This window comes from Geotrypetes seraphini, chromosome 1 (genome assembly GCF_902459505.1).
Source record: "Geotrypetes seraphini chromosome 1, aGeoSer1.1, whole genome shotgun sequence".
Lineage (NCBI taxonomy): Eukaryota > Metazoa > Chordata > Amphibia > Gymnophiona > Dermophiidae > Geotrypetes > Geotrypetes seraphini.
The window spans coordinates 205,901,738-205,973,826 of NC_047084.1; positions in this window are offsets into that span (position 1 = coordinate 205,901,738).

Consider the following 72,089-nt stretch of genomic DNA (forward strand, 5'->3'; position numbering starts at 1 on the left):
GTACTGAAGCAGAAAGCCTGGGAATGGAAAGGAAGTCTTCTCAGTGTCCTTGGAAAGCCGGGCCACATGAGGCTGCCCCCAGAGCTTCAAGGCAGTTTCAAGTTTCACCCAGGAGTGAACTGGAGGGCTGGCTGAGAAGGCTTTCCGAGGAGACTAGGACAATTAACTGGGAGTCCTCAACAGTGCCTGAGAAGGTGAAAGTTACCAATTTCCCTGAGGAGAGGCAACTTCCCATAGTAGACAGTAAGGAAATTGAAGTTGCTGAATGTATGCCTTTTAGAAAGGGGAACACTCTAAGCACATACAAATATTTTGTTTTGTTTTCTTTTGATAAGACTCTGTTTTGTGATCTGCACCCTAAGTGGGGGTGAATCCCTGTGTTGTTTGAAAGAGTAAAGATAGAGGGATTCTATGGGTGGAAGGGACCTTGGGGGTATAGAATTAGCAGACACATGGAGAAGCTGGAGTGAATCTCTATACAGCCAATAGGCTAGGTTTGTTTATTCAATTCAACCATGAGTTTTGTTGGAAGAACCTATGCTTTACCTGGGCCAGCCAGGAACAGAATTGTGCTGAGGACTCGGTGCAGACCTGAAAAAAAAAAGACCCTGATAGGATTAGGGCTGGGGTTTTGGATGGCCCTGAATAAATTTGGAGGACAGTGTTTTGCCCCTAGTGTTTTGGCTACATAGGAGTAGAACCCACTTAGAGCTAGGTGAACCCCGAGGCCTATCATAAGCCTAAGCCTACCTTAGACTTTCCCACTGGGAATAAAATCACCTTTGGGATGAAAGTTCGAGTGATTATTGACTTAGCCCAGGATCCGCTGCTAGAATCACCTCCTAGAATTCTCTGAAGTGGCGACACCTGCCCAGTGGTGCCCTAGGTGGCCATCTGGGCATGACACATGATTGTGTGGTACTCAGAAGAGCCATTTTGTGAGCCAGCCACCAGGGCAGAAATGCAGTACACCATGAGCTACTATGAGAGGTTACAGCAGCCATTTTGTGAGGCTAGCCACTAGTGTCAGAAGCAAGGGCATTGCTCTTCTACCCCCCCCCCCCTCCCAAATCCTCTGGAAACCAGTGACTAGAAAGTAAGTCCAAAGGGGCCTACCTAGAGTATTGGGACTAGGTTTGAGAAGATAACATTGCAGGGGGGTTTAAACTTGGTGTAGGTTTGGGAGAGGGTGAAAAAGAAGGAGGAGGGGGAGCATGATACTTTACTGTTCAATAATTTTTATTGATATTTAAAGAAAAGTCATACATATATAATCACAATACAATACAATTCAACATAGGTCATGTATGAAAAAAAATCAACCCCCCAAACCCCCCCCAAAAAAAATCCCCACTAAACAAACAAACATTAAGATCAAATTAGCAATTAAAATGGTTAATGATGACTGATACTTTCATAAATACATCAGAAAGGACAGTATGGATGTACACCTTTATGAGACAAATCATTATGGTTTAACAGGCACGTGGCTATAAAATTCCAATGGCTCCCATATTTTAGTAGGGTTCCATAGCTCAGTTGATCCTGGCAGGGGGAATCCCCATCAGCTGAGCAGCCAGGAATCCCTGAAACTAGCTCAGCTCTGCCATGATCAGCTGATGGGAAGCCTATGAGTTTTTGGGTTTTTTGCTCTTTGGGTGGTGGGAGTGGGTTGTGACCACTGGGGGAGTAAGGGGGGTTTATGCCTTAAATCCAGTGGTCAGTTTGGGCACCTTTGTGGAACTTAGATACAACTCAAACAGGTCTAACTGCCGGCGTCTAAGTTCACTCTAGGAAAACTTTGATTATGGCTATGGTACGTCCAGGTTGAAGCCCTGATTGTTGACGCTGTGCAGAGGCTGCCTGAAGATTTAAATGTACAGCATCGAGAGGAGGTGGATGGGGGAGTAAGGAGCTGGTGAGAGGTCATGCTACAGGACTCCGCTGGGGCCCCAAAACAAAACAGGACTCCGCTGTGGCCTAGGGTGGAGCCCCTAGACCCCCCCCCCCAAGAACAAAACAGCATTCCTCTACCTATGATGCAAATGATATGCTAATGTGTCATACACCACTCTATGCCTTCTCCAAATGAAACAAACTATGTCCATGAAATTAAGAGGCATGAATGCTGTAGGGGGTGGGAAACAGGAGGCATGGATGTTGCTGTGACAGGGGTGGCTGAATGATGAGCCCTTACATACTGCCCCTCGGCCCTGTGAACATCAGGCCTGGAAAAGAAATAACTTGATGTATTCCCCCTTAAATTGTATTTGTACTATTGGAAGTGTAATGCATGTTAACATGTATGAACTGCTTATAATAGAGTTTAACAGTGTTAGCATATGTTAATGCTTGTAACAGTGCTGAACTTGTATAAACTAGCTTGCAACAACAGTGTGAACTCTGTGCTGAGATGATGAGATGCAAATGAGTTCATACCTATTAGGATGGAGATAATGTGCATACATTAAAATATGCAGAATATGAGAGAAACATATTAAAGCAAAAAGCCTAATTATGCCTTGAGGAAATGTATTTAAGTTTTTGTGTTACCATGTTCCTCTTGTTTCAAAGTACTTTTGCATCTACTTCATCTTTCATGTTCTGCCTGAGAAAATATAAAGGGGTGCTGAAAAGTTCTCAGCCCAACAAAGAAGAGAATGAGATGGATATGGTCGATAAATGTCAGGCAAGATGAGCATGTGCCTGATGGTCTTAAGTTAGCAGCTGTGAAGCCCTTCCTTAAGAAGTCCTCTTCTGATCTCAACTTAGTTGATAATTATAGACCTATGTCCTCTCTTCCTTTTCTAGCTAAAGTTCATGAAAAGGTAGTCTTTGACCAACTAACTGAATTTTTGCACACTAATTCCACCCTTGACTCCTTTCAGTTTGGTTTCCACTATTATCATGACACCGAGACTCTTCCTCTGTCATCTTTGGACTATATCGGTCTAGGATTTTGTCAAGGTGACCATTTTCTCTTAATTTGCCTGGACATCTTGGCCATCTTTGATACTATCCATAATCAAATGCTACTTAAAAGACTGTTTTCCATTGGTTTATTGGGCACTGTATGGAAGTGGTTTCAGTCCTTTCTTTCTAATAGATCCTATTCTGTATTTATTTTCCATTCTATTCAATATTTTTTACTGCCTCTTTGTAAACTGCCGACCCACCTGTCCGGCAGGCAGCCAACGAAGGAATGAGGCCGGATTGGCCCATCCGTCCTAAAGCTCCGCCTACTGGTGGGGCCTAAGGCGCGTGGGCCAATCAGAATAGGCCCTGGAGCCTTAGGTCCCACCTGGGGGCGCGGCCTGAGACACATGGTCGGGTTTGGCCTCATTCCTTCGTTGGCTGCCTGCCGGACAGGCGGGTTTGGCTCCCGTCTGTCCGGCCAACTTCCAAAGGTACGGGGAAGGGGGGTGGGGGGGTCGTGGGGGTCGGCCAGGGGGGTCGCGGGTCGGCTGGGGGGGAGGGGGGTTTGCGTCGAGGGCAGGAGGGCCGGGGACCCCTCCTGCCCGTAATGTAGTGCGGGGTGGGGTTAGGGGGTCGCCGTGGCCAGGAGGGTTTGGGCTCCCTTCTGGCCCAACTACACAAAGGTACGGGGAAGGCGGGGTGGGGGTGTCGTGGGGGTCGGCCAGGGGGGGTCGCGGGTCGGCTGGGGGACGGGCGGAGGTTCTTGGGGGGGGGCGGTCGTTGGGGGGGGGGGGTTTGCGTCGAGGGCAGGAGGGCCTGGGATCCCTCCTGCCCGTAATGTAGGGCGGGGTGGGGTTAGGGGGGTCGCCGTGGCCAGGAGGGTTTGGGCTCCCTCCTGGCCCGATATTGTTGGGGAGTCGGCGGTCCTTCGGGGTGAGGGTGCGAGTGGTCCTGCCGGGGGGGGGATGTATCGGACATCGGGGGGGGCATCAGGCTTTCAGGATGGGGACAGACCTTCAAGGGGGGACAGGACCTCAAGGGAGGACAGTGCACGGAAGTCAGGGGGGGTGAACGGAGAGTCGGGACAGCGCACGGAAAGTCAGGGCGGGCGAAAGGAGAGTCGGGCAGCATGCGCGTTATATGCCTGAGCGTGGTATAGAAAAGTTTTTGTACATATCATCGTGATTTCTGCGCGCTATACCCCTGTGCGCGTTTTACAATGGTGCGCGTTATATCCGCGAAAATACGGTATACCTGTTTTGACTTGGTCTAAGTCAAAACGTATAAGGGATGACTAGGCAGCCTTTCAAAAGGTTTGGTTATACCTGCTGTACGCCTAGGTGTAGATCAGCCCACCTCCCACCCTTTCCCTTTCTCTAAAAACGCCTCTTTTCGCTCTATGCGTTTAGAGGCAGGGGAAAGGCCTAAGATGGTTTTAGATACGTCTAAAACCAGCTTTGGTTATGGGTACTTGGACGATCAGGCTTTTTGATCGTCCAAGTATCCATTTAGGCCATTTTTTTTATGCTTAAATCTTTTATTGATTTTTCAATTTAAATTTCAAGTATTACACTTGTACAGAAAGCAATAACAGAATAGATATCAATTACACAGTAAATATAACTCATAAATTAACAAATTTTACTATTTATGCTCAAGTCCTCAACTTAAGATCCTAGAGTCAAAGAAAATTGGCGAAAAATGGAAGAAATTAATAATAATACATAAGAAACTGAAAGCTATAGCACTGAAATGAGGTCATCAATAATCAAATTATAGGGCTCAAAGGTTGTTTGCATTCAGACGAGACATTACCACAAAGTTTGTCAATTGGGATTGTTCAAAAAACACATATTTGAGAGTACGGTAATACACAATACATTTACACGGATGTCTCAAATAAAAAGTCGCCCCCCAAACATAAAACCCCAGGTTTCAGAAGAAGAAATTCACAGTGGCGCCTTTGCGTCTCCCGTGCCAAGTCTAGAAACATTTGTATTTTGTGACCAAGGAAACTTTTCTGTCTATTTCTAAAGTAAAGTTTTAACAACCATATTTTATCAATTGGCAAAGCTAAGGTAATAATCATAGTGGCTGATGATGTTAAGTCCTTCTCAGATGTCTCTAAGATTTGTGAGATATTTAAGGGTTCTCGGTCTGAAGATTTTACTTTTTTTTGTTGATTTTGTTCTTTGTCAGGCAAATAATAAACCCGTGAAAATGGTGGTAATAATTCTTCAGGTATCTCCAAAGTTTCCACTAGATATCTCTTAAGCATATCTCTGGGTGTTACCAAATCAAGTCTTGGAAAATTAATTACCATATTTTCACGCATATAACGCGCGCGTTATACATGTTTTTACAAACCATGCATAACCTTGCGCGGTATACGCGTGAGCGCGTTGTACAAAATTTTTTTTACATAGTTCCCCCCGACGTTCGATTCACCCCCCACCCCTGCCGCAGTTCCGCTCGCACCTCCACCCCGAAGGCCCGCTCGCACGCACCCGCACCCCCACCCCGAAGGACCGCTCGCACGTACTCCCACCCGCACCCCCACCCTGAAGGATTGCTCGCACGCACTCCCGTCTTCTTGCCCCAGCCAACCGCGGCACCCCCGACACGATTGGGGCAAGAGGGAGCTCAAGTCCTCTTGCCCCAGCCAACCGCGGCACCCCCGACACGATCGGGGCAAGAGGGAGCTCAAGCCCTCTTGCCCCCCCCCGACACGATCGTGGCAAAAGGGAGCCCAAGCCCTCTTGCCCCGCCGACTCCCCAACTCCCCGACAATATCGGGCCAGGAGGGAGCCCAAACCCTCCTGGCCACGGCGACCCCCCTACCCCCACCCCGCACTACATTACGGGCAGGAGGGATCCCAGGCCCTCCTGCCCTCGACGCAAACCCCCTCCCCCCAACGACCGCCCCCCCAAGAACCTCCGACCGCCCCCCCAGCCGACCCGCGACACCCCCACCCCCCTTCCCCGTACCTTTGTGTAGTTGGCCAGACAGACTGGAGCCAAACCCGCCTGTCCGGCAGGCAGCCGACGGAATGAGGCCGGATTGGCCCATCCGTCCCAAAGCTCCGCCTACTGGTGGGGCCTAAGGCGCCTGGGCCAATCAGAATAGGCCCGGGAGCCTTAGGTCCCTCCTGTGGGTGGGGCCTTGGGCACATGGTCGGGTTTATGTACATAAATTTGTGTTTTCCGCGCGCTATACCAGTGTGCGCGTGTTACACGGGTGCGCGTTATCTACGTGAAAATACGGTAACCTTAAATTGTTACTATGTGAATTGTTCTCAAGCATTTCAATCTTCTTCCTTAGGTTAATATTATCTTTAACTAGAGTCTCTTGCAATTGTTTCGATGTTAGAGGTGTTCATTTCTTTTCTTAAGTCCTTCAATTCTTTATTATGTTCCTTAATTTTCCCTTCGATTTGTTGAAAAGTAGGAGTTATATTTTTAACAAAACCAGCCATTAAGTCCCAAATGGAATTTAGGCCACTTTTTAGACTTTTTCTTTTTTTTTATTATGAGCCCCAAAGAGTTTAATTTCTGAAAATTGGTACATAATGAAATAAGATAACACTCTTTTAGCTACACTCTTTTCAGCACCATCCTATTGTCTCATGTAAGTAAAATTATGTCATTAATAGTTTAACTGGACCCCTTTTTAAATTTTTACTGTAAAACGCTTAAAATTTATGATTAGCGTTTAATCAAATTTTTAATAAACTTGAAACTTGAAACACTAAAAATGTAGGAAGTCGGTTGGTTGGGCTGAGAACTTTTCATCACCCCCTTGCAGTTCTTTTGAATATCCATCTTATCTTTTATTAACCAAATTTTCTCCATTTCCTGTCTAGCCTCTCTGTAGCAAATATAGCTGTGCAAGTTTATAAACCACTTACCCCCTTTTTTACAAAGTTGCATGGCAAAAGCCCCGAAGTCTTCAGCTTCAGGGCAGTTACCACAGTGGCAGCCACTAGTGTGGTTTTCTAAAATGGGAGGGGGGGTTAGATAATTATTGATTTGTGATTGAACCTTGAAACCTAATGTCTTCATGTAACACTGATAACTTAATCTACTTAATATATACAGTATAGTGCTCAAAATTGTGTGTGGAAATTTGGGCATGCGGCCAATTTCTGTACACAATTTAGTTGAATAACAAACCAATGAGGGATGATAATTGAGGACTAAAAATCAAGTATCAGTGTTAAACAGTATTAGTAAAAATTTATGTGCACATGTTTAGGTGGCGGGATCCACACATAGGGCTCCTTTTACTAAGATGTGCTAGCGTTTTTAGCGCATGCACTTAATTAGCGCGCTCTGAAAAAATACTGCCTGCTTAAAAGGAGGCAGTAGCGGCTAGCGCGTGCGTTATTCCGCGTGTTAAGGCCCCAACGCACCTATGTAAAAGGAGCCCATAATTTTATATGTGGAGCTGAAAAGAGGGCACAGCTATGGGAGAGGCCTGGGTGTGTCAAGGGCATTCCTGGAATTTACATTCAGTTTTATAGAATAAGAGAGATCCACAAGTCATTTAGGCACATGGATTTTTACACCAGGTTTTACTTGGTGTAAATGCCTCCACCTAAAATTGGGCACAGGTCCCAGGCCAAATACTATTCTATATTTAGTGCCTAACTCTTTGTGCCATTTATAGACTAGCACTTAGTATGAAATTTTATTAGCATTGATTTTTCAGTGCCGTATATAGAATTTTGGCCTTAATTCTTGGTGGCGGTCAATCTTTTTATTAGCTTTTATGAAGTACTTCCATGCTCATGTTTACTCTATCTGATTTTAACTGAAACATGCAGCAATAAATTTTAAATGTTTTTATTTCAGAATACAAGTTTGCTTATAATGGGCTGCTGATGTTCCTCAGTCCTGATCTGAAGGCTCTGCATCTAAGGTGAGAGAATAATTTATCTCCTTGAATGTGTAATATTTGGCATTTTTATAGAAAAATGACAATTCTAGCCAAATTGTAGACATGATATTCATCTGTTCACTAAGAACTGTTTGAGACAACCCTTTATGGGGTCCTTTTACTAAGGCACGCTAGCTGTTTTAATGCTCGCTAAATATTAGCGCATGCTAAATGCTAACGCGTCCATAAACTATGTAGGTAGATTTATGGGTATAACAAATAGTGCTACATAAAAAAGTCACATGCATAACTAGTTTCTAGGGCAACCCATAAATACCTCATCCACGGATTCAGATTTTTGCCTGCTTATACGAATACAGAGTCCAGAGCTATATGAAAGATTTTTATTATAGATATAAAAATATAAATAAAAATATCACAAGCCAGCAGTAAATAATAACTAATTATTGTTCACAAAATATCTGAATACATATATAACTCAGTACATAATTATCACAGTGTAGTTACTAAGTAAATGAGTAAATACAACTAATTCTTACACACTAGGTAATTCCTTATAATAATAATTCCTGATTATAGCAGCAATCTAAATAGCTTATTACCGAGAGTACTTAACATCTTATCTCCCAAAACCAATAGACCTTCTATCTAGCTCAACTGAAAGAAAATATAATTCCTTTCTCACCATCAGATCAGGCCTTGGCAGATCAAGGAGATGGAATCCGTCCGTTTTCCTCAGTGTAGCAAGTTGTAGAAGTTCTTCCGGTCAGCAAGAGTCTGTTAGTCACTGGAGCAAGCTGTAAAGTCTGTCAGCCACAGTTCCTTATGTGATATATAAACCAGATCTGTTTCAAAAGCAGTTCTTTGTTTTCACTCTCATCCGAGAGCTAAGTCACAAGAGATACCTATCAGTCCTTAATTATTATTGAAGGTCTGTGAAGAGAAACCTATGCTAAGATCCAAGCTCCCTTACATCCCAGCATAGACTAATAATTAATAGACACCTTTCTCCTTAGCTTTTGTCAGATGACCCCACTATGACCAATCCAGAAATAGAACCTGAATCAATAGCCTTTCTGTGTATAGTCTTGTACATGCCTTGAGAGAGAGGCGCCTTCATAGATAAGAGCAGTATAGAAGCTCAAGCCTCCTCCAATTCATACGGGCTGAGCATGTATCACTAGGAGATGTCCTTGGCTAGAAACACATAGTCTTGTTCTTGAAAACATACCCAAAATGCATCAGGCAGGCAGCAAAGATGATTTTTTTTCTCTTCTTACAGACAGTGATTCATGCTTCTTGACATCAGAGAGGCCTAACCTTAGGTGTGAGGAAGGAATCACCCCTACAACTATAATAGGCACGTTAGCGTTTAGCGCGCTCTAATATTTAGCGCATGGTAAAACGGCTAGCGCGCCTTAGTAAAAGGACCCCTAAATGTTGTATTCACCTGTAACATAATATAATATAGGAACCAAACAAGGGAAACAAAACCACAAATACAGATATGCAAAAGATAGAATGGAATTGCCCAAACCAGAATGATGTGCACTAATAAAAGTGTTTGTCAACTCATCTGATAGTGTAAAAACATTTATTCATTCAATAGCACAAAAGTTCATCCAACGACATCATGACTCATGACTTAATGATTCGACATGCACATGTTTCAGCCAACTGGCCTACCTCAGGAGTTTATAAGTGCATGTACAAACATATGACAAAAACTGAAAATATCATATTATATATTTGATCAATAGAATACATAAACTAATTATACTAAATAAACATATGCAAAACACACTCCCAACACATCCCCTTGAGATTTAGACGCCCTGTGGACAAAACTCCTTAGAAAAATGTGATTTGGACGTTTGGTCAAAAAATGGTCTGACGCTCCATGCCACTTTGTAGACATTTTTCTGTTTTGAAAATGAGCCCCTAACACATATCATTGTATTATGCAATCCACTTGGGCACAAGATTTTCTTTTCTGTTTTTAAAATTAATTGCCTGTGGTTCAGTAAATAAATAAATAGAACTTACAGGCATTAGATTTTAAGAATGAAAGTTTTAATCATGGTGTATTATTTAATTATGTATTTAATCCTTTACTGTCCCCTAATGTAATCAACAGTAGTAGATCAAATTCAAAGGCAGTCCCTGGGTGCTATGTAAAACAACCATTGAGGGTGAGATCAAATAAACTTGAAAGAAATTGTGCAAAGAACTGTAAATTAAGGGATCTTTTTGAATTACAGTTATGGTCACATCATTTGACCTTATTCATTAGTGTTCTACGTTTGTGCCTTTTAAATAACCGTACCAGTAGTTTCCCAACATTGTTTGATGTGATTCCAGAAGTCTTTGATTGCTATAATTGTCCAGGGTAGAAAAAAATTATTGGAAATGCGAACTGAGCTACTAGTTCTTTGGATATTTGTTCTTCAGCTTTGATTAGAGTTTTAAAGAAAGATCTAGTCATCATTTAGCAGTATTGATTAATAAACCATTGGGAGAGGGGAATTATCCTGACATGTTTTAAAAAGAACTTTAGTAAAACCTCTTTCAAAAAATGAATATTTGAGTAAATTGTAGATAGGGAATTATCACTCCATTTATGAATAAGCTAACCAGTTAGCATGCATAAATGTTGAAATACTTATTAAATAGCACATCCATACCCATTCCTTACCCCTGACATGCCTGTTCCAAAAAATAAATATAAAAATATAGATAATGCACATTTAGCACATGCAAAAAAGTTACTTATTGCAAAATGCTTTAGGCATATGGTAAGCATTTTCACACATGCTAAACATTCATTACAACTTAACACATTATAACCACTGCCCATGGGGTGAGTGACCATGAAGACTTCTGTTTGCCTGCAGTCATCTGTCCTGGACCGGTGTGTGATTGGACATTAAGGGAAAAAAAATTTCTCCTGAGCTACAGTTGTGGTAACTGTAATATATTGTTAATTTTAAATGCATATTAAATTTATTTTATTTGAAATATTAGAGTGAAATAAATTTTTTTATGCAGCTTTGGCTATTTCCTGAGTATCTGGAGATTGCTTGGGTTACACGTCGTCAGCAAATAAGGTTACCTTACCTTGAAGCCCCTGAGTTAGGTCACCTATGAATATGTTGAAAAGGAGCGGGCCCAAGACTGAGCTCTGCGGTACTCCACTGGTCACCTCCGATGTTTTAGAGAGGGTACCATTAACTACCACCCTCTGAAGTCTGCCACTTAGCCAGTCATTGACCCATGTAGTTAGTGTTGCTCCCAGCCCCATTGATTTCATCTTGCTCAACAGCCTGCGATGCGGGACACTATCGAAAGCTTTGCTGAAGTCTAGGTATACGACGTCCACGGATTCTCCCAAGTCTAACTGTTTTGTTACCCAGTCAAAGAAGCTGATGAGATTAGATTGGCAGGACCTACCCTTGGTGAATCTGTGTTGACTAGGATCCCGTAGATTCTCCTCATCCAAGATTGCGTCTAATTTACGTTTGATTAGTGTTTCCATGAGTTTGCATACTATTGATGTGAGACTCACTGGTCTGTAGTGTGCAGCATCTGCCCTGCAACCCTTTTTGTGCAGTGGAACGACGTTAGCTGTTTTCCAGTCTATGGGGACTCTCCCCGAACTTAGGGAGAGATTGAAGAGTCCTGATAGCGGTTCTGCCAGGACATCACGCAGCTCACTGAGCAACCTGGGGTGTAGATTGTCCGGTCCCATGGCTTTGTTCACCTTGAGTCTTGCCAATTCGTAGTAGACGTCGCCAGTGTGAACTCGAAATTCTGAAACGGGTCTTCCACGCTGGGCCTTGCCTGCAACTGCGGACCGTGCCCCGGTGCCTTGCAGGTGAAGACCGAGCAGAAGTATTCATTCAGTAGTTCTGCTTTATCGGAATCTGATAATGCGCAGTTCCCATCTGGTTTTCTAAGGCGTACTATCCCGTCTGTGTTCTTTTTCCTATCACTAATATACCTGAAGAAGGATTTGTCCCCTTTTTCATGTTCTTTGCCAGAGTCTCTTCCACTCGAAGTTTGGCCTCCCTGACTGCCGTTTTGACCGCTGCAGACCTCGCCCTATGTTCTAGTTTAGCTTCCCTAGTCTCCGTTCGTTTGTAGGAAATAAATGCTTTTTTCTTCTCCTTGACAAGGTGCGAGATTTCTGCGGAGTACCATTGGGGTTTGTTGTTTCTCCGCCGTTTGTGTACTGATTTAATGTAGAGGCTTGTCACTTCATGTATGGTAGATTTCAGGGATGACCACATAGCTTCCACATCATCGGTCGTAGCTTGGTTCTGCAGTGTCCGGTGGACGAAATCTCCCATGCGTTCGAAGTCAGTGCCTCGGAAGTTGAGTACTTTTGTTTTCGTGTTTGATCTAGGGAAACCTTTCCTGAGGTAGAACCACACCATGTTGTGGTCGCTGAAGGTTAGCATATCTCCTACCGAGACCTTCGAGACGCTATCCCCGTTGATGAGTACCAGGTCCAGGATCGTTTGGGCCCTAGTGGGTTCCAATATCATTTGTTTGAGTCGTGCTCTCTTTATGGATGTTAACAGTCTCCTGCTGCCGCTGGTTGTTGCTGAGTATGAGTTCCAATCTGCGTCAGGCATCTTGAAGTCCCCTAGCAGAACAGCGTCTCCCCGTAGAGTGATATTCTCTATGTCTTCAATTAATTCGGAGTCTTTGTCTTCCAGTTGTCTTGGAGGTCTTAATACTACACCAAGATACAGGCATTTTTCCCTGCCTCTGGCCAGGTTCACCCAGAGGGATTCCCCGGTGTACTTGACATCTGTGATTCTGGTAGTTTTGATGTCTTCTTTAATGTATAGTGCCACCCCTCCCCCTGACTTTCCCTCTCTGTCCTGACGAAATGAGTTGTATCCCAGTATAGCCATATCCCCACCCATGAGAGTCTGTGAACCAAGTTTCGGATATTGCCACCACGTCAAGGTCGGCATTCATTATTTTGGTCTCTAATTCTAGAATCTTATTGCCTAAACTGTGTGCATTAACATACATAGCCCTCCATACCCCGTGATTGCTAAGTCCCTGTGAGGAGTTTCCCACCTGGGGTAGTGTGACTCCTAGAGCACAGTTCTTCAACCGCCGGTCCGCGGACCGGTGCCGGTCCGCAAACAAAATCTTGCCGGTCCGCGAAGGATTCAGTCCCCGCCGCAACGAAAGGCCGGCGTCAGCTGACTTGCAACTTCCTGTTGCAGTCGCTGTGCCGGGACTCCTGCCTTCCACTGCGTTTGCCTCCTGCCTTGTCTCCGCACCTCCAGACCAGCAGCAGCAGCTCTGTATGCTTTTAACTTCGGCACAGAGCTGCCCCTAATCAATAGTTTAGCGCGGTTTCATAAGGCAGCCTCGGGGCCTTTGCTAGGCCGGCCCACATCGCATCATCGAAGCGGGCCGGCTATCAAAGGCCCCGAAGCTGCCTCATGAAACCGCGCTAAACTATTGATTAGGGGCAGCTCTGTGCCGAAGTTAGAAGTACACACTGCTGCCGCTGTTGGTCCGGACTCTTGGGCCTTGGGCCGCTGAAGGAGGGCAAAGAGCAGCTGTCCTGGAGGTTTCCCTTCCTCTCGCCTTTGCAGGTCCCTTTTTTCCACCTTTTTTTTTTTTCCTTCAAACGGCAACGGGCCCCAGCATCGACATCAATCAAGTAAGTTCCACTGTTCCTTGCAAGCGGTTCTGCTCGGCCAAAGCTTCCCCTCTGACATGAGCCACCCTCAGGGGAAAGAAAGTGACCCACAAAGGTGAGGGGAAGGGGGGCAGATGATGGAAGTGAGAAGAAGGGAGAGAGAGCAGTCAGTTGAGAGGGGAGAGCAGATGCTGAATGGAAGTGGGGAAAGAACACATACTGGATGGAAGGAGGAGATAAATAAAGGGGGAAGAAAATAGTAAGATAATGGAGGGGTGAGGGAAAGGGGTGACAAGCTGTGCGTAGACACAGTGAAAAGAGGGAAACGGGACTAAATAGTAAGAAAGAATTTAATTTAGATGGAGGCAGAAAATAGAGAAGGAAGACCAGAGAAGAAAAGGGAAGAGAGAGCAGAGAATGATAACAGATCTGAGTGGAGGAAATGAGAAGAGAGATATGCTAAAAACCACAGGGGGGAGGGAAGGATAGAGATGCCAGACCATGAGGGGAACAGAAGGAAGATGATGGATGCCAGACCAAATTGGGGGGGGGGGGCAGGAGGAGAGATGGCAGGGAAAGACAGACAGTGAATGGAAGGGGCAGATGCTGGACTGAAGAGACAGAGAAGGTTATCATGCTGCTGTACCGGGCCATGGTACGCCCTCACCTGGAGTACTGCGTCCAGCACTGGTCACCGTACATGAAGAAGGACACGGTACTACTCAAAAGGATCCAGAGAAGAGTGACTAAAATGGTTAAGGGGCTGGAGGAGTTGCTGTACAGCGAAAGATTAGAGAAACTGGGCCTCTTCTCTCTCAAACAGAGGAGATTGAGAGGGGACATGATCAAAACATTCAAGGTACTGAAGGGGATAGACTTAGTAGATAAGGACAGGTTGTTCACCCCTCTCCAAGATAGGGAGAACGAGAGGGCACTCTCTAAAGTTGAAAGGGGATAGATTCCGTACAAACATAAGGAAGTTCTGTGGTAGAAAGCTGGAACGCTCTTCCAGAGGCTGTTATAGGGGAAAACACCCTCCAAGGATTCAAGACAAAGTTAGACAAGTTCCTGCTGAACAAGAACATGCGCTGGTAGGGCTAGTCTCTGTTAGGGTGCTGGTCTTAGACCAGAGGGCTGCTGCGTGAGCGGACTGCTGGTCATGATGGACCTCTGGTCTGACCCAGCAGTGGCAATTCTTATGTTCTTAGGGCAGACACTGGCTGGAAGAGAGTGAAAAGGCAATGAAAGCAGAAACCAGAGACTACAAAAGGTAGAAAAAAATAATTTTATTTCTATCTTGTGATTCAAATATATCAGATTTGAAATATATATCTTGCTAGACATAATTGGGGAGTGCAAAGCCCAGGCAGTACTTCTTTAGCTTCCAGCTGGCTTAGTTCTCTCTCTGACCAGGGGGCAGTTGCCCTAGTTCCACTCCCCTAACACCATTCCTGTCATGTGTGACTGTGGTATTCTGTTACTAGTTATTTGTGTAGCATTCTGTAATAATTTGGCTTATTCAGTTTTCTTGATAGTAGAGGGGATATATGTGAAGGGGAGGGGAGACAGGGGTTTTGTTGATCTTTGCCCTGTATTATTTGTATTTATAAAATGACAATTGTATAGAATATTGTTTCTTTTTATACTTTAATAAAATATGTTCAATATAAAATTATAACTATTTGAGGCTTGTGCGGATGGGATCAGATGGTTTGTGGGACCGAGCTCGCGGGACGGGGCGGCAATGTTTTTTTTTTTTTAATTTCAGTCTTAGTAGTTTGCCGGTCCACGAAATAATTATTTTATTTCCGCCGGTCCATAGGTGTAAAAAGGTTGAAGAACACTGTCCTAGAGTATTGTTTGCAATGGGGGCACTTGCTTTGGACTTAGAATCGGAGTTTCAACTCACCTCGTCAGGATCGTTCCTTACTGCACTTGTATCTGAGTGGGTACCCTCCCCCGACTTATCTAGTTTAAAGCCCTACGAAGCAGGCGGGCTAGTCGGTGTCCAAAGACGTACTTACCCCTGCTGGTCAGATGGAGTCCGTCTGGTCCCTGAAGTCCTTGCAACGCCTCTCCATGGTTCACACTCTCCCCTCCTTCCCTTGTCAGGCCCTGCACCCAGCCCCCTGTCAGGATCTTCACTCAGCCCCCTTCCTTCCTTACCTCCCAACCCCTGTCAAACTCTGCACCCAGACCCCCTCCTTCCCAGGCTCTGCAATGCACCCTGCCCCATCCTCCTACCTCTTCCCGGTCGGTGGCAGCTGATTTCTTCTGCCGCTGAGCTGCAACCAGCAGGTGTGCGCTTTGTCGCTGCCTGCTCGATGCTCAGCGACTTCTTTGATTGGCTCCCGCTGAGCGACAGAAGAAATCAGCTACCACCGACCAGGAAGATGTAGGAGGATGGGGCAGGGTGCATTGCAGAGCCTGGGAAGGAGGGGGTCTGGGTGCAGAGTTTGACAGGGGTTGGGAGGTAAGGAAGGAAGGGGGCTGAGTGAAGATCCTGACAGGGGACTGGGTGCAGGGAAAGCTCGCTCCTGCCCACTGCTCCCCGGACCACCAGGGATCAAATTTATGGGTAGGCCACAGCCCCTGTTGCCCCCCCCCCCCCCCCATTCCGGTGCTATGTTCCCGACAGTATGGTCATCTACATCATATATGCATTTTAGACAAAATTTGAAAACATCTATATTGTAAGTTTATGTAAGAGTAGTGATTATTGTATGTTTCTTTTTCCTTTTGTATTTGTACTGAAATATGTTCATTATACCAGAATTGTTATTCATATCGAACTATGTAGTATATTGTGGTATATAAATAAAATTTTATGTAATGTTATGTTAAAATATACTTGAATTCTTCTACCCAAAAAGAATCAAATCCAGATAATCACTTTACTTATATATTAAACTTTTCCTGTTGTCAAAATTTGAGAAGAATGTTCAACTATTTTAAATATGTTTCTTGATTATACAGTAATAAGCTGTTGAATCCTATTCAGCCCCTTTTACTTATTGAAAAAAGCCAAACTCTATTTCATGTTGATTTGATATTGTAATGGAAACTGGAAGCTAATCATAACTTTGCAGTGCTCGTATAACATGTCTAAGGATCTAACTCAATCACTGGTCATAAAAAAATTCCTTATTTTGCAGTCAGTCTTCACTGTGGCTACAAAATTTATTGCACATGCTATATTCAATTCATCAAATAGCCAAAAATGGCACAGTAATAAAATGCTTAACTGTTGTGCTGCCCAATAGAAAATGTCAGCCCAACGGAGGCCTTTGTTTCACAATCAATATTATTGTCTCAGAGGCATTCACATATCAAATGTATTTTCCTCTGGCATTCCCAGCTTCAAGGTAATGACATCTTTTCAACTGCAGGAACAAGAGAGCAACCAATCAGTACAGTGTAGAATGAACCAATCAAATTACAGATAAACAATTCAATCAATCACTACATTTAAACTATGAGGGTCCTTTGTGCAGAATTTAAAAATCCACTTTTGTTCCAATCATAATAAGGCTCTTTCTCTGTCTCCTCCACAATTCTACTCTGGCACCTCATCCATTATCATGCACAGCAAAGAAAAAAACTTAAGACCATTCTAAATTCAGTATGGAACCAGTGAACCTTTCATTTTCAGTTTGCTTAAACAATAAGTATGATTCAATAAATGGATTCACAATTGCCTCATTGTCTTGCTCATGTAGACCTTATCAAAGGGCTAATGGCATAAGTGACAAAAGATGACACACATGAAGTGAAATACTTAAAAAAAATAGACTTTCTAAGGATACAGATTAGAAAATGTGTTGACCTTTAGCATCATATCACAAAAAAGCAGCAACGCTTCCTATGGCTAGGAACCCCATCATTTGTACCATCCATTGTAAAAAAAATAATATATGATGATTTCAAGTAAAAACATCAGAACAATACAATGCAAAATTTATAAAAAAAACATAAACTCATGAAAACAATCATACTGTATATTCAAGCTCTTACTGGCTCATATTCAGACCATGGGAGTTCATCACCTGATCTGGCCCTCAATGAAAGCCAGCTATCTTGTGGGCATTCTAGTGGCAGAGTCAGCACCATTCATAGCCAGTTCTATTAAACAATCTATTAGCACCTTATGGTGAACAGTATCAAAGGTTGCTGTGGTCTAAAGTTATCAAAATGTCAGTTCCTCTATCAGATCCTACTCTGGTTACCCATCAAAACTAGTATAATCTTCAAAGTATCATGTACAATGTTTCAAATTCTATATTTTAAAACAGCAGAGATACTCATAAACTTATTTGTCAATTCCTGGCCAACATCTAAAAGAAAACTGAAATTGTTTCAACTACTCATCCCATCTCCCAAAGGAGTTAAATAGAAATGCATATTTGACTTGCTTTTCACTTATCTTGCCACCAAGACCTGGAACAACCTCTCAACTGACATTAGGATGGAAACATTTTATATCAGATTAAAAAAAAAACAACAAAAACCTATTTTCTTTGAGAGCATACACACTATAGACAATTAACTCAATATACCTAGTATAACTAAATCCCATACTTCACTCAAGTGTTATACCAGTACAGTCATGATACATCAATTCTCCTTTCCCCATTACTCAATTCATAACTCGGTTCTCTTTGAACTGCTATAATATAATGTAGTTTATACATTCTATAATTCCTTATATTGTAAGTTACATTTAACCTAATTAGGCATAGTGTGACTCAAAAATACTGGATTAGATTAGATTAGTTATTGGTGCTAATTGGCTTGTTATTCATTAAATTGGCACACAAATTGGGTGCATGCCCAAATTAACATGCACAGTTTTTAGTGCTTTATATAGAATTTGGGGGCTGGTGATTTTTATCTTCATTTGATTTGACAGTACGATTTTTATTACTGTCATGACTTTTATATTTGGTTTCCAGTTTTTTGTACGTTTTATATTTTGTTTTGGCTTGAATTTACAGCAAGAAAGCTAAGGGGAAGGGCAAGGGATTGGGACTTGTATACTGTCTTTTTGTAGTTTTACAACCACACTCAAAGCGGTTTACATACGGGTACTTCAAGCGTTATCCCTGTCTGTCCCAATGGGCTCACAATCTATCTAATGTACCTGGGGCAGTGGAGGATTACGTGATTTGCCCAGGATCACAAGGATTAGTGCAGGGTTTGAACCCACAATTTCATAGTGTTGAGGCTGTAGCTCTAACCACTGCACCACACTCTCCTCCTAAGGCAAACAATACTCCCTGCTAGGACATATAGGGGCTCGTTTTCAAATCACTTAGACACAGAAAGTACCATAGACTTCTATGGGCTTGAGGATTCAAATAAAGGCTCTGCACCCAGTCTTTAAAGCCCACCTCTATACCAAACTGCCCTAAAACCCCAAATAGCTATTGCCAGGAAATGCTATCAAAGGCTTTTTTTTTTTTTTTTCCATATCCAAACTTATGATAGTCGATGTTCAACCCTGGCGATATGAGCCTTCCTGAACTGGACCTTTCCTGGGTTTAGGCAGAAAGTAATATATGTGCCAAATTATATATCTCCAAACCCTTACCTGCACACATTTCATTATAACCTTCGCGGAGTGAAGCTGACATTAAGGCCAGGGTTCACTAACCTGCCCGATCGGGCCCGATCCGGGCAGGTCTGACAAATTCATCAAACTCCAACATGCAGATGAGGGTGAGCGGAGGAACGCCCCCATCTGCAGGCATGGATTGCGCTATAGCAATCCCCGTGCAGGCGCAGACCATATGTAGATGGTCTGAGCATGCGCGGGACCTCCAGGCTGTCGGAGTTGTTGGTTTTTTTTTTCTTCTATTTGAGCACAGCCAGGGAACCTGAAAAGTGCTAGACCTCAAGGCTGGCATAGATTTTTTTAAAATAGACGATCAAGGAACTTTTGGGAGCCCATGGTTTTAATCTGCTTAAGCCTGTGGGTTAAAACCACGGGCTTGCAGTGCGGGGAAGGGTGGGAGAGTTGGGGCAGGCAGGCAGGGTGTTTGGGTTTGAGGCTGGAAGGCAGGCATGTTCGGGGAAGGCAGGCAGGCACCTTTGGGGCTGCAGGAGGCATTCGGGGCAGTAGGAGATCGAGGCTGACAGGGCAGAGAGCAGGGCTGCAGAAGGCAGGGCAGTCGCAAAGGGCTTCAGCGACTGGTCCTCAGAAGTCACTTTTTTTTGATCGGCCAGCCCAGTCGGTGTTGCAGGGTTTTGTTTAGTGAATTGCGTCCCTGCCTACTTTGCATGTCGTTGCCCTCATTTGCATGCACGGATTGGAGGATAGTCGGAAGACAGGTAAGTGAATCGGGCCTGGGTCACTAAGGGGTCGCAAACGTATCAGTACACGATCGGGTTGCTTTGTGAATTTAGTCCTAAGTCTGTCAAGATCTTATAATATTCAGAGCCATACTCATCTGGACCACATGTTTTGGTTAATTGTAAACTTTGAATACCCTTGTGTTTGTTGTGATAACAGTAGTCCAACCATTGTTCTCTCAAATACTTGTGAAAAACCAAGTGATCATGCAGATAGTATGGGAAGCACCAAATACTATCTACAAAGAAAGAACACTTGGGAGTGGTCTGAGAGTGTGGCCTCTAAAATTTACACATCATCAACAAGGGAGAAAAGAGACGTGGCAGGTAGGATATAATCCAACCATACATAAACCCCATTTGAATTATAAAAAAGTATACTCCCTATTTGAAGTATGAAATATCTGCCATATACTGTATAGTATCTAGCAGATCTAGCTGGAGAGTGAGGACATTTACCACCCCAACTCCCAAGAATTAAGGTTACCATATTTGCTAAGTCAAAAAAGAGGACATCTGACCATACCCTAGCCCCACCCCATTCTACCCACAGTGTCCTGTCCAACTCCACCCCTGCCTCCCTCTAGTCTTGCCCCTAAACCACTCCACACATCCCCCACGCCCCCCCCCATCACATCCTCTCTCCTGCCCTCTACCCGGGCCACCCTGGACAATACCAGACTTTACATTGGAACCTAGTATACCAGACTTTACAGTCTACAGCCCAGAAATATCAAAGAAGAGACAAGTTAATCTAATCATGTATTTTTTTAAAATGAGTATCGCTTATGGACAGATTGGATGGACTGTTCAGGTCTTTATCTGCCATCATTTACTATGTTGCTATATGGCCTTTGTGAGTCTCCCCATCTCCAATACCTTCTCTGGCACCGGAATTTAAAAACTTCAGGCATCTGGCAGCATTAGTGATATGATCTTTCTGCCCCGGTCTGCCCCGGTAGCCTTCACTCTGCAGCATTTCATGTTCCCACGTAGGCAGGACACTGTAGAGTGAAGGCTTATTTCTAATAAAACCCTGGAAACTAAGAAAATGAGTATGGATTATGAAAACAGTATATTCGGTCTTAAGAATCATAACAACTTCTTCAGAAACCCAAGGGAACAGTACAGTTTAGGGGGGTAAAGAAATTTTGTGCACAAAAGAGGAACAGGATTTGGGTGTGATATGGGACAATCTTAAAGTAGACAAACAGGTTGAAAAGGCAATAGCGAAAGTTAGAAGTGTGATTGGGTACATAGGGAGAGAAATGGCCAGTAGGAAAAAGAAGGTATTGATGCCCCCATATAAGACTCTGGTGAGACCTCATTTAGAATATTGTGTATAATTCTGGAGGCCACACTTTCAAAAAAATATAAACAGGATGGAGTCAGTTCAAAGGGAGGGAACTAAAATGGTTGATGGTAATTCAGTGGTCTCAAACTCAAACCCTTTGCAGGGCCACATTTTGGATTTGTAGGTACTTGGAGGGCCGCAGAAAAAAAATAGTTAATGTTTTATTTTAAAAAATGACAATTTTGCATGAGGTAAAACTCTTTATAGTTTATAAATCTTTCCTTTTGGATAAGTCTTAATAATAATATTGTAATTTATAGCTAAAGAGACATATGATCAAGAAACTGTTTTATTTTACTTTTGTGATTATGATAAACATACCAAGGGCCTCAAAATAGTACCTGGCGGGCCACATGTGGCCCCCGGGCCGCAAGTTTGAGACCACTGGTCTAATTCATAAGACATACAGAGACAGACTTAAAGATCTCAATATGTATACTTTGAGGGAAATGCAGGAAAGGAGAGATATGATACGCTTAAATATCTATGTGGCATAAATATACAAGGTGAGTCTCTTTCAATTGAAAGGAAGCTCCAGAGTGAGAGAGCATACTGTAGAATAAGGTTAAGAGGTGATAGGCTTTTTGTACCCTCCTAGGCTGTTTGTATTTTTACTCTCACTGCTTATGTATGGTCTTTAGATAGTTTTTGTTAACCACACTGAACTTCAAAGTGTATTGTGGTATACAAATAAAATGTTATGTTATAGGACAAGGAGTAATCTAAGGAAATACTTTTTTTTTTTATCAGAAGAGTGTATGTACATAAACACACACAGCCTGCAACAAGACCTTAATAATAAAAGACCTCATAATAAATAACCAATCAAGAATAATACATATAGTGGAGACATGGATACAAGTTGAAGATTCCCCAGTACTATCTGATCTATGCCCACCCAGATACAAAATAATTCATTCTCCCAGGAAAAACAGAAGAGGTGGGGGGGGGGCCTCCTCCTAACGTACAAATCGTTTCTCACTCTGCAAAAGCAAGAGAGCTGCAATGAACAAGGATTGGAATATATGGTCTGCAACCTGAAAAACTAAGAAGGCGGAAAAGATATAAAACTACTATTAATATATAGACCACCTGGAAACTGGAATGCGGTAGAAGATAAAATCACTAACCTAATCTCTCACTTTGCCACTAACAACCCCAATCTGGTAGTCATAGGAGATTTAAATCTTCACCTAGAAGTAAAGGATGACCCTAAAGTACGAAACGTCCAAAACTTAATAGAACAACTGGAACTCACCATTTCCCTACTCACAAAGATGGACACTGTCTAGATTTCATTTCACACTCAGCAAACAGACCAAACCACAAGCTGATAAAGCACATACTGTGGGAGTCAGTTACCTGAACTTCTTCCTAAAAATACCCAAAACAACAATACAAAATCAAAAGAAATTGTGGTAAAATATCAGTAGATGAATTCTGGATGAAAGTTACTGAAAAACAAGAGCTGATAATGAAGACATAGAAGTCATTACAACCTGGCAAAACCTGGCTAACTATGTTCTAGCTAAGATTGAACCAATAAAAACAAGAAAACTGAAAAGGCAACATAACCCATGGTTCACAGAACAACTAAAGGCCAAGAGGGAAGAAGTAAGAGTAGCAGAAAGGACATGGCAAAAAGAACAAAGACTAGAACAAATAAAGCAATACCAATTAGCAGTAACCGAAGTAAAAAAGTAATACTACAATAAGCTGATTAGTAAATCTAAAAAATTATTCCAAATGTCTCTTCAGAATCTACAACTCATTAATCTCCTTAAAAGATATAATGGAAAATCTAGCATCACTGCAACCAGACACAGACAATCTAGCACATTACTTTCATGAAAAAAAATCAGAATTATGAGGACAACATTCACACAAGAACCAGCAGAAAACATAGATCATTACCCATCCACAAACAATGAGGATGGGGAAATCCCAGCTGACAGATGCTGGTCAAAATTCACTGTACTTATTTATTTTTATTTACCCCCTTTCTTTACAAAGCCATGCTAGCGTTTTTAGTGCCAGCTGTGGTGGTAACAGCTCGGACCCTCATAGGAATTCTATGAGTGTCAGAGCTGTTACTGCAGTGGGGGTTATTTTAAAAATGTATATACCGCCTAAAATCTAGGCACACAAGAAATCTCAAACGGGCTGAAGAGAATACCCAGAAATCATGCTACTTGGATATATGTCCAGTTGGCCTACTAACTCATCCCCCATCCCCACCCCAGCTTTCTGCTATGGCTGACAGACCTAATAAACAGATGCTTAGGAAATGGGCACTATCCTAAAACTATATCAACCATAGCACTGACACCCATACCCACCCTGACCAAAGTAGAAAACTTCAGACTATAGCAAAATTACTAGAATTTTGTGTAAGCACTCAAGAAGCTAACTTCATAGACCAAATACAGTGATTCCACAAATCACAACATGGATTCAGACCAAGGCACAACACTGAATCCATGTTATTCGAGCTAATGCCCAAAATAAGAAATCAACTCAGCAGAAGCAAACAATCTATACCAGGGGTGCCCACACTTTTTGGGCTTGAGAGCTACTTTTAAAATGACCAAGTCAAAATGATCTACCAACAAAAAAAATGCTAAACATATATATATATATATATATATATATATATATATATATATATATATATATATATATACACACCGAGTGTACTTTGTATTTATGTTCAAATATTTTTTTATTATACAGCCCCCCTCCCCTGAAGGCCTGACCCCCCCCTGAAGGTCTGCACATTCCCCCTCAAAGGTTGACTCCCCCCTGAAGGCCTGCACTACCCCTTGAAGGACTGCACCCCCCCCCCCCCCGAAGGCCTACCCTCCCCACATCCATTTACCTAATTCCAGCAGAGAGCAGTCTGCAGAGAGGATCGCTGGTACTTTAGCGATCCTTGCAGGTTGCCATAGGCCTCAGGAGCTGTCTTCCCTCTGCCCCAAGCCTGTCTCTGACTTAGAGGAGGGGCAGGACCACGGCAGAGGGAAGACAGCTCCTGAGGCCTATGGCAACCTGTAAGAATTGCTAAAGTACCACCTGCCACCGGCCGTCTCCCATTCGTCCCCTTTGGAGATCCCCACAGGAATAAGGAAGTTAAATTAATAGAATACTTAGGCACAGAAAAACAAAGAAATACCTCCAACAACTGCCCCATAAGAACTGCCTGTCACAATGCTCATTAGTTGAACTGAATAAAAGACAAGTGGATTTAGAAGGGGGACGCCCGGGTGCACGGCTTGGAGGGGTGCACAGCCGGCCAGGTCCGGGTCATCCTGCCTTTCTTTTCCCCCGGTCCGCGCTCGGGACTTGCACCTGCCTGGTCCCGCGCCGACACTCGAATGGTGCCGTCAACTCCCGCGAGTCTCGCGATAACCAACAGCACCATTTGGGCGGCGGGTGCGAGCCCCGTGCGCAGACCGGTGGAAAGGAAGGGCAGGAGGACCCGGACGGCTGTGCATCCCTCCAAGCCGTGCACTCGGGGCGGGGGCGGACCGCCCCACCTCGGTACGCCACTGATTGGGAGGCCGATTTTGGGGGTTTTTAAATTGTATATCGGGCAGCATTAGGCCTCGCTCTTACCTTCATTACAGGCGCTTCTATTTCTTGTGATGCGCTGAGCTCCTTCCCCCACCGACCTTCACCCCACCCTTCCAGCACTCTGATTGGCCAGCGTTCTTTAAGAGGCGGGCCAGTCAGGAGGGGAAAAAAAGAGAAGGGAAGAAGGGAACCTGCTGTGCGATCGACTGGGGTCGCCTGAGCGAACGACCTGTCGATCGCGATCGACGCGTTGGGCACCCTTGATCTATACTATTACAATTTGATATCTCTGAAGCATTTGTTGCAGTAGACCACTCTTTCTTACTCATCAAATTAAACTAACTAGGAGTATAAGGCGTGGTGCTACAATGGTTTTCACAGCTCTTTAGAAATAGAAAATATGAAGTTTGGAAGGAAGACGAGATCCCAGCCATAGAAGGCCAATTGTGGTGTTCCTCAAGGCTCATCAATATCACCTGTGCTATTTAACATTTACCTAAGAAACAAGAAAACTGAAAAGGCAAAATAAACCATGGTTCACAGAACAACTAAAGGCCAAGATGAAAGAAATAAGAGGAACAGAAAGAACATGGCGAAACATTGAATGGAAGAAAATAATAAAGCAGTACCATTTTGCAGTAACTGAAGCAAAAAAGGTGGGAAATAACCTACTCTTATTCTCTGTACTGTATAGCCATAGAGTCCTTCCCAAGCACCTTAAATTACCTGAAAATCACTATCTATGGCCTAAGTACATGTACAATGAAAAACTTATTGGATTCAGCAGTAAATATGGAACATTTGTGTGTGATTGATTTTAATGTGCCCCTTTCACTGGAAGAGATAAAAGCTGAGAAGGTGAATAAGGAGTTTTTTTGCATTATGGAGGGCTTATATCATAAAGCGGGGAATGTTTTAGAACTCTTGTTTTTGTCCTGTATTATGGCTGAAAAGTTGGAAGGATCAGTGAAGGTTATGGAAGTGATTTGGTCGGATCATTATTTACTTACTTTTTGTTTCTTCTCTGCTCCTCAAATGAGTAATGAGGAGAAAGAAGGTGGTAAGGCCAAGGTTTGAGGTGAATGATTTATCAGTGATTTTGAAACAGAATTTGGTAGTGGATGATAAGTGATCTGTGAATGAGGGTGTTGAACTGTGGTATTTGTCTCTCTCAATTGCTCTTGATGTTGTGGCACCAGAAGAATTGATTACTGATTATAAAATTTCTGTACCTTGTCCTTGGAAATCGGATGCTGTTATTAATGTGAGAAGGGAAGTTCGGAGAGGAGGAGGAGTGTGTGGTGCAGTGGTTGAAGCTACAGCCTCAGCACCCTGGGGTTGTGGGTTCAAACCCCACGCTGCTCCTTGTGACCCTGGGCAAGTCACTTAATCCTCCATAGCCCCAGGTACGTTAGATAGATTGTGAGCCCACCAGGACAGATAGAGAAAATGCTTGAGTACCTGATTGTAAAACTGCTTAGATAATCTTGATAGTCGGTATATAAAATCCTAATAAAACTTGAAAGAAAATGGAGAAAATCTAGAGATCCAGATGATAAAGAAGGATTTAGTATCAGATTGTTGGAATATAGGGTTTTATGTGATAATGAGCGGAGTAGATATTTTCAGGAAAGGATTAATAATGCCCACAGTAAGCCTTGGGAACTCTTTAGGATGGTTAAATATCTTTTACATGGAAAGAGTGATGATAGGCCTATCTCTGTTGTTCCTTTTTTGGGAAAGGTGATTTAGAAAGTAGTATTAAAGCAACCCCCTGAATGATTTCATTACACAAAATAATTGCCTTGACTCATTTCAATTTGGATTTCATCATGCGTTTAGCGTAGAATTGTTATTGTTCTCAGTGATGGAGGTTTTAAGGGAAGGGATTGATAAACGGAAGAAATATCTTATGGTATCGCTTGACATAGGTGCATTTGACATAATAAATTTGGATACTTTGTTGTTAAAACTGAAACAGCTAGGATTAGCGGAGGGTTTTTTGCATTGGTTCTCATCTAATTTAAAAGACAGATCACTGCGATTTAGGAGTGGGCAAAATGTTTCTCGGATTGTTGAAGTTAAAAGGGGAGAGTACCTTAGGGCTCAGCTCTTTTTGCTATTCTTTTCAACATTTATATGTCAACTTTGGGAGTGATGTTCCAGGAGATGGGAGTGCAATATCAACTATATGCCAATTATATTTTGTTTTGTTTTTCCAGGTATGTGACACCCAAAGTGCTGAGCTACAAGGATAAATGGATAGGACTGTGAGGTGGATGGATGAACATGATCTGAAATTAAGGGCTCCTTTTACAAAGCCGCACTAGGACCTTAACGCGCAGAATAGCGCACACTATATTGTCGCACGCGCTAGCCGCTACCGCCTCCTTTTGAGCAGGCAATAGAGTTCCGGCTAGCGCATGCTATAGTGTGCGCTAATCCGTTGCGTGCGATAAAACCGCTAGCGCGGCTTTGTAAAAGGACCCCTAAATGTTAATAAAACTGTGGTGATGGTGGTGAAAAGTCAAAGGGATAATTTTGAGATAGAAAGTGTTGTGATGGGGGACCGATTGGTAATAAAAAAAAAAAAGGAGATGATTGTATTAGGAGTATGTTTGGATAGTTGTTTAACTATGGAAAAACAAATATTGAAAACAATTTGGGCAGGATATATGCAATTGCAACTGTTAAACAGATTAAAACCTATGTTACCAGCATTCGATTTCCATAGTATAGTGCAAGCACTGATCCTGAGCAAGGCGGATTATTGTGATGCACTATACTTGGGAGTTGATAAAGTGAAAATGAGGGCACTGCAGATGTTGATTAACTCTGCGACAAGATTGATTACTGGTATCCTAAGAATGACTCACATAACCCCAGTTCAGACGCAGCTGCATTGGTTTAAGATTCTGTCAGCTATACATCAGATTTTGTATCATGTCTCCCTGGCTGTTTTACAAGGATTTTTTTTAATTTATCAGCCAAGAAAGTGTCTTAGATCTGAAAATTGTATGAAACTGAGCTTAGAGGATATGATGTCAATCTCTCATGTTAGGATTGGTGCAGCGATGCTGTCTGTGGCAGGTATTAAACTTTGGGTTGTGTTACCTAGAATTTTGCAATACTGTGCTGTGAGGATGAATTTTCAGAAAATGCTGAAAACTCAATTGTTTGTTAGTGCTTTCCTGTGTTAGGTTTTTCTTTTTTCAAGTGTTGTTCTGCAATTGTGTTCATATGTGGTGCTTAACTTGTTATGATTGTAATCTTTGTAAACCGTATAGTTAAGATACAGTATATACATTTTTAAATAAATAAATCTAAAACAAAAATATGATTCGTAGATTATAATTCTCTACCAAACACAGAACTGGAACTATCTACAGGTGAGAGGCTAAAGATAGAAAATTCCTCCAAAGTACTGGGAGTTAGACTTGATTCAAACCTAACCTACAACATACATATCACCTCACTAGAGAAAAAAAAAATCTTCTATAAGATGAGACAATTGGGGCAATTAGGCCAGTATCACAATCTGTCCTAATAATCCTCCTGGACTACTGCAATTCACAATATGGTGGCATTACAGAAAAAAAATGCAAGAGATTACAACTACTACAAAACACGACCACAAGACCAATGCTCAAAAAGAACAACTGCATTGGCTACTAGTTACATTACATTACATTAGTGACTTCTATTCTGCCTGTACCTTGCAGTTCTAAGCGAATTACAGTGTAAGATAGTTGGACATTTCCAGGAAGTTACAAACAACAGTATAAGGTAGCTGGACATTTCCAAGAAGTTACAATTTACAGTATAAGATTGCTGGACATTTCCAGGAAGTTACTATTTACAGTATTAGATAGCTGAACATTGCCAGGAAGTTGCCATTTAGGGGATGATTACACAGTAGATGCAGGGGATGCTTATATAGTGGATGCAAGGGAATTACAGATTAGGGGCGTTGAATAGTAAGGTAAGGGGGAGAGTTTAGGATCACTAGAAAGGAAGAAGAGGTTTAGGGTTGGTTTCTTGAAAGGGTCAAGGGGGATAAAAGTAGAAGGGAGGAGGTTAGCTGGTAGTTTGCGTGGAGGGTGGAGGAAGCGAGGGGGGGGATAAGAAGGTTGTATAATTTTTTTGAAAAGCAGAGTTTTGATTTCTTTTCAGAATGATTTAAAGTCACTTGTAGTTGTCAGCAGGTTGAGGATGGAGGGGTCCAGCTTCTCTGCCTGCGTCGCTAGGAGGCTGTCGTACATTTTTTGCGCTGAGTTCCCTTAAGTGGTGGGTAGGAGAATAGGGTCTGGGTTCTTCTTGGTCTGGATATGCTGTTATGATTTAGCCGGTTGTTGAGATAGGTGGGTGCAGTTCTGTTTGTTGCTTTGAATAAGAGACAGTAGAATTTGAATTGGATTCGAGCTTGTATCGGTAGCCAGTGTGAATCTAGGTAGGCATTGGTGATATGGTCAAATTTTCCAAGTGAATAGATCAGCCTGAGGGCTGCGCTTTGAATGGTCTGTAGTTGGTTTATCAAGATTGTGGGGCAAGAAAGGTAGAGGATATTGCAATAGTCCACTAGTCCTAGGACAAGAGATTGGACTATGATCCTGTAGTGATCTTTTTCAAAGAATTTTCTTATTTTTCGTAAGTTGCGCATGGTGAAAAATGTTTTTTGATGGTTTTGTTGATTTGGATCTGCATTGTGCAGCATCTATCTATCGAGACTCCAAGGATTTTGAGAGAGGGCTGTATGGGGTATTTGGTGACGTTTATTTTTAGTTCTGTTATGGATGGGGTTTTGTCCTTTTTAAGTAGTAGGAATTTTGTTTTCTCCGAGTTTAATTTCAGTTTGTGGTCTAACATCCATTCTTCCACTGCTTCCAGTGTTGTTTTTAGGTTGCCTAACGAGGTGGGGTCTTGGATGTCGAAGGGGAGTAATATGGTTATATCATCCGCTTAGCTGAAACATGTTACATTTAAGGTGTCTAGGGTGATGCCAAGGGATGATAAGAAGAGGTTGAAAAGCATAGGCGACAACGGTGATCCTTGTGGGACTCCACAGGGGTTAGACCAGGGGTCCGATTTGTGGTCGTTTGACTTGACTCTGTAGGTTCTTGTTTTTAGGAATTCTTGGAACCAGTTGTATACTACTCCTGAGATCCCTATGGCGTCAAGTATCTGAAGTAGTATGGTGTGGTTAACTAGGTCGAATGCCGCTGAGAGATCGAGTTGAATTATCAACATTCTTCTTCTTTACTAAGGTGCTGTCCAGCTGTATCTAGTAGCGTTGCTAATAATGTCTATGTGCTATAATTGGATCTGAATCCTGATTGAGAGGGGTGAAGTATGTTGTAGTCTTCTAGGTAGTTGGTGAGGTATTGTGCTACTAGTCCTTCTATTATTTTAATGTATAGTGGGATTGAGGCGATGGGTCTGTAGTTAGAGGGGGTGTCTATTGGGCCTTTGAGATCTTTCAATAGAGGGGTGATTATAATTTCACCTAGTTCAGGTGGGAATTGACCTTCCGTGAGTGTGGTTTGAATCCATTGCATGAGGTTGGCTCTGAATTTAGGAGTGGCATTTGTTAGGAGATATGAGGGACAGTTATTCAAGTCACATGATGCTTTGCTATATTTTTTGTACAGATGGTCCATGTCAGACCATTGAACTAATGGGAAGGTAGTCCAGGTCCTGTCTGCTGCTATGGGTTCTTCTGTTGTAGGTTTTGTTATGATCTCGTCGAGGTATGTTGAGTTGTTGAAGGTGGATCTGATTGTGGTGATCTTGCTTTTGTAGTGGTCAGCTAGTTGGGAGGCTGTTGGTGGGTGGTTTCTTTGGGTGGCTAAGAGAGGTTTGGTATCAGTGAGGTTCTTTACCAGTTTGAAAAGCATTTTAGTGTCTGAGGTTGCTGTGCCAACTAGTTTGGAGTGGTAGGCTTTCCGTTTTTCATTAAGTTTGATCTTGTATTGTTTGAATAGGTTTCTCCATTCGACTTTGGTTTGATCCTGGTTCTGTTTTTTCTAAGCTCTTTCGAGTTGTCTACAGCACCTTTTTAATTGTAGTAATTCGGTGTCGAACCATTTGTCGGAAGGCCTGCAAATTCTGTTTTTAGGTTTTAATGGGGCTAGTTCATTCAGTGTTGTTTCGCTTAAGGTTCGCCAGAGGTGTATAAATTCTATCGGATCTGTTGAGACTATAGTGTCTATAGCGGGGTCTATTTTGTCCCAGAATGTGGTTGGTTCGATTTTTTTGACGGGTTTTGTAGGAGGTTTTGTGAGGTTCAGGTTTATTGTTGCTTTGTGCCCAGTTGATATTGAAGGTATATTTGTGGTGGTCTGACCAGAGGGAGGGGTGCCAGGTACCGTTGGAGATGTGGATGTCTGGTGTATTGGAGTTTTGAGCTGTGTATGATGCAATATCAAGTTGGTGGCCTTTTTCATGTGTGGGTTGGGGATTAAGGATTTGGTAGGAAAGTGCATTGAGGTATGAGAGTAGATCTTCGACTTGTTTTGAGGTGTGGTCTTCTAGGTGTAGATTAAAGTCTCTGAGGAGCAGGTTATGTGTTGAGTTAAGAGAGTTCTGGAATATGAAGTCTTCGAGTTCGTGTTTGGAGGTATTCCATTTGCCTGGTGTAATATAGCAAAGAAGGCAAGTTAAGGTACCTGTGAGTGTGTGGTCGGATAGTTGGCATGCTAGAAGGTCCAGGTACTGGGAGGAGCATTTATCCAGGACTTTTAGGTTAAGGTTGTTTTTTTATTAGTATGGCCAGTCCTCCCCCTCGCTTGTTTTGTCGACAGACTAGTTCTAATTTGTATCCTCTTGGGCAGAATTCGGTTATGCGTGGGTCTGAGTCGGAGGTTAGCTAGCTTAGCTAAGAAGAGACAACCTAGATGTTCTTTAGTTATCCAGTCTTTGATTAGGTCTGCCTTTGGGCTAATTGATCTTATGTTCATGTATGCACAGGTTGAAGAGATGAATTTTTTGAGAAGAGTGGAGGTGATCTTTGGCTGGAGTAGTTGTCTAGGAAGTGTCCAAGGTTTTTGAACTGTTGTTTTGGGTTTTGGAGGTGGCCTTTTTCCCCAGATGGGGGGGGGATGCTTTCGAGGGTTGATAATGGCCAGTGTATAGGATTTCTGAGGGAGAAAGGTTTCCTGGATGGTTGGAATTGTCTGTATGCTGCTGTCACTAGTTGTCAAGAGAATCCAATTCAAGATAGCCTAGATGGTCCACAAAGCGATCTATAGAGAAAACTTGGAGGGACTTACATCTGATATCAAAGTCCCACATTCCTTCTTCAATTCTCTTGCATCACAACGCTTCAAACTACCTCTCCCATCACCTCAAAAAATATGGCTTAAAAAGATGTTTGAGGCCACCTTTGAATACCAAGTTCCCCACATTTGGAACAAATTGCCAATACAACTAAGACAATCTACCACATATCTTGACTTCAGGAAGAAACTAAAGACATACATCTTCTCCCTATAGCTACTCTCTCACCCCTTCTTCCCAACAATCATCACCCTCTCTAAAAATGTAATTTCAAAACTTGATCTAACTCTTATTGTAAACCACATAGATTCCTTGCAGAGAATTCCGGTATATAAGACACTGTATTGTATTGTAGATGCATGGAATAGTCCCTCTGTAGAGGTGGTGAAGTCAAAGACTGTGCGTGAATTCAAGAAAACATAGGACAGGCACATGGAATCTCTAAGGGAAAGGAGGGGCAGACTGGATGGGTCATTTGGTGTTTATCTACTGTCATGTTTCTGTTTCTCTGTTTTTAGAAGCTGACTTACTAATATTTTATAGAAACAGGGGAATTAGTCCGAAATAGTTGGCATGCACTATTTATCTAGAGCCCAGACAAATAAATTGTAGTCTGTTCTAAGCTTTCCGACTTCATGTCTATTTCTTGAGTTAGCATAGCTGCATAACATCACAATGCCATCCATGATAGCAATTTTCCTACCAATTTTAAAGCACTGTAATTTTCCAAAACAATTTAGATAGAGCTGTACACATTAACTACGTAAAGAGGAACTGACTTTTTTTTTCTGACAGGTCACACTGCACTAACCATTTTAAAATTCAAAAACTTCTGAAACCTTTCTTGAATCATTTCTCACAATGAAAAGGGACTTTTAAACTTTTCATCTTCTCTTGTTTTTTTTTTTTGTTTGTTTTTTTTTAATCAGCTTGATAGAATGGCATGACAATTGGAGAGAAATGAGCAATGAAGCTATCCCTCTGTTCTGCTAATCTAAGGCATTTTCTATCAAAATGCGCTAGCAGTTTGTAGTGCGGTGAGCCACACTGAATGGCCCGCGCTGCTCCCGATACTCAAAGGAACTCTATGAGCATCTGGGCTGCGCGGGCCATTCAGTGCAGCTCACCGCGCTACAAACTGCTAGTGCAGTTTGATAGAAGAGGCCCCTAATGTTGGATCCATCTCCTGCTCACTGATAGTTGTTATGAGCTGTGAATTATTAATAAAGGGGTCCTATCACTAAGGCGCACTAACCGATTTAGAGCGCGCCAACTGATTTAGCGTGCACTAATCTTTAGTGTGCTCTAAATTGATTAGTGTGCACTAATTGCTAAGGCACCCATGGAATATAATGGGTGCCTTAGCATTTAGCACACGCTAAATTGGTTAGCGTGCCTTAGTAAAAGGACCCCAAAGAGATTTAAACATGCATTTGGATTTAGTTATTCATCTTTTCTAAACCTGAGGTTAAACGTAACATAACATAAAAGTTTATTTCTATACTGTAATAACATTAAGTTCTATGCGGTTTGCAAAATAGATTAAATTTAAAAAAAAACCTGAACATATACATTTGAATACAGTACATTAATTTCCTAAAAATCTTGTAAATTGATACATTTTCAAGGTCACTATTAAAGAATTCAGATCTTTATTACATTACATTACATTGGTGTCTTCTATCCCGCCAATACCTTTCAGTTCTATGTGATTTACAACAAGAAATTAACCTGGGCATTCCCAGGGAGATTACAAGGTTGATAGCTATAGTATGCATCAAGATGTGGGAAGGGTTGATACAGTTTGGTTAGATCATTTGACAAATTTCTTGAATAATATGGCTTTCAGTTCTTTCCTAAATGTTTTGTAGTTGGGCAGCTTAAAATGACAAAAGATGTTGATGTTATTTTTTAGACGCAAGATACAGAGTGGAAATGTCCTATAATGATCGATTAGTTCAATTTGTTCTTAAAATTCCTTTATTCATTTATAACTCAATGACTCGACATGTACATGTTTGGGCCGAATGCCCTGCTTCAGGAGTTGTGTATAGGAGGAATCCACACTGAAATCTTCTGCAAACAACCTGGGTTTCAAGTTGTGCCTTACATCTCCTGGCTCTAGGTCACAGGTGTCAAAGTCGGTCCTCGAGGGCCAGAATCCAGTCGGGTTTTCAGGATTTCCCCAATGAATCTGCATGAGATCTATTTGCATGCACTGCTTTCAATGCATATTCATTGGGGAAATCCAGAAAACCCGACTGGATTCCGGCCCTCGAGGAGGGACTTTGACACCCCTGCTCTAGGTATTGGTCTCTCCTCACAGGTCCATCCTTCTCTCAGGTTGTACTGGTTCTGTGGCTGTGGCTCACAAGCAGCTGCAGTGAAAATTGTATGGCTGCTACTATTTAGGGAAAATAAAGAAGTGGAATGAGTATGCAATGAAGACGGGCCATGAAATTATCTGGGTAGCAGCAATATTAACTTTGACATTCACACTCACAATCTCATTTATAACAATATACACTCAATAAACAATTTCCAGAAAATTTGGCATGTGGCAAAAATCTGTCGACCACAGCTTTATTGTAAGCAATCCATACATCTTAAATTAACTATTCCTTTCAATTTTCAACTATTAATTTCTCCATTCAAAACTAAGGCCCTCTTTTACTAAGGTGTGTTAACCAATTAGTACGCGCTAATCGCTAAAGCGTGCATGTTAATCTATGGACGCGTTAGCGTTTAGCATGCGCTAATTCGATTGGGATGGCATAAAATTCTTTAGCCAATCAGAGCCTGTTCTACTGCCTCTGTTTGTCACATCACTAACCATACCTCACCTCTTTTCCCACCCTTCATTATTTTATTAATGCTTCTTTGCTCGGCTCAGCCAAGTTATGACACAGTATTCTAAAACACTGTGCCTCAGTAGTCATAAAATATGCAATTCTTTAGCACATAACTGCAAAATGGGCTTACATGTGGGCAGAGTATAGCCAGGACTCCCAGTTACACATATAACTTATAGACATACATTCTAGCTGCATTTTGGTGCCCACATTTATGCCATCTCTACGGCTGATATAACTGTAGGGGCCTAAATGTTTGGCATACTGATGCCTGGTTACACTAGTACTCTGTAATGGTATCTGGCTCTCATTTCCCATGCTCTGCTCACATGGATACTCACTCACCCACCTTACCTTTATGTGGTATAGGACCTATGTATGCCTTTATAGTATAGTTCTTATGGTACATACACTGAAAATGTCCAGATAGGCCTGGATTCTGTATTCTGCACTGATATCAGCAGCTGCCTAAAAAGCGACCGCCAATCACATGTAAATCACGCAATAGCGCCTTATAGAGAATCATGCCTCTGGGAACGATGGGCACTGGAAATGTAGGTCAGGGTTTTCCAGGCCTACATTTCTGGTGCCTATATTTGGCATGAATCGTGCATACGTAGACACTTTATAGCACCTGACGCTTCTAGCGTTAGACATGCCCATAGTGGCATTAATCGACATTAAGCACCAATGTAGCTGTGATCCTGGTGCCATTTATTTAGGCCAAACTAAAAGTAGGAGTTGTGAGGAAAAAGATGTCAATCACTCAGCAGTGGATAATCCAAAAGATGCTTTATTGATAGCACAATGTAAATGGTTGACTCAAATTGTTGTCTTTGTGTCGAGGCCTATTCGGGCTATTTTCTCCAGTGCCTTTTATTTATGCACCAGTAGGCACTTTAACTTTTTGCCATTTTGGATGGTGTTTCTCAACTTAGGCGCTGGTAGGACACCTACCAGCGCCTAAGTTTACGTGCCGTTTATAGAATTTCCTTTCAGTGCAAATCTTCTGAAAGCAATCTCTCCCATCTCAATCTCTCCCATAACAACTAATCCCTTAAACTGTTAGCCACTAATCTTCAACTATGTAAGTTCCACTCAATTTGTAGCATTTTTCTAATCATTGTAAACCGCATAGAACTTCATGGTCCTGCGGTATATAAACTGTTGTTATTATTATTATTATTAAAGCATGGTCAACATCACAAAACTATGTGGTGGCCAAAGCTGGCCATGGTCTGAATCCCACTTTAAACTGGCTATGCTTTAGCTGCCTCCATAACCCTGGAGATTCAATGCCAAAGCCCAGCTATGGCCTGACATTGAATTTCCAGGCATATCACTGGCAGTGCCCAGCAAAGTGCAGAGTGCCACCGGCTGAATATCAAACCCCTCAATTATTATTAGCTGATTCCCACCAAATATTTTGCCTGAGTTGCTGTGGATCCAAGTTACTCGCTTGAGATGACAGAAAATGATTAGAAAATCTATATTATTAGAGCTCAGGAAACATTGTTTACTGTAGTCCTACGTGAAAGTAATCACTTCTGGCTGGTGTTTTACTACCTTTATTTAGATTCATCAGCAGGCACTGCTTTTTTTGGTTCTGCAGTGTGTGATTCTTTCCTGCTCAGTAGGAGGTATCCAGCATTGTAGCAAATGCTTATTATAATTACTCTGCTTTGTCTCTGAAGTCTTCCTGTATCATGAAAGTGTTTTTAAAGGTAAAAGAGATGATTAAAGTAGCATTTATTGTCAGAAATCTAAAGAGCTAAGAAGCCATAGCCTTTTCGCCTTGAGTGGTTGTTAAAAATTCTGCTTCATCTCAGTAGATGAGATTTACCCCCTCTTTTACTAAGGTGCACTATGCTTTGTAGCATGCGATAAATATTAGCGTGCACTAATCACGTGCTAAATGCTAATGCATGGACGCATTAGCGGTTAGCACACGCGTTGATTTCAGAACGAGAAGTATGTGACAGAAATCTATTCTGTTATCCAGGAATTCAAAAATAGATTCTGTGACTTCCCAAAAATTGGAACAGTTATGGAGTACTTGTCATACCCATTCAAAGTAGATGTGGACATTAAAGAAACTGCAGCTGCTATCAGTAAAAACTACTCATTGAACAAGCCATCTTTTCAAAATGAAATATTAACCCTTAAAAATGACATTTTTCTCAAGACCCGTGCTGAGCAAGAATCATTTTGGAAGCTAGTGCCTAGAGACAAATTTCCCAACTTGAGAAGATGCAGTGAAGATGTACACTCCTGTTTTGGTTCAACTTATTTGTGTGAATCTGCATTTTCCTATCTGAAAATGACAAAGAGTACACAACTTTCCAACATGACAGATGAACATCTCCAGGATTCCCTGAGACTGGCCCTCACGCAATATTCACCCAACTTCAAAAAGCTGGTGGATGAAATGCAGGCTCAGACGCCTCACTAATGAGCAAGAGCAAAATTTCAAAGATTGTACAAGATCAGCCTGGATGAATACTCAATCTAAATTTAACACAAATTGCTCAATAAAAGTTAAAGAAAGTTATTAAGACAGTTAAAGAAAGTTATTACTCAATAAAACTCAAAGAAAAAATGTACTTTCCAGTTCCCCTCACAGTTCTTACTGGATCTTCATCTCTCTGTTTTGTTTTTGCTTAATTTGCTTAACAGCTGATCACATCCAAGTAAATGACAGCAGGTTAATTAAAAAAGGGGGGGGGGAGAGGGAAATCCTCCAACTTTATTGAGTTAAAATTTAATTGAAACTTAATTTTCATGGTGGTAGATCACCGGCACTTTTGGCCAGAAAAAGTAGATCACGACCTGTTTGAAGATAGACTGCTATGGTGCTCAGAGTTGAATGCTGTTTACACTGTGAACCCCCAAAAAACCCCCACCAAAATATTTTTTTGTCCTATCTTCCACAGAACTCAGCTGATTCTTATGAAATTTAGGCCCTCTTTTACTAAGGTGCGGTAACCGATTTGCGCACGCTAAACACATGCATGTTAAGTCTATGGATGCGTTAGCGTTTAGCGCATGCTAATTCGATTAGTGTGCGCTAATCAGTTAGCGCACCTTAGTAAAAGAGGGGGTTAGTGTGTGTCCTGAATGAAGTTGATGTAAAATGTTGTAAATATTTCCCACCACACCACAACAGTACCTTGTGAAAATGAATTGTTGTTATGGGATATGTTCAGAAGCAGAAAATAGTTTGTAAATAGTCTCTTTGTCAAAATAGTTTTCACTTCAGAAGGCCAAATTCTGATTTAAAAACTTGGTACTGCTAAAAGATTAAAGCAGTTGATGATTGTTGAAAGAGTTCCCATAGAGTGGTTGGGACAAAATCCACCTTGATGTGCTGCTAGTGCTACGCAAGATCCGAGCAATGGGCATTGTGGATCATAAGCCAGGCAGTGGACGACAAGAGCACATTGACATTGTACGCAAATTTGTACTGAGCCAGGAGGATGCGCCACAAACACACTGAGCAACTCGCCAAATAGAAAGAGAAGCAGGAAAGAACAAGTGCCGGCAAATCGGCTGAGGCTGTTACTCTGGGCAGCAGAGGGGGAGAGGGTGAGAGAAGGTAAGGTAGGATAAAAGGTTAGAGGAAAGGGGAAGGGCAGCAGGGGGGCAGAGCAGAAAGAGGGGGGCGGGGTTTCAGATGGGCAGGGTGGTCCAATCAATAGAGGGGCAGGAAAGGAGGCAGGGTGGTAGAAGGGTGATAGCGGGGAAACACCATCTGTTGTGGCAAAGGAAGTCAGTCCTTGGCTCTGGCGCTCACGGGTCAATAGCGAGTTTCTCTCCTAGAACGGCTAGTAAAGCGGGGTTAGCGGTGGCCGACAGCTACTTGAGCATTGAGTTCCAGCCCTTATCACCGCTGGCTTGGGAATGACAATTTAAGGCGGAACACGAGGGCTTAACAAAACCTCCGGCACTTGAACCAGCGACATGCTAGCCAGGGTAAGCAGGGCACAAAATGTCGGATCCAGCACTTACCTGTGGGCTGAGAATGTTCGCTGCGGGGGTTGCGCATGTGTGCAAGGGGCAGCAGGGCTCAGGGTCAAGCAATACCCCAAAGCAGCTGGGAGGAGGGACCGTGATGGCTGGCACTGGAGCTACAAGTGCCATGATGGACCACAATGGGGCGTTGGCTAGGCACGCGGCATGGTGACTGCGTGCGGGCGCCAAGTGCTGTGATGGTCCGCAATAAGAGTGGCGACTGGGTGCGTGCTATAGCGCTACTTTGGCGATGGTGCTCTGGGCCATGATAGCAGTGGCGTGTGGTGCCGCTGATATGTGCCAGCAGCGACGGGTTCACGCTGGTAGCAGTGGCGCATGGCGAAGCAGCTACGTGCAGGTATCAAGAGCCGCAATGGCCCACAATAGGGGCATGGACTCAGCGCACATCTTACCGGCTGCGGAGAGCCCCGAGCTGGACGGTGCACGATGTTAGCGCTGGCTGGGCGGCGCGTGGTGTGGATGCAGGGCCAACATATTGTAAGATAGCGCTGGCTGGGCGGTATGCATGGTGTTAGCGCAGGGCTTAAAGACAGTACGACCAGAATATGGTAGGATGATGCTGAACAAATCATTGTGTGATCCAGGGTGTGCTCATGGCTGGCTTACTATGGAATATGGGGATTGTTTCTAGACAGGAAAGGCTCAGGGTGAGGTATTAGAATGTAATGTGCTGAATAAAGGTCTCAATTACTTTTGAAATCTGGGTTCAAGCTTATTTATTTAACCTCATTCATAGACTGTGTTCCTTCCAGTATCTAGTCATGCCACCTCAGCGCAAGAAGCAAGGCTCAAAGGCAGCGGCAAAGGCAAAAACGACTGCAGGTAAGTGGCAGGGAGGAACGGGAACCTCATATAGCACAAGTGCGACAGCAGCAAAAATCACTCCCACATTTCACGGGTCGCGCACCAGGAGCTTTCCCAGCTTCTGCCTGAAGTGTAAAAACAGGTGGATCAACATGGAGTTCAAGCGGTACATCAATGACTTATGAGCCGACAGCCACAGCACTAACCTGGGAGTCGTCCGTAGCATATCCGGTTACTTCTGCAGCTTATCCAATGTCAACATCAGCTCTGGTTGACCTCACGCCGTAGGCTGTTGCTTCCCAGGGTAAGGACTCGGGCCCACCGGTGCTGGGTAGCAGCCCCCCTTCTACGTGGGAGGTTGGGCCAGCAGTAGGCTGGAGGGGGATAATATGGCACTAGTTCAGATTATATGCGATGCACTGTCTACATTTGAACAAAGTAAGGCTGCCCCACACACTGGTGGGGGTGACACTCAGGGGAGCAACACTAAGGGGTACAATAGAGCTTGTGACTGGGAAAGGGAAGGATGATGTTACTTGTGGGGTATCTACGCTAGCAGCAGCTGTACCAAGAACCTTGAAAGAATAAATATGGAGGAAGAAGTATATTGATATGTTTTCCCTGATGTTGAGGGAGCAGGATGAGGACCACTATCTCAAAACTGATAGGATTCTCATTCAATTAGAGAGGGAGAGGAAACCAAAAATATATAAGTCATTGAGTAATTGGATATCTGCGTTTCATGTGTTCATGAGCGTGGTGGTAGAGAGAGAGCCTGACATGAGCCCATACCTAATCAGATATTACGATACCATTATCAGGGCACATAGGTGCTATGGAGGGTAGGCGTGGCTAAACTACGAGATAAAATTCAAGAAAAGCATGGCAGAAGACAGGTCCATTACCTGGAAACACAGGGTGGTGGACCTATGGCTAGACGAAATGTCAGCGCTCAGACCATTTCAGCCAGACAGATTCCTCAGCCAGCTCCCAGTTTTTGGTGACAGGCAGCAGCAACTGATGCCCCAGTTCCATAGTGTGGGCCAGGGGGACATTTTAGGCAGGCGGGCCAACAGGTGGGGAGAGGTACCTGCAGGCAATTCAATAGTAGTTCCTGTACCTGGCCCAATTGCAAATTTAAGTATGCCTGTCAGGTTTGCGGGGGAGCCCACTCAGCCATGCAGTGCCAAAACTTTAGGGATAGATGCGCAGCGGCACAACCCTCCAACAATGCAGACGGAATTGGCCCCAACTCTCATCAGGCCTGAGGCCCTGGGCCCGTGGTTGAGGCGATATCCCAACAAAGCAGATGCTTTAGCCATAGGTCTAGGTTTTCAGGACGGTTTTGTGATACCCTACATGGGCCCTAAAGAACCTTTCTGGAGACACCCCAAGAATGCAATATCTTGTTATTCACACAAGCAGGTGGTACAGGATAAGATAGCAAAGGAATTGCAGTTAGGTAGGCTGGCGGGTCTGAAACAATGCCAAAAACATAGAATTTTGTTTCTGCAAATTGGCACTTAAAATAAGATAACTCTTTTTAGCTACAGTAGCAAAATAATGCTCAGAATTTAGGAAGTTAGTTGGTTGGACTAAGAACTTTTCAGCACCCCCTCGTATATCACAAAATTGGCCATAAAACTTTCAAATAATATAAAAATGAACCATTTTTTCTGTGGATACTCATACTTTAAATGAAAAATTTAGAAAGTGTTCTCTATATTAGAGTGATTTCCTTTGATTTAGCATGATATTCTTTGAGCATGGGCTTCATAATAATTTGCTGGTTGGCTTGCATTAAAATTAAAATGATGATAAAAAAAACTATGCTTCATTAAATCAGATTTGTAGTTTGCTGAATAGCATGGTCAAAACAACTCTGTACTTCAAAATTCAAAATGCAATTGCAATTAGAGAGGGGGGAGGTGGGGAAGAAAAATGTGAATACTGAAGTCTGTAATGAATAGTCAACTAAGCATTTACTGCAGAGGTAATGTTTAAATCCTTTTGTGTTCTGAGCAATCAGGTAGTCTGGTTAAGAATGCAGAGATATTTATATCTTGTCTAATGAGCTGTCAACTTATTTAGCCTTTTTACTTATATTAAAAATCATCATTGCTGCATAATAAGTAACCATATATCATCTATTATGAGTGTCTTACTCTATGCCACATCTTGATAGGAGAAGCAATGGTTATAGTAATAAAATATGCTTAGTGTGGCTGCAGAATACACTCTCTGAACATTATTAGAATGTGTTTTTTGGATATGTTTTCAGTTTCCGCACTTGTTTCATATGTTAGAGATTTCATGAAGGACCCTATTTATTAAAATGTTGTCCAAACTCATTGCCTATCAAGCTGCTTCAAGAGACCCAGATTGGAACCATTTAGTTCGCTCCTCAATCTCATATATGCATTTTAGAAAATCCTTAAATACATCTCTTTTCTCAAAATAAACAATCCTAATTTAAAATAACTTTTTCCGTTACTAAAAATTCTTCCATTAACATAAGAACATAAGCATCGCCTCTGCCAAGTCAGACCATAGGTCCATCGTGCCCAGCAGTCCGCTCCCGCGGCGGCCCCCCAGGTCAATAACCTGTAAGTGATCTTTTACTTAAAACATTTTGCCTTGTATAGTATCCCTCTAGTTATACCCTTCAATCCCCTTTGCCTTCAGGAACACGTCCAATCCCATTTTGTATCCCAAAATCGTACTCTGCTCAACCTCTTCCTCTGGAAGCGCATTCCAGGTGTCCACTACCCTCTGAGTAAAGAAGAACTTCCTAACATTTGTTCTGAATCTGTCTCCCTTCAATTTTTTTGAGTGCCCTCTTGCTTTTGTTGCCCCCACCAGTCTGAAGAATCTGTCCCTCTCTACCTTCTCTATACCCTTCATAATCTTGTAAGTTTCTATCATGGCCCTTCTAAGATTTATTCCGCTCACACACCATGGGCTCCTTTTACTAAGGAGCGCTAGCATTTTTAGTGCGCTCTAAAGATTAGCGTGTGTTAACCACGCTATAAATGAGAATACTAATGCAAGCTCTATAGAGGCGTTAGGGTTTAGCACATGCGGTATTGTAGCATGCGCTAAGCGCTTGCTATAACCGCTAGAGCACTTTAGTAAAAGGAGCCCTATGACATACTAGTCACCATTTATGGAATCAGATCCCAAATGCCTTACTCAGGTGACCCAAGCTAATTTTGGAATCTATGCAAATATTTTTTTGTACTGGTGGGTCAAGGGTGGAGAGTAGGTGTGTTCTGCACTGCTCAGTTAGCTGTACACTAATCAATTAGAGCATGATTAGCACATGGGTCCTTACCAACTACAAAATATGTGGTGGTAATTGCTTGCACGCTAATGGCCACACACTTATTGGAAAATCAGCGCATGACCATTAATTAATTAAAAAAAAAAAAAAAAACTCGGTCATTTTACCCAAGCAGAAAAAAATGGCCTTAGCAAAAAGGAGGACATGTCCGGGAAATCCGGATGTCTGGTAATTCTAAACAAGGGCATGCATAACAACCTGTATGCTTCAGATCTAACACAAACACAACACAGTTTTCTTCTTTGTCTAATATAAATCAAGTATAGGTAATGCAGTGAGCTGGAGGGCATAGAAGCACTTAAAGAAATTGCATTCTGCCATTCTTGGCAAAGATAAGTGAGTTGCGTACATTCAAGCATCAGTAGTTTGATTGCAGCTTGCTGGAAAGGAACCAGGTTCCCCCAGCTTCTGCTTTAGAACACACAGTCCTTTTTCTGTACCTGCTTTCAAATTCTTTGCACTAGGTATAAGAGGATTTACTTTGACATCTTCTCCAGAGATACATTCTTCCTTTGCTACATAGATTCCTCTGACTGGACTAATATCTTTGCAGTATCCTGCTGATTCTTTTGGTTATTAAATAAAATTGTTGGTCATCACTGGTCAAGGAGCAATTTGCTACTGGGGTTCTATCACCTGTACCTTACCAAGGGCTATATGCTGACTCTAAATCGGAAAACAGTTTTCATCTATCACATCCTGTTTTTAAGTTATGTGTCAGTTTGTGTTTATATCATTTTCGTCAATAACGTTACTGTAAAGCGTCGGTATTTTACTGTTTCTGTGACACAATATTGCATTTTAGGACAGCTCATTGATCACATATACCAGTAATTTGTTAATTTATACTAAAAAGTGAGTGGGATGCTTTTTTACCTGTGAATTTTTATATTTTGTTTTTGTCTAAGATGTTATCATTATTACTAGTGTTTAAGCCCGTTACAATAACGGGTGCTAGAGTAGATGTCTGTATTAGAGAATGACACGGTGAAAAAATTGGTCCCCGTCACCGCCCCGTCCCCGTCTCACCATCCCCGTCACCGCCCCGTCCCCGTCTCACCATCCCCGTCACCGCCCCGTCCCCGTCTCACCATCCTCTTCACCGCCCCGTCACCGTCACTGCTGCATACATAAAAGCCTCAAACGGGTACGATTTTATATACTTTTCTAATATCTCCCCTATGTATCTGCCATTGCCCCCCCCTGTGTCCATATTCCATCCACATGGCATGTCCCCTTTTTGTCTCTGTCCCTATGCCCCAATGCACATAATTTCCCCTCTTTCTGTTACCTTCATGTGTCCAGATTTCCCCTATCTTCCTCTTCCATACCAGTGTGTCTCTTCTTTTCAACCCCATCTAGCTTTTTTCCCTCTTTCTTCCCCCCCCCCTGCTTCTAGCATCTGGCTCACCTGCCTGTCCTTCCCTTTCTTTCCTGCTGTGGGTTTTTCTTTCCGTTTTCATCACCTTGGCCCAGAATCCTTTTCCCTTTCACTCCCTCCTTACAGTCTGAGCCGGGAACACTAGCGATCGCACGGTCCTCACAGCCCCCACCCGCCTGCCCAATCGATCCTAGTGTTTAGCCAGCTCTCTCCCTTCTCCTCACCTTAATTTGCAGGCTTTCTTTTTCAGCGACCTGCACGCTTTCCCAAAGAGCCGCACACGCGCGGCTGCTCAGTGTTCAATCTTCTGCTCTGCTGCAACTTCCTGTTTCCGGTTGCGTCAGAGCAGTAGATCGAAACTGAGCAGCAGCGGGTGCGCGGCTCTCTGATAGCGTGCGGGTCGCCGAAAAAGAAAATCTACAAACTAAGGTGAGGAGAAGGGAGAGAGCTGGCTAAACACTAGAATCGATTGGGCAGGCGGGTATGAGCTGCGGGGACCGTGCGATCCTTCATGCCTCACTGCGGGGACAAGACCCATTCACCGCCCCGCGGGCGGTGAATGGCCTTGTCCCCGTCGCCGCAGCGACTGCTAGTTTTCTTCCCTGTTTTCGGCGGTGACCCGCGGCTAAAATGCGGTGGCCGCGGGTAAACCGCCACCGTGTCATTCTCTAGTCTGTATGTCTGTTTTTTGTCTTTTATTTGTCTCTCTCTCTCTCTGGACGCTGTCTGTCTGTCATTCTTTGTGTCTGTGTCTCTCCCTGGTCTCCTGTCTGTGCGTCTTTCTTTCTGTCTGACTCCCTGGCCCCCCTGCTTGCCAAAGCAGCCTCCTTTCCCTCTCCCCCTGTTGTGCAATGCCTGCCTGCTTCGTGGCCCCCCTTCTGTTCCTCCCCCCTCCCTGATTGCTGTCTGCCCCCAGCACACCCCTACCCCCAAAGCAGCCCCCTTTCACTCTCCCTCTGGCCCCCTATTGTGCCATGCCTGCCTGCTTCGTGGCCTTCTTTTGTTCCCCCCATGATTGCTGTCGGCCCCCAGCACAACCATCCCCCCAAAGCAGCCCCCTTTGCCTCTCCCCCTGTTGTGCAATGCCTGCCTGCTTCGTGGCCCCCCTTCTGTTCCTCCCCCCTCCCTGATTGCTGTCTGCCCCCAGCACACCCCTCCCCCCAAAGCAGCCCCCTTTTGCTCTCCCTCTGGCCCCCTGTTGTGCCATGCCTGCCTGCTCCGTGGCCCTCTTCTGTTCCCCCCATGATTGCTGTCGGCCCCCAGCACAACCATCCCCCCAAAGCAGCCCCCTTTGCCTCTCCCCCTGTTGTGCAATGGCTGCCTGCCTGCTTCTTGCACTCAGCACAACCCTCCCACCAAAACAGCTCCCTTTTCTGGCTGCTCCAGGGCCCTTCTTTTTTGGCTTCCCCTCCCGTTCTTACCTTCCTCCATGCATCCATGTTTCCTGCCGCTCCTGTTCCTGTTCAAAGCGGCCTACTTAGGTTCATGGGCGACTGTATTGAACCTCGCAGGCCACTCTCCATATGATAGCATGTTCCTTCTGACGCGATCGCGTCAGAGGGAACGTGCTTCATGTGGAGAGCGGCCTGCGAGGTTTGCTACAGCCGGCACCGACCCCAGTGGAATACCACTCGTAACCTTCTTCCAGTCCAAGTAGTGGCCCTTCACTCCTACCCCCTGCTTTCTGCCCACCAACCAATTCCTGATCCATCTGTGTATGTCTCCTTCCACCCCATGGTTCTTTAGTTTCCGAAGTAGGCGTTCATGGGGTACCTTGTCAAAGGCTTTTTGGAAGTCTAAGTATACAATGTCTGTGGGGTCCCCTTTGTCCATCCCTTTGTTAATTCCTTCGAAAAAGTGCAATACGTTTGTCAGGCACGAAGCCATGTTGGCTTGTTTTCATAAGTTTATACCTCTCTAGATGCTCCTCGATGCTATCTTTTATCAGCACTTCCGCCATTTTCCCCGGAACTGAGGTCAGACTTACTGGTCTGTAGTTCCCCGGGTCACCTCTCGACCCCTTTTTAAAGATGGGCGTAACATTGGCTATCTTCCAATCCTCAGGGATCACGCCTGTTTTCAGGGATAGATTACAAACCTGCTGTAGTAGTTCCGCTATTTCCTCCTTTAGTTCTTTCGGTACTCTAGGGTGGATTCCGTCCGGGCCCGGCGATTTGTCAGATTTTAATTTTTCTATCTGCCTGTGTACATCCTCAAGGCTTACTTCCATGGATGTTAATTTTTCTGCTTGGTCTCCTTTGAATATTTGTTCAGGTTCCGGTATGTTGGATGTGTCTTCTTTTGTAAATACTGACGAAAAGAACATGTTTAGTCTTTCTGCCACTTCTTTCTCCTCCTTCACCACTCCCTTCCTATCTCCATCATCCAGCGGTCTCACCTCCTCCCTAGCCGACTGCTTCCCTTTAACATATCTGAAGAATGGTTTGAAATTTCGTGCTTCCCTGGCTAGTCTCTCTTCATATTCTCTTTTTGCTTTTCTAACCACGAGGTGACATTTTTTTTGATACTTCCTGTGTTCATTCCAGTTCTCCTCGGTTTTGTAAAAGATTCATTAAATTATAGCCACATCAAGGGATAAAAAAAATTAAGAAAATACAAATAAGAAATCTAGAAAATTCCTATACAACTTCCAAACATGAGACTAAGGGCTCCTTTTACTAAGCTGCGATAGCGTTTTTAGCACACACTAAACCCACGCTATGCAGTTAGAACTATCACCAGCTCAATGCTGGCGGTAAGTTCTAGCGCGCGCTAAAACTGTTATCACAGCTTAGTAAAAGGAGTCCTTAGAGGGCCATTTTTGAAAGGATGTTTAAGTCTGACTTTGGATGTTTCTGCAAGGATATCCAAAAGTCGGCTCTAGAAAATGACCATTTTCGAAACTGCAAGATGTCATTTTTTTTTTTTTTTTTTTAATTACCTATCCAGATGTCCTGGCCCTTAGGACATCTTTCTTTTTTTGGATATTTTTGAAATTCAAAACATCCAAATGGAAAACATCCTAAACAAGTTAATTTGAATGTGGGAGGAGCCATAATTTTAATAGACTAGCCACATAGACATGCCAACAGAGCAGTGGGGCATCTTGTTTTCTTCATTTGGATCCTATTTTCCATTTTTCCATATGTTCTTTTGACTTTAATAGCCTCTTTCACTTCTCCCTTTAACCATGCTGGCTGTCATTTGTTCTTATTTCAAGCTTTATTGATATATGGAATACATCTAGTCATATAAAAACTGGATGGGGAGAGGGGTTGGGGGAATGGCGCAAAGAAAACAATTGCCTGGGCTCTAATCCTACCAATAGCTGAAGAAGGCATGACTTAGGGGTCCTTTGATTAAGGCGTGCTAACCGATTTAATGCATGCTAAATGCTAAGGCATCCATTATATTCTATAGCATTTAGCACATGCTAATCTTTAGCGAGTGCTAAATTGGTTAGTGCACCTTAATAAAAGGACCCCTTACTGTGAAATTATATGATTCCCTTCCAAATTTCTGCCCTGGGCCCTAGCATGTCTAGCACCAGCCCTGTGTCAGATTAAATAGTGGCATAGGTTGAATGTAAATTAAAGACTACTTGAAAATGACAAAGCTCCAATGTTAACTAATCTTGTAATAAATTCATTTTCATACCCAATATAACCTACTTTAAAATTGCTTGGAATTACGATTATCAGAAGCTGCAACATGCAACCCCAAATTCACAAAATAATAAAGACATCATTCATGACCATGAGAAATCTGAGAAAAATCCGATCATTCTTCGAAAAGAAGCAATTCCTACTACTGGTACAATCTCTAATCCTTGGGATGCTGGACTACTGCAACATACTATACCTACCATGTCCCGCGACCATGATGAAGCAATTGCAGACGGTGCAGAATATAGCCCTGACACTTGTCTATTCACTAAAAAAATATGACCATATCACAGAGGCATACCATGACTTGCATTGGCTTCCAATAGAAGCGAGAGTGAACTTCAAATTCTGCTTACTTTACAAGGCTATCAACGGAGAAAGCCCAACTTACTGGAATAACAGACTAAATCAATCCTCCTCAATCAGACACAGAAGAACACATTCACTATTCTATTACCCACCATCCAAAAATGTCAAATGAAAAAAACTTTATGACAACCTAATAGCCTCCAAAGCACCTAAGTTGGACAAACAACTCACCACTCTGTTATCTTCATCCATAGATTACAAAACCTTCGAAAAAGAAATTAAAACCATACTCTTCAAAAAACACGTTAAACCTATCCAGCACAACAATCCTAACCCAACATCCAACACTCTATAAACCCTTAGTACTCTCTAATTTTTCTAGTTACCAAACATTATCTAAAACCCATAATTCTCCCTTAAAATTTTATCTCATCGTTTAATCTATTACTTCAAAGTTGAAATGTAATTCTTGTTTTAGTTTGGATGTAATCCGCCTTGAATCGCAAGATAATGGCGGAATAGAAATCACTAATGTAATGTAATATTTAGCCCGTGGTTAGCAGTTTTTACAGCAGCCAGCTAGAAGTTATCCTTATACTGGCTGATATCCAAAGCAGCAAAACCAAAGTGGAATTGTTCCAAACAGAACAGTGTACCAAGAAATTGTCCTTCAACTCATCTTTTGAATGCCAAATGTCTTTATTCATTCAAGGATCCGTAAGTTCATACACTGACTCAATGACTTGACATGTACATGTTTCGGCCTACCCGGCCTGCATCAGGAGTCTTGGGAATCTTTGAATGTGCAAAGAATTGAATGGGATAATGTACCCACCAACCTAAACGTTGCTTCTGTGCAAGTCTCTGGAAAAGCTATGGAGTGGTGGGGCTGAGGCCCAATAATTAATTAATTAACAAAAGTCTAAATAGAAGGTTTTTTTTTAGGAGGTAATCTAGAGGGCGAGACTAAATTATTACCTCTAAAGAAAAAAGAATAAGAATAATACATCATTTCATTATAAAGAAACTGAATATCAACAGATAAGCAGGTACAGTATAAGTGATTTATTGTTAAATCACTTTGACTACTGACCCCCTTAGAGAAAAATGTACAAATCTGCGAGTCTGCTTGCAGAAATGTGCAGGTACCACAAGAAAACATTTCTTTGAATACCTGTTCATCTGTTATTCGAATTAAGTTTGTGAGATTTATTTTGCAAGACAGCTTGATTCTGTCATAAGACAATATCTTTACTTTTCCTATATGTATAATTGTTTCATGGAAAATTGCTGATTCATACAATTTTCCATGTGCACTCAATTTCACATGAGTCATTCTTCATCTCCATTGTGATGCTGTATACTTTTGGTTTGTGCTTTCAGAAAATATAAAATAACACGCACTACAGTAGCAAAAATAGTGTTTTATAAAATTTGTAAATGTAATTATTCAGACTATTTGCTATTTTTCCATGTGTTACAGTTTATGCAAAGCTGTTCTTGGTTTGGTACATCAGCCTCCCCATCTTTTATTGATAGAAGATCATTTGCAATTACTAAAACCATGTTGGGACAGATGTGCATTAAATATAGCAATACATGAACAAGCACATGCTATTCCGGGAGGAAAAGCAGTAATTATCAACAATACTTTATATGGTATTGAATTTTAAAGTACAAAATAACAAAATGATAAACTGCCACAATGAAGAAATTAATAATGTAGACAAAAGCCTTTCATTAAAAATTCAACTGCAGATAATAGAATGACAATGAAAGGGACCGAGATGGCACACCTGGCATTCGTTAGAAAGTCTGACTTCTGACTTAACATAACAGATTTCATTTTCACGATGAGTAAACAGGAAAGTTGCTGGCAATCCAGCAAATAATCCATATTTTATTTGCTTATGTTTCAGCTCATGATCTCCTTGCTGACCATCTGACCCCTAATATATTGTTTCCATCTCTCCTAATTGTACACGATCAGCAGCCTCAGTTGTCATTTTTATACACCTTTCTATAGACTGGGTGTGTAATGGCCAGTCTGGAACTACCAACGTCTTGCCTAGAAATATTGTGATCTCTGCTGTTGTCATGATACAGTTAAAAGGAGGCTCAGAGATTATGGAGCTCCAGTCAAATAATTAAGTGAATATATTTACCTCAGTGTTGATGGATGGTGTTTTCCTGGGTCTCACCCTTTTGTCTCCAAGCTGTGTCTTCTCATATCCTTCACCTTTGATCTTTAATATTTTCTCCATTGCATCTCTTCTCTCCTGTTCATCTTCACTGTACACAGGAACAGGGGAAACAAATCCACAAAACTCAAAAGAGCAAAACCAAAGTGGAATTGTCCAATCAGAATGGTGCACAAAAAAGTGTCTTTCAACTCATCTGATAAATCCAATATCTTTATTCATCCAAAGTAACTCAATGACTCGACATGTACATGTTTCGGCCTCCCGGCCTGCATCAGGAGTCTTGGGAGTCTTTGGGTGTATACTGAGATATGAGATCTTATATCTGTCAATCACATACCAAGCTGACCTGTTCACTGTAGGCTAGAATGTCTTCTTCACTTCACACAGTTCTTTCAACAATTTCCCCTGGAAGAGGAGATGCCTTGGACCTTGTGTCCAATTACTATTTATTTTTCCATTGAATCAGTTTACCATGTAAATCCCAATACAGAACTCTACAATCATGCTTAAGTTTTTTCAGATTTTTTCTTTCAGATTATGCTTGGAAATTCATATTCTCATGAACCTTAGAGCTATTGTGAGCCATTTTCAACAGTGACAGATTATTTGGCAAGGCACCTAATCTAATGTTAGTTATAATTCTATAGCCATAGCATTGATCTGTGCTTAAATCTTTGATCACTTCATTGCTAAGTGGAGGAAGATCAGGGCCAACAGAGATCTTGGTAAAACCAGGATTTATTTAGAGATCAGTAGCAAAACCCAACATGTTTCCAAAGAATCCTGCCAATTTGTTGTTTCTTAATGTCTTGCCATCTAAACCAGTCACCAAGGGCCTGAATGGTAGTTCGCCTTTGTGCGGGTTACCCCAGCTTCCTTTGCAACTTCTCTTCAACATAATGCATCACTCCTCCTTACTAACCAGTGTTTACATTAACAGAATCAATCCAATTATCAGCAATTATTTCTGCATGAGTCTTCTCTTTAGTTGCTTTTGCAAGAATAAAATGCCGCAGAGATCTGCCTCCTGGTTCCTCACAAACTGTTTACTGCATTATTCCGCTTTCACCATACCTGGATATATTTTGCCATCATCGTGACTACAATCAAAGAAAATTCAGCTAATGCCATTCTGCTGCAATTCGTCCTCAAATTCTATATCCAATTTTTTTTCAGGATTCTCGCCTGAGCCCTCTTCACCTTGTTGTGATCAATCACCAAAGCAGTGTCCAAGTGAGTGATGAGCCCTGCATCAATCTAGGCAGCAGTAGTAATCTCTGCTGTCTCTCTCAGTCCAGTACCACTGAGCAAGTAATCCAGTCATTAGGTTATTGACCAGTTCATCAGTGCTGTAATTTCATCTGTCTTGATCATGATGTCTCTCAAATACAACCCATATCTAATTAGATCCATGACACCTGGTAGTTCAGCTGTAGGCATTTCTCTTCCTGATCCCATCAAATGATGTAAATTAGTCCAAACTTGCAGTCTTGTTTTTCTTTTGAACGTTTTAAATATTAGATTAATGCTATGACGACACTGAGTTGAAAAACCTGTGAATGAGAAAATAAAACTAATGAGTTAGTATCAATATAAATAAATAAGATGAATTGACAACTGAGGCATAATGGGCTGATTCTATAAACAGCATCTAAGCCCTAGGAAAAGTTCAGCATGATTGTCAATCAACTGCTAAACACCATTTATAGAATCTTATCTAGTGGTGCCTAAGTAGTCTTAGGTACCACTAGGTATTATAATCCTTAGGTGCACTCCATTGGAGCCAGGGTTTCTTGGCCTAAATGAGTGCACCTACAGTAGACTCCTAGCCATGCCTACTTGCTTTGTAGGTGCCAGTAGGTACTTCGGTGTAGATTCCTACCTTGAAGTGGTACCGTGTTTCCCTGAAAATAAGACAGTGTCTTATATTAATTTTGGGTCCAAAAAACGCAATAGGGCTTATTTTCCGGGATGTCTTATTTTTTTTCATGTACAACATTCATCTCTCCCTTCCTTTCCTCTTCCCCAATTCTTCCTCTTTCCTTTCTTCCACCCCCATATGCAGCATTTTTCCTCCCTTCTTACCCATCCTCTTGTGCAGCATCTTTCTAGTCCCTCCTCTCATCCCCCCGAAGAGCAGAACCCTGCCAATCCTCCCACTGCAAGACTGACATACCTCCACTCCAAACAGAAGCAGCAGCAGAACTCTGAACAAGCTGCTTTGCAGCCTTCCTCGCTGGGGCCTTCCCTGTGCCACATCACAGTATATTATATAAACTGAACTTCAACTTATCATAAAGAAGACACATTTTAAGAACATAAGAATAGCCTAACTGGATCAAACCAATGGTCCATCTAGCCCAGTATCACATCTTCACAGAGGCCAATCCAAGTCACATGTACCTGGCAAAAATCCAAATAGTAGCAGCATTCCATGCCACCGATCCATAGCAAGCAGTAGCTTCTCCCATGTCTATTCCAACAGAAGTTTATGGACTTTTCCTCCAGGAACTTGTCCAAATCTTTTTTTAAACCAGCTACATTAACCACTCTTACCACATCCTCTGGCAATGTATTCCATTGCTTAACGGTTCTTTGTGTGAAAAACTATTTCCTCTTATTGATTTTAAAAGTATAACTCTGTAACTTCATGAGTATCTTTGTAATTTTTTGACAGAGTGAAAAATCGATCCACTTGTACCCGTTCTTCTCCACTCAGGATTTTGTATAATTCAATCACATCTCCCCTCAGTCATCTCTTTTCCAAGATGAAGTGCCCTCACCTTTTTAGTCTTTCCTCATACGAGAGGAGTTCCATCCCATTTATCATCTTGGTCTCTCTTTTCTAGTACCGCTATATCTTTTTTGAGATAAGGAGACCAGAACTGAACACAATACTCAAGGTGAGGTCACACCATTGAGCGATACATAAGCATTATAATATTCTTAGTCTTGTTTACCAACCCTTTTCTAATAATTCCTAGCATCCTGTTTGCTTTCTTGGCTGCCACTGCACATTGGGTGGAAGGTTTCAGCATAATGTCCCCGATGATACCCAGATCTTTTTCTTAAGTGCTGACCCTCAAGGTGGACCATAGCATCCGGTAACTATGATTTGGATTATTCTTTCTAATGTGCATCACTTTGCATTTGTCCACATTAAATTTCATCTGCCATTTGGACACCCAGTCTTCCAATTTCCAAGGTTTTGCTGCGGTTTTTCACAGTCCGCATGTGTTTTAACAACTTTAATCACCTCACTCATAGTTCCAATTTCTAGATCATTTATAATTAAGTTAAATAGCAGTGGTCACACCACTATTTACCCTCCTCCATTGAGAAAAATGCCCATTTAACACTACCCTTTGTTTTCTTTTTTTTTTTAAATTAAATCTTTATTAAATTTTCAAATCTTAAAAAAGTGCATCATAACATACATGTCATATCCATAACAATTAAGCACTTATAAACATTCAAATCAGTTTATCAATACCCAGAAATAGCCCCCTCCCTTCCCAACCATCAAAGAAAAGAACAAGGAATCATATAAAGATTTATCCCAGGACAAGCAGGTAGCATATTCTTAACGTATGGGTGACGTCACCGATGGAGCCCCGGTACGGACATTTTTTACTAGAAAGTTCTAGTTGGCCGCACCGCGCATGCGCGAGTGCCTTCCCGCCCGACGGAGGAGTGCGTGGTCCCCAGTTTCTTCGTTTCCGCGGAGCGAAGAAGACGCATGTGCTTTCAACGGCTGTTGAAAACTCTCTTTTTGCCTTCCCGCTCGCGTTTTTTTTTTACCCTTTTTTCTAATTTTTCCTTCGACTTTATTCTTTTTCTGTTTAAAAAAAAAAAAAAAAAAAACTTCGTGTTTTTTCTTTGTTTACTCTCCCATTCCTGGATGTGCAAGTAGTATATTAGCAAAAATAAAACTACAACAATTCTACAAAAGACGCCAATGGACCCCACACTAATTTGAATATTTTTGTGTTCTCTGACAAATCAGCATTCATTTTTTCATATTTATACACTAAACATAGATTTGCCCACCAGAAAGTGAAATTAAGATGGTCCCAATTTTTCAAGTTACACGTGATCAAATGCATAGCTGTACCCATCATAATTAAGAAGAGTCGGCCTTTATATCTATCCAATGGGGGCTTAACATGCAGCACTGTTCCGCAAATCACTAACTCATACTTCAGAGGGATCACAGACTCCAAAATATTATTATGTCCCCAAATTGACTTCCAAAAACTTAGTATCATAGGACAATAAAACAGTAAATGATCCAGTGTTCCTATATCAAGATGACAGTGCCAGCATCTATTAGACTATCCAACTTATTCAACCTAACTGGGGTCCAAAAAGAACAGTGCAACCAAAAAAAATCATGTTTGCCTCATAGATGCTGACGCTGTACATCTCATCCTCCAAGACCAAATACGTGGCCATCGAGATGCAGAAATATACTGCTTAATCTCAATGCTCCAAATGTCTCTAAGAGCGTTTTTGGGTTTCTTATTCAGAAGTTCAGATTTTCTGTCTGATAATCAATTCTTAATCCACAATTGAAAATTGCCTCCTATCTCATGACTCTTTGTTTTTCTCAGGAAATCTAGTTACACTACAGCAACTGCTCGCCTTTATCCACATGTTTATTCACATCTTCAAAGAAGTTAAGCATATTGGTGAGGCAAGACCTCCCTCAGCTGAACCCATGCTAACATCTCATTGTCTATATGTTCTGCAGTTTTATTTTTTATAATTGTTTCCACTATTTTGCCCAGCAGTGAGGTCAGGCTTATAGATATGTCATTCTCCGGTTCTCCCTTGGAATCCTTTTTATAAATCAGTGTAACATTGGCCACCCTCCAATCTTCAGGTACTACAGACGATTTTAGCAACGATCACTAACAACAAATCAACAATTTCATCTTTGAGTCCAGGCAATTTCATCTGGTTCAGGCAATTTATCACTCTTTAACTTGTTGATTTGGCTTAGTACGTCTTCCAGGTTCACCAACATTTCTTTCAATTCCTCAGCCTCATCACCCTTGAAAACCATTTTATGTTCTGGAAGATTTCTTACATCTTCTTCTATAAAGACCAAAGCAAAAAATTCATTCAGTCTCTCAGCTACGGTCTTATCCTCCCTGAGCAGACCTTTAACTTCTTGATCATCCAATGGTCCCACAAATTCCCTCATAGGTTTTCTGCTTTTGAAGTACCTAAAAAAAATGTTGCTATGAGTTTTTGCCTCTTTAGCAAGTTGTTCTTCATATTCTTGTTTAGCTTTCTTTATCAATGTTTTGCATCTAACTTGCAGGTGTTTGTCTCTTCTTATTTTTTTCATTGGGATCCTTTTTCCATTCTTTGAAGGATATTTTCATGGCTGTAATAACCTCTTTCGTTTCATATTTTAACCATGCTGGCTCTTGTTTTATCTTCTTTCCACTTTTTTTAATACATGGAATACAGCTGGTCTGGGCTTCCATGGTGGTATTTTTAAACAATATCCATACCTGGATTATACTTCTAACCTTTGCCACAGACCCTTTTATCTTCTTTTTAACCATTTTCCTCATTTTATCATAGTTGCCCTTGCAAAAATTAAATACCGCTACAATAGATAAATCTAGTCATCAACTCAAACTTGATCATGTTATGATCACTGTTTCCCAATGAACCCAACACAGTTAACTCCCAAACTATGTCCTGCATTCCACTAAGGACCAAATCTAAAATAGCTCCCCCTCTTGTCAGTTCTTGGACCAGTTGCTCCAAGAAGCAGTCATTTATGACGTCTAGAAATTTTACCTCCCTAGCACTCCCCGATTTAACATTTATCCAGTTAATGTTGGGGTAGTTGAAATCAAGGTGAGGACACACCTAAATGTTTACTAATACTACAGGGTACTCTATATACCTTTTCTTCAGCAGTGGCTTTCTATTTGTTGTCTTTCTATACATGCCATGTTTTTTGAGTAATCCTGAAATTATTGTACAGTCAACATTGAACTCAGTCTCAGCCTGAGATCATTCTTTTAAAGTAATTTTAAACTTGGAGACACAGCCTGATTGAGACAGTGTCTTGGTAATGCCAAAAAGTTTCCTTTTCAGATTGATGGACCTGATAATGCCTAAAGAATATTCAAACACTCTGACATGTTCATATAACCCCTCTCTCTCCGCCCCCCCCCCCCCCCCCACCACACACACACATACACATAATCTGCACCCTTGAATAATTCTATTCCAGAGATCTTTGGGGACTCTCTATTCAGCATGTCTAGACCTTTGCTTCAAATTCATATCATTTGACTGAAGCAACTGGATTCTTTTTTTCCTGACTGGACACAGATGGGATGTATTTAATTATTATGGACCTTGTAAAGGCAGGTTCTTTTTGGCAAGAACCTATTATAATTTGTTGCTATGACAAAGGGTATGAAGGCCTAAGCAATTAAGACTTTTTTGGTTTTTTTTTTGGGGGGGGTTGTATGGGTGGTTGCTTGTTCTGCTCATATCTGCATTACTTGAATACCTAGATCCTTCAAACATAAATTCATAGCTCTATCCCTAAATTTAACAAAATAGATTGCTAGAAATATTTTACTTCCTTTCCCATAAAATTAAAAGCACAGAGACAATCTAAATTGGTCTAGATGCAAGTGAATATTTGCATAATTAGGAGGTAATATTAGAAGCTGTTTATGAGTTAATTGCAGTGTTTACATGTAAACAGCACATATGAGTAAATGCCTATTTTAGAAACTTCCTCATATTACTTGAGGTTGATCTACATCTTGATAATTTGATACCCAATATTAACCATTATATTACTAAACTTCAGTCCTGGGCAACAATGGTCCAGATGAAATTAAATGCTGCAAAGACGTTTTTATGGCTTGGCCCAAAGTTAGATTCTCTCCCTTCTGCTGTAATCTTAGACTCAGGAGAATCTTTTAAAATTGAGTTTTCCTCATTAATACTAGGTATTGTTATCGATTCTTCACTTACATTTAAGGACCAACTAAAATTGCTTATTAAAAAGTGTTTTTTCAGCCTCTGTGCTCTGAGAAGCGTGAGAGCACTTTTTCACCAACAACACTTCTCTGTATTGGTTCAATCAATCATTTTGTCAAGGCTGGATTATTGTAATTCAGTGTATTTGGGACTTTCAAAGGTCAGTCTGCAGAGACTTCAATTAATACAGAACACTGCAGCTAAACTTATCTTTGGTAAGAGTAAATTTGATCAAGTAACCCCCCTCTGCTCAAGGAATTACATTGGCTTCCAGTGTATCTCAGAATTCAATTTAAGTGCATTTGTATTGCATTTAAGATCCTTTTTGGCATTTTTGCCACTTTGATTCCTTTAGACTGGAATGTTCATAAATCTCATCTTGCCAGAAGTTCTCAAAAATTTAAACTTGCATTTCCCTCTCTCAGTGGTAAAAACAGAACCTTTAAGAGATTTAGTTATTCTTTTGCGTTTAAATTAACTGATTTCTGGAATGCTTTACCGCTTACATTAAGAAGTTTAGGTTCTTTTGTTTTTTTTCTGGAAAGTTCTGAAAACTTTTTTGTTTTCTAAACATTTTGGAAATTAACTATTTCAGTCTACTTTTTCTTGTCAAATTTATGTATTATGTTTTACATTATCGTAAACCGAGTCGAGCTCCTCTTGGTTGATTACTCTGTCTATAAAGCTAAGTTTTAGTTTAGTTTAGTTACATGTTAAAATTGCCATGGTGGTATGAAGGAATGGGCTCAAATTATAACTAATATCTAAAAAATTTCAGATTCTGTTACCTTATTGGATAATGACTATAAACTGTTAAATTGCATGTACTAAATGCATGGAAAGATGAATAAGATACTGCTGGCCTGAGTGTGGCCAGCTGATAGATATATGGTGGTCCTGTCCAATTACAGTATTCCTGAGTTTTGGGAGATATGTTTAAAGTATGACTGGAGGGAATTAAGTTTTGAGGTAGAGATGGAGCTCTCTCTCTGAGGTCGTTCTTGAGATCAGACTCTACAGGTGACCCTTGGGGGGAGGAATGATAGCCTAGTGCCTAACCCTCAGCAAGCCTGGTTCTAAGAGAGAAGTTGTAGAGGCTCAGCATTTAAAGATAGTTTTCACAGCAACCTGTGAACTGTCTCTGCCCACCCACCCTCCTCTACAACTCATCTATCCCTAGGCTCAAATTACTCTTATACTACTCTTAAATTACCCTCCACAATTCCCCAGCTAATCTTAATAAGGCCAATCTCCACATACCTGAAACATACCTGCCTGTTATGTTCCTCATAGCTACTTCCTGGTCTGCTTCTCTTCTCCCCTTCCTGAGGTGGACTTATATTTCTTAGTGCTATCAGCTGATCAGAGGGAAGAAAAAACGTCTCAGCCCCCCCCCCCAATAAAAAAACGGTGGTCTAGTGGACTGTGGTGGTCTAGTGGTCTAGTTAGCCTGTTACTACAAATATAGACTATAAGCATAGCCTATTGCTGCATAGCCTGCATAGACCACAAGCATAGCCTGTTGCTGCCCACTACACAACCTGCAAATATAGCCTGTAAGCATAGCCAGTAAGTTTAGCCTGTAAACTACTGCTTACATAAATTCTGTTACTGCCGGTTACTACTGCCGGTCACTACCTGATACTAATAACATTAAGCTTCCAAACAACATGGCAATTTTTAACAAACACCAACTGCTTTTAGGGATACTGTACCTAATCTGCTCCAGATGCTGGGGCAATGATGATAAATACTCTCAACAAATTCATACCTACCCCTCTTGGCACAGACCAGCCAAACTGACCAAATCAACAAGCTCCCACCAACTTCTACAAAACCATCCGGAACAAACTCCATTTCAAATCCCAGTGATAAAACACCAACCGTAAACCCCGCAAACCATACAGATACAGGACCAGTAACAAAAACCTAAAAAAAGCTAACATGTACTGAAACTCCCACCCCAACAAACTATGAAAACTTTAAGGGATTCTATCTAAATACCCATTCTGTGAGAAACAAAGGCCACATAATAAAAGACTGACAGAAACATGGATGGTCTCTGACACTGACATTATCATGAAAGAAATTCTACCATGAAAGAAATTCTACCATAGGGATTCAAAATACTCCCACTATCAAGAAGCTGGAAAAAGGGGGTGGCCTAGCAATTATACTAAAAGAATCCTTTGACTACAACAAGATAGACTCCAAATCTTCAGAAAACCTAGAAATACTAACTTGCAAAGTGACAAATACTCAATTAGAAGAGTCACTACTTACAACACTATTTTATATCCCTCCCAAAAAATGGTCAAACGCCAGAGAAGAATTCTTCGAATTCCTAACCATAAACACCCTAAAAGGATTGTACAATCTACTTCTGGGGGACATAAACATACACCTAGAACAAATGGGAAAGCCAGAAGTAACCAAAATTAATACCTTCCTAACGTCACTCAATTTCCCAATACCAGACACAGAGATAATACATGAGAAGGGACACAAACTAGACATAGTTACCTTTTCTCAAAAAGACACCCTCAACCCAAAGATACAATACTATACAGGGGCCTGGGGAAAATGCATTTGGTCAGACCACTATATTGACAAATTTGACCTTCGCTGGCAAAAGAAGTGATCACAACCAAAATACAAAAGCGAAAACAAAAAAACAATAAACCCAACCGATTTCTGGACTCACTATGAATTACGACCCATAACCGACGAAATACAGGATTTCCCAACAAATTGGGGAAAGTTCAGCAAAGAACTATTAGACCAATTAGCTCCATACCAAACATACAAAAAGAACGAAAGAGCACTAAATGAATGGTTTGATTCAGAACTACTAACCAACAAACAGGAACTAAGAAAACTGGAGAGAATCTGGAAGAAAACAAACAAAGAAACAGACAAGACAAACTGGACCCAAAAAATGAAAATATACAAAACTCTGATCAAAGAAAAATGCACAAAGCACTACGCACCGAAAATAGGTACAACAAAAATAAACAGTAAAGAATTGTTCAAACTAGAAAAAACGTTTACAGATACAACTCGAATCCTGAAAAAGGACAATGAAAGCATCCCATCTGCTCAAACCTCAGCCAGTTTCTTTAAAAATAAAATCACAGACCTAAGAGTAACTATACCTATACCCAAAACCAACACAATTTTCTACTTTGGACCCCACGAACAGGAATCCAAAGCACACATGATCTGGGAACACTTCGAGTTCCCAAACTGGCATCAATTCTTAACTTTATTCAATAAATACACCAAGTCAAACTGCCTACTTGATGAATGTCCCTCAAAAATCATGACAGTTGCCACACCAGACTTCAAAATGGAACTATTCAATTGGCTAACAACTACCCTTACGAACGGAACATTGAACGAAGAAATGGGACACATACTGATCACACCTATCCCCAAAGATCAGAAAAACTCAGCAGCATTGACATCCAACTACCAGTCTATAGCGAGCATCCCCCTATTCACAAAACTACAGGAAGGATTGGTCAACCTACAGCTAGTGAACTACCTAGACAAATTTAACATCCTCAGTTAACACCAATCAGGTTTCAGAAAAGGATACAGCACAGAAACAGCCATAGCTTCCATACTAAACCATCTCTATGATCTTTTCAGCAAAGGCAAAAGCGCTCTGATTCTGCAACTAGACCTTAGCAGTGCATTCGACCTAGTAGATCACAAAATCATGCTACTATGCCTAGATGCAATGGGGCTCTCAGGAAAGGTAAAGAAATGGTTCCAAGAATTCCTAATAAACAGATCCTACCGTGTAGCCAGCAATGGAAATTACTCCAACCCATGGAAAAACCCCTCGGGGGTGCCCTAAAGTTCCCCACTATCACCCACACTGTTCAACATCTACATCGCATCCTTAGGTCATCTACTACAAAAATTAAACTTAAAGCATTATATATACACAGACAATATATCCATCTTAATCCCCTTAAACGACATAACAAATGAAATTATAGATAACCTCTCTCATATAATGAAAGAAATCGAAAAATGGACAACCAACTTCAAACTGAAACTAAACACAGAAAAGAGAAAAGTCTTCTTGGCAAGCCCCAAGGACAAAATAATCAGAACATCGCTAAAATTAAACAACCTCGAATACCCGATCTCCAAAACCATAAAAATACTGGGTATCACACTAGATACTCATTTAACCAAGACTGACCACACAAACTTACTGGTGAAGAAATGTTTTTATACGCTATGGAAACTAAGGACCATTAAAAAATACTTTGACACAACATCCTTTAGACTACTGGTGCAGTCGCTGATCCTATCTATCCTGGACTACTGCAACATCGTCTACCTGGGTATCCCCCCCAAAAAAACAATACAAAAATTAAGAATAGTGCAAAACACTGCAGTTCGCATGATCTTCGGATTGAGGAAAAACGAACATATTAGCCCTTACTACAAAAAATTGCACTGGTTGCCAAGGGAGGCGTGAATATTGTTCAAATTTGCATTGTATCTGTTTTAAACAGGTTTGGGGACTAGCACCTTCCTACCTGCTACCACACTACACGCTATACAACCCCACACGAACAACCAAAAACCGAAACATCTTTACATATCCAAAGATCACAGGCTGAAAATAAAAATCCTTTTTGGACAGAACCTTCATGTTCTTGGCTAGGAAACTACATTAATAGTACCAGGCAGACCTATGGCGCATTCAGAAAATCAATTAAAACCGTTCTATTTGACAAATTCATCTCCTAAACTGATGCCCTTCACCCACTATGATATTTCCCCTTTGCTAACCTCGATGTAATTTCTTACGTAATTCCTATTTCTTATGTAACATTTCACTTCTTGCATTCTATAATTTGCTGATTCTTGCATTCTGTAATTTGCTGATTGTCCAGCCTTCTTTCAATGTGAACCACCTAGAAGTCTTTCGACTATGGCGGTATAGAAAAATAAAGTTACTATTATTATTATTCTGACATTTTTGAGTGAGAATCCACCAGGGAGAGTCCCATACCTTCCTTAAAAGGCAGAACAAGAGAGAGAGAGAGAGAGAGAGAGAGAGGAAGATAGGAACAAGAACTCTGACTGGAGGTCAGAACCTGTTCTCATGTGAAACCTGACTGAGGTAATCCACTAATGTATTGCAGTCTAGATTGTATTCCCTGTCTGGATAGATAGACTCAACAGGTAATAGCTGTGACTAGCCCAGTGTTTGGGGTGGGGCAGCTTGGAACAAAGGAAGACAATTGTTGCAATGCAGTGTGATATTTTATTTTATTCCTTACAAACTTTAACTGGTTCCTGAATCACAGCTCAGACTGACAAATAAAAAAAGCTTCATTCCTTGTCCATAGGAAAAAGTCTCCTGACTGTATATGTAAACTCTCCTGGTAACCTTGTTCAAGCATCTCACATGGAATTAGAAAAGGTTCAAAGAAGAGTAACCAAAAATGATTAAAGGGGATGGAACTCATCTTGTATGAGAAAAGAAAGACTAAAGAGGCTGGGGCTCTTGAGCTTGGAAAAGAGATTTGTTGAATGGGGATATGATTGAGGTCTACAAAATTCTGAGTGGTGTAGAATGTGTAAGAGTGAATTGAATCTTCACCCTTACAAAAAGTATTATAAAATAGGGAACACTCAATGAAATTACATGGAAATACTTTTTAAACAAATAGGAGGAAATATATATATATATATTTTTCACTCATAGGATATTTAAGCTCTGGAACTTGTTGCCAGAGGAAGTGGCTACAATGCTTAGCATAGCCTGGGTTTAAGAAAGATTTGAATAAGTTTTTGTTTGCTCTGGATTGGTAGCATGGAAGGTTACTACTATTTGGGTTTCTGCCAGGTACTGTGACCTTGATTGGCCATTGTTGGAAACAGGAGACTGGGCTAGATAGACCATGATCCACTATGGCTGTTCTTATGAAACATTGTATGCATGTGGGATAAATTTTTGTAGCCTGATAATAGCAAAGTAGAATGTTTTGATCTCAATGCTAAAAGATAATTGTGGCATAAAATCAACACAGTACATCACCTTCCTTACATCAGCCCTACAATAAAATATGTTAGTAGCAACATTATGTTGTAGCTGCAGAGGGAATAGGGAGACTTGCAAATACTGAAGAAAAGATGAATGGTGCAAAGTGCATGCAGATTCTCTGAGAAGATTCACCTTTGAGAATATAATGAACCTAAGCAAAAAACATAGAGTGACTCGGCAAAAAGAAAGCAAATGTCCTTGAGTGGTCCATTCAAAGACCAGACCTGAAGCCAATAGGAAGTCTGTGGCAGGACTTGAAGACTGCAGTTTGCAGACAATTCCAGGCAGATAAAAAGCTTGAGCTTCCCTGCCAAAAAGAACTGGCAATAGCTTCAGCATCCTGCTATGCAGGATAGATACTTAAATGACTCATGGCTTCTATTACTGCAAAAAAGATTTCTGAAAAAGAATGAAAAGATGTGAAGACTTGTGTAATCAAGACCTTTTGGTTCCCTAGTCTTAATTATTTGTTGAACAATTCTGTAATTGTTCTTTCATATTGAAAGCATTGACTTTGTTGTATTGATCAGTGACATACACTCCTCTCTCATTGCATTTTGAATTCTATTTTTTAAACAGCAGAATGTGAAAAAAAATGTAGTATGTAAAGACAATTGCAATGCATTACAAGTGTATGAAATTTTTGTTCATATGTTTATTTACAAGTCTTCCAGCCTGCAGTCTCACTACAATTAATAATTTACATTTTTCAGATACTGAGTTTAAGTGGTAGTTTCTCTGCGAGAAATCATTCTGCCATTGTACCCTTTTTTCTTTTTTAAGCAAAATAATGAAGTTATCTAGATCTTGTCATTTTTGTCTTCCCTTCATTTTTTAAAATTGGTCTCCTATCTACTCATTCTCCATATCTTAGTCTTTAGCCCTCTTTTTCTCTCACCCTTACCCATTAACATCTACATTTCTCCCTCCTACATCCTCCTACCCCCACCATCTAGTATTGGTCCTTTGCCCCAATTTCCACCCAGCCTTCAAAGCCAAAGTCATGCCTCTATCTTCATCATGTTCCCTACTCTTCAAAGCTCTCTGTAATTCTCCTCTCTTCTACTGTTCTCTTTATCAGATCTAGTTCTCCTTTTGCCGTACAGCTTTCCCTTCAGTTAGTTTTCACCCTCACTTTATTTATTGGTTTGTTTATAAAATTTGTACCTGTCCTCCTGATTTAATACAATAATAATAATAATAATAACAGTTTATATACCGCAGGACCGTGAAGTTCTATGTGGTTTACAATGATTACAAATGTTACAGATTGAGTGAATAAACAAAGTTACAGATTGAATGAACAAAGTACAGATTTAGCAACAGGTGGTTCTTGCGCTCGGTTGTTAAGGACTAAGATTGAATAGGTTGGTTTCCTAAGTATTTCAGGAATAGATGTGTTTTCAGGCGTTTCCTGAATTCTCCTTAGGTAGTAGGCACAAGCAATTGTTCAAGGTCTTTATCCCATAATGCTGCTTGATGTGCGAGAAGATGTTGATGATGACTTTTAAATTTACAACCTCTAACCGGTGGAGAATACTTGTACAATGCAGATTTTTATATACTGAATTAGTCAACTTACAGGAAGACTAGTGCAAACTAGGGGAAAAAAACCCTGCTAATAGACTCCGGTTTGCCCAGGTGCCTTGATGCACCGGGAAGGGGAAGACCTGCCATTTTGGAAGAGGCAGGCTTGCCAGCAGGTGGGAGTGGGCGTCCTTCTTGCTGGGAGTGTTGGGTGTGTTGGGAAATGTCAGGTGAGTGTCAGGTGGGTGTTGAGGAATGTTGGGTTGGTGTTGAGGAAAGTCAGGTGAGTGTCAAGGGGTGCTGAGGGGTGTTGTGGTGTGTTGGGAAGTATTGGGGAATGTCGGGGACATGTTGGGGAATGCCAGGTAGGTGTTGGGGAATGTCGGGGACATGTTGGGGAATGCCAGGTAGGTGTTGGGGAATGTCGGGTGAGTGTTGAGGGATGTCGGGGTTGTGTTGAGGGGTATCGTGGTATGTTGGAGACTGTTGAAGAGTGTCGGGTGGGTGTTGGGGAGTGTCGGTTGGGTGTTTGGAAATGTTGGAGATCAACGGGGTCAGTCGCAGGAGGGAGTGGGCATCCCTCTTGCCGCGGATAGTGTTAGGCGGTTTTGAGGTGATGGCTGGAGGGAGTGGGCTTCCTTCCTGCCATGGACAGTGACAGCTGGGGGTTCGGGAGTGGCGGCAGGAGGGAATGAGCATCTCGCCTACCGGTCGACTTCATGTGGGGTGAGTTCCTTGCCACAGCCACTCAACTGATCAGGGCAGTGAGATTTATTTGTTGCGATCAGCATAGCATTTGCGTCTATTTGAAATGTAGACCAGCTTTTTATTGGCCTACTTTTCAGGTGCTTATTGCTGCTCTAGGGAGCCACCTAAGACCACTTAAGCTCACCAAAGACCACTTCCAGGCGAAACCATGCCCACGCCCAGCCTTGGATGAGCTTAACATCCCTATACATCTCCCTCAACCACGACAGATGACTATAGTGTAGGTGGCCTGCCTCAGGGTGGGTTTAAAAAAAAAAAAAAGGTGCATCCCGATTGGCTGGTTAGACAGTAGTAGGATGCCTACCATCTCCTACAGGATGCTGTTTATATAATTTGGCCCAAAATCTCCAAGTCTTGCTGAGTTTCTTCATGTTGCAAATGTATAATTTATGTTATTAATTTGTACACATAAGATAACCAATTGGAATCAATATATGCTAGAAGTGTGCATTCCAGGAGCTGAAGGATGAATGGATCTCATAACAACAGAGTATATATTCACTTAGTTGCATTAATAGATCAATACAGGGAAATGTGCTATAGTACAAAGGTTAACATTCACAATCAATTTCCACCCTGAAACCAGGACAAATATTCCAGTGATCAGATGGGATGAGTGAGAATTTGGCAGCACACATAGGGGAAGAAACAGCAGAATTTGAAAACCAAACACAAGAGCAGTGGCATACCAAGGGGAGGGGCAGTCCGCCCCAGGTGCACGCCTTAGGGGGGTGCACAACCGGCCAGGTCCGGGTCATCTGGTGTCGGTTAGCGCAGGGCCAGCAAGATCGGATTGGGACCATCGGCAGCATCTGGGCTGCATCGGCGCCCCCCAATGCAATTTAAGATCGGCAACGGGCCCCCCGGCACTCAAGATCGGCAACGGGCCTCCCCCCTTCCGCGATGGCAGTCAAGTTCGGCATCGGGCTTCCTTCTCTCCCTGGCATCAACAGTACTTCAGATCAGCAACCGCGGTACTCAGCCCAAAGCTTCTCTCTGACTCAGCTTCCTGTTTCCGCCCAGGCAGTTCGAGTCAGAGGGAAGCTTTGGCCTGAGCACTACGGTTGCTGATCTGAAGTACTGTTGATGCCGGGGGGAAGAGAAGGAGACCCATTGCCGAACTTGAGTGTCATCGTGGGGGGAAGAGAGGCTTGCCAATCTTGTTGCCAAAATAGGAAAGAAAGGTGAGAGGAAGGGAGAGAGATAGGAATGTGATGGATGGAGAGATTGAGAGAAGGGGGCAGATGATGGAAGTGGGGGGGGGGGAAAGAGAGAGAAGGGGCAGATGATGGAAGTGGGGAGAAGGGGGAGAGAGAAGAGGGCAGATGATGGAAGTGGGGAGAAGGGGCAGATGATGGAAGTGGGGAGAGAGAAGAGAGCAGATGATGGAAGTGGGGAGAAGGGAGAGCAAATGCTGAATGGAAGTGAAGAAAGAGAACACATACTGGATGGAAGGAGGGATAAAGAAAAAGGACATATGCTGGATGGGGGAAGAAGATAGTGAGATAGTGGAGGGGTGAAGGAAAGGGGTGGCATGCTGTGGGTAGACACAGTGAAAAGAGGGAAACTGAGGACTGCATAGTAACAAAGAATTTAATTTAGACAGAGGCAGAAAATAAAGAAGGAAGACCAGAGAAGGAAAGGGAAGAGAGAGAGATGCCAGAGAATGGGGAAGGAGACAGAGATATCAGATCTGAGCAGAGGAAATGAGAAGAGAGAGATGATAGAAATCACAGGGGGGAGGGAAAGAGAGATGAAAGGAGAAAGATGCCAGACCATGAGGGAACAGAGGGAAGATGATGGATGCCAGACCAAAGGGGGGGGGGGGTCTAGAGGAGAGATGGCAGGGGGAAACAGACAGTTTCTGGAAGAGGCAGTGGATGGAATGGGCAGATGCTGGATTGAAGAGACAGGGCAGACGCTGGAAGGAAAAGAGTGAAAAGAAGATAAAAGCAGAAATAAGAGACAACAAAAGGTAGAAAAAAATAATTTTATTTCTATTTTGTCATTAGAATATATCAGATTTGAAATATGTATCCTACTAGAAACATAACTGTGGACTGCAAAGCCCAGGCAGTGCTTCTTTAGCTTCCAGCTGGATTAGGGCTCTCTCGGACCAGGGGGCACTCCCCTAACACTATTCTTGTCATGTGTGACTGCAGTATTCTGTTAGCATGATATTTCTGTGTAGCATTCTGTAATAATTTGGCTTGTTCAGTTTTCTTGATAGTAGAGGGGATATATGTGAAGGGGAGGGGAGACAGGGGTTTTGTTGATCCTTGCTCTGTATATTTATATTTATAAAATGACAATTGTATAGAATATTGTTTCTTTTTATACTTTAATAAAATACATTCAATATAAAATCATAACTGAGGCTTGTGCGGATGGTATCAGATGGTTTGAGGGTTCCGAGCTTGCGGAGACGGGGCGGAAATGTGTTTTTTAAAATTTCAGTCTTAGTAGTTTGCCGGTCCACAAAATAATTATTTTATTTCCGCTGGTCCACGGGTGTAAAAAGGTTGAAAAACACTGCTCTAGAGCAGAGTCGGCAGCTGCGCTGAGGTGCAGGAAGGTCCCCGATGACTCGTCTGACGGCTTTGTTCCGTAAGAAGTAAGTTACATAGGAGGGGTGGACCCGGCAGACGCAGTCATTGCGGGACCTTGCTGCAACTCCTTTCATCTGCCGGGTCAACCCCCTCCGACGTAACTTATTTCTTCCGGAACAAAGCCTGCAGACGAGTCATCGCAGGACTTTCCAGCATGTGGCTGCCGACTCTGCTCCAGAGCTAGTACGTCGGAGCAGGTGGACCGGCAGCCGGCAGCTACAATCATCGCGGGAAAGGAGCAGGACTGCTGGAATGAAAGAATGGTGCAGGGAGAGAAAGGGGACAGGGTGGTATGGAAGGGTGGTGATGATGGAATTGATATACAGGGAAAGGGGAGAGAGACATAAGGGGATGGAATTGGATTGGAGGGAAAGAAAGGGGCAGATGCTGATTGAAGAGGGGTGGATGGAGAGAGAAAGGGCAGACATTGGATGGTAGCGTGGTGGATAGAGGGGGAGCCTATGCTGGATGGAAGTGAGGATGGGAGAGATAACGGAGCAAATGCAGGAAGGAATTGGGAGGAGAGAAAGAGGGGAGCAGATGATGGAAGTGGACAGAGAGAGGAGAAGGTACTAGATGGAAGGAGTAGAGAAAGAGGGCACATGATGGAAGGAGGGGATAAATAAAAGGAGGGCACATGATGGGGGGAAAAGGATTGAGTTAGGGAAATACTGGAGGGGGTGAGGGAAAGAAGTGGCGAGCTGTAGGTAGACAGTAAAAAAGGAAATTGATAAGAGGGTAGTAAGAATGTAATCTAGATGGATGCAGAAAATAAATTGAAAAGGAAAATGAGGGAAGAAAGGGATTGCAGAAGAGAAGTGTGGGAGAGGGAAGGAGAGGAGAGAGATGCCAGACCAATGGGGGTGAAAGGAGAGATGGAAGGGGGCGGCATACAATTTCTGGAAGGGGCATAGAAGGAGAGAAGATGCCATATAGAGCAGAGAGATGACAGACAGTGGATGGAAGGAAGAGAATAACAAGAAGATGAGGAAAGCAGAAACCAGAGAAGACAAAGGTAGAACAAAAATTTTCTGTTTATTTATTGCTTTAGGAGTCATGTGTCACTGTTTCTGTGGTGCACTGTATGCAGAGTCCATCTTCTTACTGGTTCAATTTAACCTTTGTCTATGTATTTCTATTTTATCCCCCCTTTTACAAAACTGTGGAGCATTTTTTAGCGCCAGCCGTGGTGGTAGCAGCTCTGATGCTCAGAATTCTATGAGCGTCAGAGCTGTTACCACCGCGGCTAAAATCCGCACTATAGTTTTGTAAAAGGGGGAGGGGTTAGTTTGTGATGACATATTCCATACTAGGTGAAGGTGTTTTCTGTGTTCTGTGTGTTCGAAAGACATGATTTTCTGTTAGGATTGACGAAGTAGGATTGATCTGTACTAATCTGGCTTGTTTAGTTTTACAATGGGTGTATTGATGTTGTAATGCTCACTGCAGTATGTAAGATGCTGCCTTTTCCTAGGTACTCATGTGTGACATGTGGCTTGTTACTAAAAATCATGTTTTTTGTACGGATGGGGGGTGCCAAAAAATGATGGGCCCCGGGTGTCACATATGTTAGGTACTCCACTGCACAAGAGAACTCGCTAACGAATGGGTGCCAGACCATTTGGGGGGGGGGGGGCTGAAGGGAGAGGCACAGTAACAGAGGAAATGGAAGACACAGAGAGAAGACACACAGTGGATGGAAGGAATTGAATGAGAAGATAAGGAAAGCAGAAACTAGACAACAAAGGTAGAAAAAAAAATTATATTTATTTTATTTTTCTTTTTTTTTGCTTTAGGATAAAGTAGTATATTAGTTGTGTTGATAAAAATTTATAAACAAAGCCCTGCCAGCTGAACATCTCTTTCTCTAGTTCAGCAGCCAGAACTTTGATTTATAAGGAAGGAATAAGCTAAATATTGCAGTACTGAGGCTTATATGGATGCTGCGGGGACGGTGACGGAGCGGTGAATGGGATGGCAGTGACGGTGACGGGGCAGTGAAAGGGATGGCGATGGCGGTGATGGTGACGGGGCTGTGAAGGGAATGGCAGTGACGTGGCAGTGAAGGGGACGATGGGCCGGAGACGGGGCAGTGACGGGGACAGATTTTTTCCCCGTGTCATTCTCTACTTTATAGTTCATGAAACCCAGGACCTTCAATAGAAAAAGGTAAATGAACTCTACCTCTATTCATAAACAATGCATATCAGACTGGCAAGATGACCACTCATGAATTGCCTATAAGCAGGCAAATAAATGATAAATGACCCCTAATTTTTCCCAAGTAACCAATAATAATTTAAATAGTATTTTAGCTTCTTGTACTGTCATGTAAGGTTCACAAAAGGCCTTTTTTTTTTCAACTCAATAAACATTTTCTTCCATAAAATAAATAAATAGTTAATTAATGCTGGGTTTTTACTAAACTGCAGAAGAGCTGCTTACTGCAGATCGGCGAGGTAAATGCTCTAATGCTCATAGAAATTGAATGAGCATCGGAGCATTTAACTTGACAGTCTGCGCTATGAAGCTATTCCATGGTTTAGTAAAAGGAGCCCTATGTGAAAAATAAAATGAGCCAGCATCTTCATTATGTTAATTCTATCTTAAGTCATAGTATCTCACCAAGCTATCAGAAGCACCTTTCTCACTAGGGGCTCAAGATTCTATGCATATGGTCAAGACAGATCACTAGGAAAGATCAGTTGCGAATGGCTTACCATGTTGGAATCCCATGTTAATGCAAGATAATTTAGTTTATCTATAGAGTATAAATTTGGACTCAGTCAAATTAATGGAGTACCTAGAGACATATAGGGCCCAATATAGAAACAATGGGAGTAGGGTGTGTCAATTTTAAAAAAAGACTTAGCTAATTTCTTAAAAAAGAAGTCCATAGGCCATTATTGAGATGGCATGGGGAAATTCACAGCTTATTCCTAGGATAAGCAGCACAAAATGTTTTACTACTGGGATCTAGCTAGATTCTTGGGACCTGGGTTGGCCACTGTTGGAAACAGGATACTGGACTTGATGGACCTTCCCAGGATGTCCCAGAATGGACTGTCCCAGTATGTAATTCTTATGTTCCCTCTCTCCTGATTGTACACATGACCAGCAGCCTCAGTTGTCATTTTTACATAGCTTTCTATGGGCTGGGTGTGTGATGGTCAGTCTGGAACTACCATGGATTTGCTTAGAAACACTTTGATTAACTTGGGGGGGGAGGGATGTCCTGTTTTATGGGGAAACGAAAATGATGGAGCCGACATGAGAGACTGGCTGCCTTTGTTTCTTGGCCAGTTCTGCAGTGTCATGTTGTATATTCTTTTCTTGGTGCTGCTTGGTATTCTCTTCCCCTGATTGCCATTGTTTGCTTATTTTTCTTCTGTGTTCTGCTTGTTTCTCTTGTTGACTCATAATAAAAACGATTAAAAAAAAAAAAGA